General features: G+C 46.5%; 3 protein-coding genes, 1 long non-coding RNA gene and 2 pseudogenes across 4 annotated transcripts; 5 read left to right on the top strand and 1 right to left on the bottom strand.

The window, feature by feature from the left end:
• The first annotated feature begins 8,082 nt into the window (after positions 1-8,082).
• On the top strand, positions 8,083-9,003 carry LOC138926730 (uncharacterized; annotated as a pseudogene).
• Positions 9,004-23,667: 14,664 nt separating this feature from the next.
• Positions 23,668-24,231, top strand: LOC138926731 (uncharacterized). The gene is made up of 2 exons (XR_011443348.1): positions 23,668-23,918; positions 24,042-24,231. It is a non-coding gene; the product is annotated as an uncharacterized lncRNA (long non-coding RNA).
• Positions 24,232-31,842: 7,611 nt separating this feature from the next.
• On the bottom strand, positions 31,843-35,323 carry LOC138926666 (uncharacterized; annotated as a pseudogene).
• Positions 35,324-52,280: 16,957 nt separating this feature from the next.
• LOC138926536 (uncharacterized) lies at positions 52,281-54,900 on the top strand. Its single transcript, XM_070281015.1, has 2 exons — positions 52,281-52,462; positions 52,513-54,900. The coding sequence occupies exon 2, from the start codon at positions 53,460-53,462 to the stop codon at positions 54,876-54,878; it is 1,419 nt and encodes a 472-aa protein (XP_070137116.1). The 5' UTR covers positions 52,281-52,462; positions 52,513-53,459; the 3' UTR covers positions 54,879-54,900.
• Positions 54,901-55,039: 139 nt separating this feature from the next.
• On the top strand, positions 55,040-55,915 carry LOC138926537 (uncharacterized). Its single transcript, XM_070281016.1, has 2 exons — positions 55,040-55,675; positions 55,729-55,915. The coding sequence occupies exons 1-2, from the start codon at positions 55,040-55,042 to the stop codon at positions 55,762-55,764; spliced, it is 672 nt and encodes a 223-aa protein (XP_070137117.1). The 3' UTR covers positions 55,765-55,915.
• A 28-nt stretch (positions 55,916-55,943) lies between these two features.
• Positions 55,944-57,290, top strand: LOC122321620 (uncharacterized). Its single transcript, XM_043212308.1, has one exon. It carries the CDS (start codon positions 55,944-55,946, stop codon positions 57,288-57,290), a length of 1,347 nt encoding a protein of 448 aa, XP_043068243.1.
• Positions 57,291-64,373: the final 7,083 nt, after the last annotated feature.

Raw genomic sequence — 64,373 nt, 5'->3', positions numbered from 1 at the left:
AAAGCACAAGACATTTACATACATTTACGGCAGGGGTGGGCAAGCCTATGGCTCCTCGGGCTCTCAAGGCTCCCCCCGTTATTCGTAAATTTTGGCGCCAGCAAATCGGGCCAGACGATCGAGTCGCGCGGTCAGTGAGCCGTGAAGATTTACAAAAACAATGCTACACAAATTTTGAAGCAGGTAGCGGGCCCGACCCCGCGGTCCCGAGTTTGCAACAACAATTATTAAGGGTCCGTTTGCGCACAACGCGACGACAACCATCGCGAGGGTGGTGGTTGTTGTTGTAATTTATTGTTTGGCCGAGCTGCGGCTCCGACCGTTAGATTTCGTGCCCACCACTGATTTACGGTATGGATACCATATGTACTTTTGGGCTTGAGCAAAAAAAAAACCATAGCCCCTCCTCTACTTCCAACTGCAACCGATACTACCGATTCAGTAAAATTGTCAAAAAATTGTGCGATTTTGCTGTATTATGAATTGTAGATGTAGATTAGCCATTAGAACAGTTTTGCATCAAAAACATTAATGACTTCGCGGGTAACATACATGTGCAAGCTCGAAACCGGATAGTTCTATCTCTTATAGTCTTTGAGATGCACGCGTTCAAAATTGTATCCTGTTTGTATGAGAAATATGTAGTATTGTATATATATGAGTATATTTCCCATAAAATTTTGGGCGTGGAAAACATTTGCAGTAAACTTGAACTGCGTTGGCATTATAAGAATCTTGTAGTATTTGAGATTCTCCCATTCATACGGACAGACGAATATATGGCTATATCGACTCGGCTGTTAATCAGCATCACTTAATGGGGTCGGAGATAATTCATATTCTATGTTACATACATTCACCCAACTACAATATATCCTAGTACACTACGTGTACCGGGTATAAAAATATACAGTTTTATTATACCTTTGCAGACAGTATTATAATTTTGGTCAAAGTGTTCTTACGCAATATAAGCATGCACTATCTGAGTTAATATAAGCATTTCTGTTACTACGCGAACTAGTCTCTCAGTTTTATAGTTATCGACTTCTAACTTTTGACTCAAATTTCGTGTTTTTAAAGATAGAATTTTTGAACTTTCTTTGGATTATATTTTTTGCCAAATTAACAAATTTCCTATCATACCAAATTTTATAAGGATCGACAGTCTATATCCTAAAGTTGCCATGTAACTGAACGATCGGAAATGGTATTTGGTATAAGCTTTTTTCTCTTGTTAATAATTATTAATATTCTGTTTTCTTTTCATAAGAAAAGTTTTTTAAAGAAATAATAAGAAAGATTTTTTACTGTCATTGCGCTTGAATTTATTGTGAGGGATCTTGGAAATGCCCATATATCCTTGATCAGGACGACAAGTATATACAAATAAAGAATGAACGTCTGTGTGTCTGTTTCTATGCCAGAGTTTTTTCAATTAAAGTTTATTCAATTTCAATTTTTTCAATCAATTTTTTTTAGACGACATCAAATCAATTTATCATTTAAAGTATAAGTATAAGTATATAAGGTCTGTGTTTTGTTGTATTTATAACAAGAAAGAAAAGCTAACTTCGGGCGGAGCCCGAATCAAATCGGATACATATCGCAAACTTCGGATATAGTTGGCCAGTCCTTCTGAGAATATTATTATAAAACCAATTAATTACAATAAAATATCTAAAAAAAAGTGCCAAGCTTCTATCTTCAAAAATACCAAAGTTGGTATTTATTTCTGGATTAAGGCAACGAGTCTGCGTTGGGCAGCTCCTACAGTAATCGTAGTGTGGTCCCTATTTTCAAGCACCCATATGAGATGGATACTGCTACTCATACTGCATACCTCTGAGTGCCGCTTGACTATCTGAGAAGAAACAAATAGTGTCTTGAGTGCCAGGAAGTGCCGGGGATCAAAGTGCTTCCATGATAGCTATTACTTCACCTTGTAGTCTGAAGGTCTCATTTAGACAAAAACGCTCGCAGTAGAAACCACCTCCAACCTGGCCATTCAACTTCCAGGCGGGAATCTGTACGAAGTTCCAACTTTATATCTTCAAAAACACGAAAGTTGGGTCATTTCCGATTGTTCAGTTATATGGCATCTATAGGATATAGTCGGCCGATCCTCATGTAAAATTTGAACTCTCTAGCTCTACAAACACCGAAGTTATAGCATTTCCGATCAATCAGTTTTATAGCAGCTATAGGATATAGTCGGCCGATCCCGGCCGTTTCGACTTATAAGGAAAGACTGCGTGCTAAAGAAAGTAGGGTGTGTGCAAAGTTTCAAGTCGATAGCTTTAAAACTGAGAGACTAGTTTGCGTAGAAACAGACAGACGGACATGCTCATATCAACTCAGGAGGTGGTCCTGATCAAGAATACATATACTTTCTAGTGTCGGAGATGTCTCCTTCACTGCGTTGCACACTTTTGGACAAAATTATAATACCCTCTGCAAGGGTATAAAAATAGTGTTTTTTATGTAAGATAAAGGTGAGGAATCTTAATGCATATGCAATGATAAGTTGGAGTCCATAGTGGTTTTCTTAGGGACTATTTTTACCCCTATTATTCAGATAAGGATGTTTTAACAATTCCATCGGAGATCCATTTTCCTACTTTCTTTTGTATTTCGTTCCTCTGACTTTGTGGACTTCTATAATTTTGTGCATACACTCGTTAATTATTTTTTAATGTCCGTTTTTGAAGTTTAGGCATTAAGGAAATTATCAGACAGGCTCCGGTGGTTATTTTTTCTTTTCGAGGTCTTTCAGAATGGAGGGTATGGCTCGTGCACCACCTAGAATTCATGCATTCATCTCTAAGCTTAGAGACACACCCGACCGAGGGGCGCTCGATGTATTAAACTAAATAGAAAAGACAAAATCGTTTCTTTATTAACAAAAACTTAAAACTAAGAACTAACAATAAGGCCTCCTAAGTCCCTGTCCCCTTCGGTAATGCCGCTAGGTTTTGCTTCGGTTCGTTTTTTTTACCGTAAGAGGGTCGTATTGTGCATATGTCAAATGCACAATTGCTAAGAAATAGAGGACTACATTTTCTAGTCCTTCTATTAGGAATATTAAAATTTTAGTAAATGCTGGCTATCTATATAACCATTGATGAGGTTCGGTAGAAAAGCTACACCCAGCATTGTCCTACGATTTGTTAGGTTTATTAATAATAGTCTGCTATTTCTAACATGGGTAATATGATCTAGGGATATTAAAGATTCTGGGATATTAAAGTCACCCAAAACTACAAGCAGGTCACATAAGATTAACAAGAAAGGAAAGCTAACTTCGGGCGGAGCCGAAGTTTATATACCCTTGCAGTTAAAACCGGATATATATCGCAAACATCGGATATAGTTGGCCGATCCTTATGGGAATAGGAATATATACTCCAATTTATTACAATACAAAATCTAAAAAAAGTCGCAAACTTCTATCTTCAAAAATACGAAAGTTGATATAATATTTCTACCAAATACCATTTCCGATCGTTCAGTTATATGGCAGCTATAGGATATAGTCGGCCGATCCTAATGAAATTTGGTAGGTTGGATCAACTGACCAAAAATAGAGTCTGTACTAAATTCCAGCTTTCTATCTTCAAAAACACGAAAGTTGGGTCATTTCCGATCGTTCAGTTATATGACAGCTATAGGATATAGTCGGCCGATCCTTATGAAATTTGGCATGTCGTAATGTTTTGCCAAAAATAGCTCTCACCTAAAATTTGAACTCTCTAACTTTAAAAATACCAAAGTTATACCATTTCCGATCAATCAGTTATATGGCAGCTATAGGATATAGTCGGCCGATCCGGGCCGTTCCGACTTATATACTGCGTGGAAAGGAAAGAAGGGTGTGTGCAAAGTTTCAAGACGATAGCTTTAAAACTGAGAGACTAGTTTGCGTAGAAACAGACAGACGGACAGACAGACAGACGGACAGACGGACAGACGGACATGCTCATATCAACTCAGGAGGTGATCCTGATCAAGAATATATATACTTTATAGGGTCGGAGATGTCTCCTTCTCCTCCGCGGTTCAGATGAAGGAGGTATATATGAACAGGAAATGTATAAATATTTACCGGACAGAATGATTTTAATGCAAATAAATAAATGTAACCAAACTTTTGTGATTTTACCTCTTCAGAAGCAAATTGGGAATCTACCGAAATTAAAACTCCTTCCTTCATAGAGGTCGATCACGTCTAAAAGTAATGTACTCACATGGAAAAACCTCGGAGCCCCCAAGTTTTTGAAAAGGCTATAGTATGGGGTGCAAAGAGATAACTATCAGAACCTTATTATTATTATTATAAAAGACAGAAAAGTTTACAAAGCTACAAAGCTGGACTAGCTTAATGATATAGCGCTGGCTACTGGGGCCTTCGGCTATTTGAGTTGTTAGTGCTTAGGCCTTAAGGGATGGTATATATACATGTTGTGTCTTAATTTAATATTTTTGTATCTATAAATCTATGTATTCTGTCGTTATCTATGTATTCTGTACATTATTCTTCTTAAATTAGGCAACTAGTCTTATTAAATATTTATATTTAGATTTTGTGGTATAATTGTGTTGTTTTTAGTAAAAGTAGTATTTTTCAATGTTTTTTGGGTTTAGGTCATTGAGGAGATGTAGCGGGTTGGAGTTTTGGAAGATAGTTTGCTTTGTTTGTAAGAGAGGTGGACATGTGTTTAGTATGTGGTGTAAGGAGAGGATGCCTTGACAAAAAGGGCAAGGTGGTATTGGAATTTGGTTCAGATAGTGTTGGTGGGTGAGGCTGGTGGGTCCTAGACGTAGTTGGATAATTTTAGTTTGGTCGAGTCTATACCAGTTTTGATGGGTTTGTCTAAATGGTCACTAATATGGTGGCTATTTGTGTTGATGGATTGGTACCATTGGCTACAGTGTATTAAGTTATGGTTTTGTCTTGCTTTGAGTTCAGACTTTGATATTTGTTTCCGTTTTGATGACGTACCAATCAGAATGGTAAGCAATCAATGATGGCAAGCAATCAGAACATAGACTGACGTAACCAGCGACTGTAAACAAGCTACTTTACAGATCGCTCTCAAACTTTACTTAGTAATGCAAAAAAGTGTTAGCAACATAACAAAAAAAAAATTTCCGAAATCGGTTTAGCACAGGCGTTTTAATTAATCCAGTCCCGGTACTTTTTTGACAGAAGATATGTTATAATGTCGGTTTTTGATACGTCAGTGAATATAAAGTTGTGTGATTTAAGGTTTGATTTTGTGCCTTCGTATAGTTTCTGGTATATTTATTTGGCTGTGTTGCTTTTTTTATGTATTCGTATGGATGTGTCTATAAGGTTGGGTAGGTCCCAGGGTGGCTTGAGTTTGCTTAGTTTTTGTGGTTCGAAGGGTAGATGAAACTGCTGACAAAGGTTTATTATACGGTCTATAATTGGTAGAGATTTCTTTTTAAGCTTACTTTTTAAGAATTCGTGTATTGGCGTGTCTTTGGAATAAATGAGGTTTTTTCTTAGTTTGGCTGTTTGCAGATCTCGTTTTATTCTATTGGGGGAATATTGGCTTCTTGTAGGAGGTTATTTGTTGGAGTAGAACGAAAACTCCGAGAGTTAGGCGAATAGCGGTTTGGGTGTGGTTTTATTTTGTTTATTGTGGTTTTGGGTGCGTGTTCGTATAGGAATAGGCCGTATTCTATTTTTGCAACAAAAGTAGCTTTAACCACGTTGGTTAATGTGTGTGTGCTGCAGTGAAACTTGAGACTGGATAAACATTTTATTATATTTAGTTTTTTGTGAATTGCAAGTATAAGTTTTTTCAATGTGTGTGTTCCATTTATATTTGCTGTCTATATTTATTCCTAAGATTTTTAACGAGCTTACTGTGGGGATGGCCGTCGGCCAACGGGTACAAGAAGGGGACCAACACGCAAGAAATTGCGTGCCGTAACTGTGTACACCGCTGGTAGTGCGACTATAATCTCCACGTGAGGACAGCTGGTAACCGGTCCCGGTAAGGTCATGTCTCTGCCGAGGATGCTGGCTAATGGTAGTCGGGTGGAGAGAAGGACACTCCCTTCCTTAAATCACACCAATCCAAGGTGGAACAGCATATGCCGAAGGCTGCGTGTCCGAGGGCTATGTCATGATGGACGAACCCCTTCCCGCCTACTCGTGGGACCAAAATATAAACACTACCATTTCAAATAAAAAATTAAGTGTAGAACGGAGAACGAAAAAGTCCGGAAATGGGGTCAGTGACCCGTCAAACTCCAAGGTTCTCAAAAGCCAAGGAGTTGCTGAGATGGAGAAGCCCCCCACAGAGGGGCAACATCTGGAGGCGGGACGCGCCGGTGCGGAGGAGGTTACCAAGGCGGGGCTAGCCATTGTACCACCGAACGGCGTGGAGAGGAAGACCCCAGGGTCAACCTCTAAGCCAACTTGCGGGGCCCCTAAGGCGAACCCTGGTCCGGCAGCGTCTCACTCGACGCAGCGTCGAGAAGGCTCTTATAAAGACAGGAGAAGAGACGCCTTCATTCTAATGAGGGCGGACCCATCGGCCGAAGCCAACCCGGACCAGGCCTAGATTATGAAGTGGGCAAGGGAGATCCAAGGAGATCGCGCAAAGCGTGAAAAGAGGTCCACGAAGGGAGAAGCCCCCCAGGCTAAGAAGAGGCTGCCCAGCCGCAGCCGTCCAACCGCTCGTTCGCCGAAGTGACGAAGGAAAGAACCCTAATTGGAGTCCTGGACATGGGCTCCAAGGATGGGTTCATCCCCAAGGACCTTTGGCGATGAGTGGTAAACGAGTTGAATGGGCGCTGCGTGGAAGAGATGCTGCGAAGTGGAGGACCCCCCCAGAATGCGAAGACGCAGGATGGTACCAGGGTAGCGATAGGGTTATTGCCTGCCAAGACGCGCGATCGGTAGAGACCTACAAGCGTATGGTAGCATCGCTTGGAGAGGTCTACCCTGGAGCTAAGCTAGTGGCTTAGTTAGGATGGTCTTAGGGTCGGTTGACTGGGAGATCCCAAGCAAACCAAGGGCGCGAGTGTGGCTCACCGAAAAGCCAGCCGACCCTAAGACCATCCTAACTATGCTTAGGGTGTGCAATCCGACGCTTTCCACGGCGGACTGGAGAGTCGTGGAGGCAGGTCGTCCTCACCCTCAACGAGGAGACCGTAAAAGCCCTGGAAAGGTCGGAGCACCGGCTGAAGTACGGATTTGAACACGAGACGGTCCGTATTTACAAATCCGATGCGAAGACCAAGCCAGGAGGTATCGGACTGGAGGCAGACACGCAAGAGTCAGACTTGGAGGAGCCGACCGAAGAGGGGCACCCGGAAGGAATGTCGGATGAGGAGGAGGACATCCTGGAAGGATGGAGGTGGATACACCTCGGAGGAGAGCTACTTGGCAAGGGCACTTAGTGGATTCGGAATGGAGAAGGACTTTCTGCTGAGCTCCGAGACGGAGGCAGAAGTTACTATGGTAGAGAATTGTTAGAATGTCCCTGACAATTTTGCAGATAAACCTCTATCACAGTAAAGCGGCGTCAGCTGCCCTCCTACTCCACCTCGCCGAGAGTGGAGCTGATGTGGCCCTCATCCAGGAACCCTGGGTCCTTGCAGACAGAATTCTTGCTTCTTCAGCAAGAAGCACAAGATCGACCTGATCATAGGTTGCGATGCTAACGCCCATCATCATCAGTGTGGAAGCACTGACACGAACGAGAGGGGTCAGTCAATCTTCGATTTTATTCTAGGCTCCAATCTTCTGGTGGGTAACAGGGGTACAGAAGCCACGTTCATAGTCAAGAACAGAAGGAAGTACTTGACATCACTCTTTACTCTGACTCCCTAGCAGACAAGATTGCTAGATAGGGAGTCCTATAGAAACACTTTTTCTCGGACCATCGATAAATAGAATTAGTAGTCAATTTTGAGAACTTTAATCGACTAACGGTACGCAACACGAGAAAAGCGAACTGGGAGTTATACAGGAAAGAACTAGAAAGTTCCTTGGGGAAACCTCCAACAAGGGACGTTGACAGTAGGGAAGTCTTGGATGCCATGGTGGGCACGTTTACGGCAGCGTGCGCCAGGGCATTCAATAAAGCTTGTCCCAAAAGCAGACCGGGCAATAACAAGTTAAAAAAACCACCATGGTGGTCGCAAACACTTGCGCCCTTTAAGACCAAGGCCTTTAATTTTGCCAGCAAGACAAACTCGGAGACAGCCTGGGAGACGTATAAAGCGAACTTTAGGCAATATAACAAAGAACTTCGTTAGGCAAAAAGGAATGCCTGGACCAAGTTCTGCACGATCATTCAGCAAACAACAGAGGCCTCCCGACTCCGGAAGGTCCTCGCAACAACTGCACCAAAAGTAGGATACATTAAAACCTTAGAAGGTAACTGGACATCGTCCAGCAAAGAAACCCTAGAATCTCTCACAGAGGCACATTTCCCGGGATGCTCTCTAGAAAAAACAACCCTGGAAACGCAGAGACAGGGGGACAGCCCCTCCCTCCCTAACCAACTTGAATACCTATTGAGTGACAGGTATCTGAGCTGGGCGATAAATAGCTTCAAGCCTTTCAAATCCCCAGGCCCAGATGGCATTGTCCCGGCTCAACTAATTAAAGCCGGTCCCAATCCAAGGTCTTGGGTCAAGAAAGCTTTCTCAGCAATTTTCAGAATAGGCATCGTACCCGCAATGTGGTTGCGGACGAAAGTCGTATTTATACCCAAGGCGAGAAAACCATTTCACTGCACCCCTAAGGACTTCAGACCAATAAGCCTGTCGTCCTTCCTTCTCAAGACAATGGAGAGAATAATCAGCCTCCACATTAATCTTACTTTAAACCCAGATGATATCTCGGAATCACAGCATGCGTGGAGTGCCGTTTCAAACGGGTACAGCCCTTCCTATACGCCGATCCACGGAAACGGCACTCCACGAAATCACTACTTTTGTCGAAAAGGCACTTAGTGATAAAGAATACGCACTCATTGCTTTTCTAGACATAGAAGGTGCGTTCAACAATATCCTACCAAGCTCGATAATCAATGCGCTGACGGGACTAGGAATAGACAATCAATCCGTACGCCTTATAAAGCAGATCCTGGTAAACAGGACTGTTGAGGCGTTACTAGGAGGAGAATCTATTCATAGATACGTCAGGCACTCCGCAAGGAGGCGTACTCTTTGCCTTCTTTGGGAAATTTCCCCAGACTCTATGTGACCGTATGACGGACAAACTTAGGGTCCTCTCAACATGGGAAGTTAGGAATGGACTTGGAGTAAGCCCGTTCAAAACCGAGCTTGTCCTATTCACCAGAAAGTACAAAATACCAAACTTAAGGCTTCCAAAACTATCAGGGGAAACACGCTCCCTCAGCGGTAGCGCTAAGTACCTAGGGATAACGCTAGACAGGAAACTGGACTGGAAGTAAAACACTAAGGATAGAGAAAACAAGGCAACAATCGGGCTCATAGTATGAGTATAGTAAGGACTCCTTACTGCTTTTCAGCTGGTACTTGTTATAGTTTTTCTGCTCAATGTCCAGGTATTTATACTGCAGTATTTATAAAATGCATATTAATTATATTATACTTTCATATTAGTTATACTTTTCTCCTAATTTTTTTTGTTAGCCAAAATTGTTAGAAAATTTTTATATTTTAATATTTTTGCATATTATAACATAGCTTAATTTCTAAAACTTAAAAATAAGTACATAAACTTGTATTAATATAAACGTTATTTTAAATAAAAATAAAATTGTATACTTTTTATCTCGTCTTCAACACTTTATACTTGGGCTGCATCTTCCGGCTTTGAAGAGACTAAAAATGCAATAACTTCACTTGACAATGAGTGTGATTTTGAACGTATTTTTTGCCTTCTTAGCAGACATAGCAGCTGCTTCAACAAGTAGAAGTGTTGAATTTTCCTTTGCGTGTTCGGAAGTGTTGAATTTTCCTTTGCGTGTTCGGAAGCAAATCTTCTTTTATGCCGTAAACTTCCTTCGTCATAAGAGACCCGAGATTACGATTACAATTATCTTTTGAACAAAATATTAGCTCCGATGCAAGCAAGCTAGCATTTTCTTATTTGAAACGACGAATATTTCTGTGTGATTTGTTCCGCAGTCTCTTTATTTGAACAATAAAGTTTATTTTGTTTTAAATCACCTCGTATAATCACAAATCGTTTTCCGGAAAATCATTTGGAATTACTTAGACGCCAACCCAGTAAAAAGTAGCGTTGATATATATATTTTTTTTTTTGTTTTGTTTTTTTACCGGTCTTTCAGAATTTGGAAATGGCTTGTGCATCAATAAGAGCATCAGCTAGCATTCCTGTATTCATCATAAAGCTTAGAGGCCCAGACGACCGAGGGGCGCTCAAGAAACGATTTGTTAGAATATATTAAGTTATTTGTTAATTATTAAGCTAAGAGGAGTTAGTAAGGAAATTTAAAATTCTATATTTTTAGTTAGAGGGACAGGAAAGAGATGTAATAGAGTAGATACCATTGTAGTTCGAACATAATACCCTAAAAGGGTCATGCAGTGCATATGTCGAACTACAACGGCTAAGGAACAGAGGACTAAAGTTTCGAGTCCTTCTATTAGGAATGTTAAAATTTAAGCGTGTTAGTAAATGCTGGCTATCTACATCCCCGTTAATTAGGTTATGCAGAAAAACTACACCGAGCATTGTCCTACGATTTGTTAAGCTAGGTAAGTTTATGAGTAAGAGTCTACTACTATAAGATGGAAGTTGAAGATTTGCATCCCAGTTTAGACCTCTAAGTGAAAAAGTTAGGAAATTCTTTTGTACGGATTCTATGCGGTCCTGATGTCCTGATGACTCCATATTGGGGACTCCAGACACATGAACCGTACTCCAGTATAGGACGGACCAAAGAAATGAATAGTGTTTTGGTTATATAGGGGTCATTAAATTCTTTTGACCACCTTTTGTTAAAACCAAGGACTCCTTTAGCCTTATTAACCATTAAGGAAATATGGTCGGAAAATTTAAGTTTGATGTCTAATAGGATGCCGACATCATTAACCTGGGTTAATTTTTCTAAGGCAATCCCATTAATAGAATAAGTAGCTTGCAGAGGGCAAGAACGATAAAAAGACATATGTTTGCATTTAGATCCATTAAGTATTAGATCATTAGCTAAACACCAGTTTTGAAAGTTGTCAAGGTTAGACTGAAGGCTGCATTGGGCAGAGATGGATTTGTAATGAAGACAAAGCTTTACATCATCTGCTTACTAGAGAGTTCGTGAAGCAGGTGGAAAGTCGTTTATAAAAAGCCGTAATAATAACGGGCCACGATGACTTCCTTGAGGGACGCCAGATGTAGCACGGACCAGACGGGACTGAATGTTTTTAAATAAAACTCTTTGTGTCCTTCCATGTAGGTAGCTGGAGATCCACGTTAAGAGGTCTTTAGGAAAACCCAGCATATTCAGTTTACTCAACAAGAGTGAGTGATTAACTGAATCAAATGCTTTGCTGAAGTCTGTGTAAATTACATCGGTTTGATATCCCTTACAAAAGCCATCTATGACAAAGGATGTCAACTCCAATAAGTTTGTGGTGGTGGAGCGACGCTTAATAAAGCCATGCTGACAAGGAGTGATAATCGAAGAGCAAAGGTGTTGCAAATGAGGGGTAATTAATTTTTCAAATAACTTTGGAATTGCCGACAACTTAGAGATGCCTCTGTAGTTGGCAGCCTCAGACTTTTTCCCTTTTTTATGTAGGGGAATTATAAATGATTCCTTCCACTTAAGGGGAAAAATCGAGGTTTCCAAAGATAAGTTGAAAAGTCTAAGTAGAGGTTTGCACAGAGCCCTGGCACAGTATTTTAGCACACAGCCTGGTACTCCATCGGGGCCTGGCGAATGGGCGAATAAATGGGTTTGACCCTTAAAAGACCAGATAATAAGTTGTTCTCAGAAAAAGACGGACAGAAAATAAGATTTGCTGCTTGAATGTTATATGCATAAGGCTGATCAGTCAATTTAGGAGGAGAATAAGTTGTTTGAAAAAATTCTGCGAATAGATCGGCAATGGCCTGATCCGAAGTCGCAGAGGAATTTTCAAACATAAGCAGAGGTGAAAAAGATACGTGTTTGCGCTTAGTGTTTACAAAATTATAAAACTGCTTTGGATCCTGAGTAAATTGAATCCGGCAGCGGTCAATATAATTCCTATAACATTCAGCGTTATGCACGGTAAAATTCGACCGAGCTAGTAGGTATCTTGAGAAATCAACACTACTGCAGGTTTTTTTATATTTAAGTAAAAGCTTATTTTTTTTATTTTTTAAGTTAGCGAGGCACCTTGTAAACCAAGGAGGATTTGTTGAAGCGGACGGATATTTCCAAGGCACACATGAGTCAAAAAATTTATTTAAAGTAAAATAAAATTTTTCTAAAGTGACATTAAGATCAGTGCACGCCAGAATATCAGACCAGTCAAATGTATCAATAAGGTTATTAAGTTTCTGAAAATCAGCTTTACGGAAACAGCGAATCTTATTTACCACGCTCGGAGACATCTGATCGATACCAGGAGTGGTTTCGATTGAGACCTCCAGTGTGGGGTGATATGGATCCTCTGGGGATGAAAGGGGAAAACCATCAGGATCAGATACAAAACATAAGTCTAAAAGCCGACCTAGCGAATTTCTAACATGATTGATCTGACCTAGGGACATGTCAAACATGCCCGCGGTGAAGTCATGGTAAGTTATAAGAGACAAAGATGGTGAGTTATCGACGTTGGACCACTTTAATTCTGGGATATTAAAGTCGCCCGCCGCTACGAGTTGGTCACGATCCGTCATAAGATTAGAGACGTATCGAATGGCGGACAAATGCTGCCAATATGTAGGCGGTTCAGACATAGGAGGTATATATGAACATGTAATGTATAAAGCTTTAACGGACATAGTGATTTTAACGCAAATAAATTCTATGTCACCAAACTCATGGGATTTCACCTCTTCAGAAGCAAGAGTAGAGTCTACCGAAATGAGGACTCCACCTCCTCTTCGCTGAGATCGATCCCGTCTAAAAGTGGTGTACTTACTTGAAAAAACTTCGGAGCTAAAGATCTCCGGATTTAACCAAGTTTCTGTAAATGCTATTATATGGGATGCAAAGAAAGAACTATCAGAATATAGCTTGGGGAGTTTGCTACGTAGCTCCTAGTATTCTGATAGGTAAGAGTTAATGAGGAAACTAGTTTTTTGGGTTAGTAGCCAAAGAAGAGGTGGAGGGTTGGTCAGTGGTTCCGATATTGGGGAGTCTCACTCCCACTGGTTTTTTAACTTTTTTCTTCACGGAACTAGGCTGATGTTCTTGGACGAAAAGATTCTCTGGCCAAAAACTGGGAGAACAAATCGTCTTGAACATCAGCGCGGGCATATAAGCCGAGATATCAATCTCTGAAGTATCAGGGGCAAGCCGAGAAACAAATATATGTTTCGATGGAGGAATCACCTGTAAGGGTTTTGGTGTCGCAGGTACAAGAACTGCAGCATCAGTCGGTGCCGGTGGTCCGGACTGTGGAATACCCTTTTGGGTGACCCTAACCCTTTTGGGGGTTTCGTTCCCTAGAACCTGTGGCATCACTTGAAGGGATGCCATGGCGGACATATCGGACAATTGGTCATTATCCCTGAGAAATTCGGACGAATTTTTCTCAGTTCTAGCCCTTGGGGTGGCCAGAGATATAAGCGGCTGCATTAATGTCGGCTGAGCAGGCTGAGGCGGATCAGAAACAGCGGATTTCTTACGCTTAGGGGACTCATTTAGCAGCTGAAGGCCACTAAACTGAGTGTCCAGCGCACAGCTGTTCATTGATTTTACGAAAACCAGTGATCAGCTCTTTAAATCCATTTTTGGTCTGTCTCATGAACGACCTCATTTCGCCTTGCACAGCACGACAATTATCACAATAGAGTCACATATTGCGTGAATAGAGTCACCTCGACGAATAGTAACCTTGCTTGAATTTGTTGACATATTTAACCTCCCGCAAATTCCCGCAAATTATTTAAATGCTATCTAAATGCTATCTATCTTGGTCATTGACAATTTTCAATGTCAGTAAATAAAATCAGCTTGTATTAAGTTAAACGTTATAAATCTAAATTATTATTTGGGCCGCATATGAAATTGTGATTTATGTTACAATATGTGAAATCCAATTTAGGGTGCGAGCGCAATAGAAAGACGAATGAGAGTGGCGCCAACCTTCCAGAATAGGCTGAGCGGATGCTCGCTAGCTTTAAATGCCGAATTAGTAAAGCCGAGCGACCGAAAAAGAGTCGGCTTGCGACCAACAATACATCAGATTATAATTAATTATTATGTTTAAACTAGTCGCTTGCTGCTTGACCCGACACACATAATAACTCGTACTACCACATAAGTTGTTATTTGAATCCTGTTGTATCTTGCTAGATATGCTCCACGAAAATTAAGTATTTTCAGGTTAGAATCAAAAAAACTACTGTTTACGTATTACATTAAAAACATGACAACACAAAAGCACATATAATTAAACACTTATAAAAATATTTTCTATATATATACCATGCGAATCATTTTCCATTTTAAGGTATTTCAATTGGTCAAACTGTTTAAAAATTCGAGAACGCCAAAATTTAGGAACTTCACTAATCAGCATGGCACCACGTGGCAAGAACAGCTCACTTTCAAGAGCTGGTGCAAGACGAGGGCTCCACAATAAAATACAAATGAAATATTTTCGATGTCTTGGGACTTTTCTTAGCTTGAAATAATTGTAACATTATTAGTATATTAAAACAAACTTTTCATGTTTTGGCCAAAATAAAGGCATTTCATCCCAATGTGCGTTTGTTCAGGAGACACAGGTGAACGGCTCTTGTGTGACCTTTTTCGCACCTGGTGTGCAAAAAACAGTTTTTTGATGACTGCAAGAAACGGTCAACTGTCATTTGCGAGCTCTGCTTTAAAGTTTTCGAAATTTAGCTATGTAATATGCGAAAATATAAAAATATAAAAATTTTCTAACAATTTTGGATAACAAAGAAAAAACGAAGAGAAGAGTATAACTTATATGAAAGTATAATATAATTAATATGCATTTTATAAATACTGCAGTTCTATTATGTGGGCGGCAAGGAAGGCATGGTTGTAGTGTAGTGAAAAAAATCCGAAATTCACAAATAATATAAGCAGCAAGTTCTCCAAGTTTCAACATTCTAGCTTTTAAATTACGGTTATGGCCAAAATAAAGGCATTTCATCCCAATGTGCATCGGAGCACCACGAGGCCACCAGATGGACGCAACTCCACTCCGGACCCTAGGCTTACAGACGATTCCCCGCGGCCACGCCTCGTGGGTGGCCTTGCGGACCTATCCGATCCAATCCAATCCAGCGATCCACCCTCCTCGAATTCCGCTTCTCTTTCAGCAAAGATCTCTCACACCTTTCACCAGGACCTCGGATCTGGTAAACCAAAAGAATACATTAGGCTCGCTCGACCATGACCTACCCTAACAAACTCACCACGCCACCGCGACCTGCCTCACTCTGGCACCGCACCGCGTATCCGCCAGAAAATGGCCGCTTCGGCATCGCAGTTGTCACCCGCCTCGCGACACCTTCTTAAGTCCCGATGGTCTCCGAGTAAGCACAATCTTAATTTTTCCTGAACTTTCGCGACTTAATCTCCTTGTAATGGCCGAACTCCCTTGATCCACGCCATATATACAAAATAATGCTATTTCCACGCGGCTTTCCAATTCGATCTTTAAGCTTCCAATTCCAGCTTTATGCCAGTTGCCAGATAACCAAAACCAGCAACACCCTTCGCCCGGGTTGACACCTACGCCGATCCGTCGCCGACGTTTCAAAATGCCCCCTTCTTAATAGCAAGAACAGGGTCTCACACGATCCAGCTTAGCTAACCCACGAAAGTGACCCACCTATTGCTCTCCCTTAAATGTCCTCTAGCTTATAGTTTTCTTTCTTTTACAAACCCTAGCCTTGACGTGTGTCGGGCCATGCTTAGCGTTGTAACCCGCCGCAAAATTGCTTTGCTGGAAAATCCACCTGAATTCTCTGTCACATCTCTGGACCGTATATTAAACCGATTTTCATTCTTCTCCGTTTGCCTCGCTAAAGCCTTCAGCGCCTGGGCACGTACCACCTGCAACGAATCTTCATGGATAACCGAAACCTTTATCCTCCATGAGCCCTAGTTCCCTTATGAGCTCATACGATCCCCCCGATTCCACAAACTGTTGCCCAAACACTAAAAAATACGGTGTTGTGCTTGTACTGAAATGGACTGAAGTTCTCATCGAGCAACAGATCTCATTGAGATGCTCATTCCAATTTCTTTTGTCTTTTCTCACGTACGATCTTATGGCCGCAATGACGGGTCTCCATCATTACCTTCGAAATCATATCCTTTGGCACTTCCACGCGATATTCTCGCCTAGCTCTACTCCCTGGACTTGATTCGTCCACCGGAAAACCTTTCCCATCATGACATTCAAGTCTGGCACAGTCTCATTGTTATCTTCGACCGGGTCCCTTAGAGTGTCCCTTTTTTTACTCCCTTAGAACATAAAAACTCATCTGTTTCGAAAAACGAAGACTCATAGTCTATTGCTAAGCCGACGCCCATCGCCCCAGCCGAGACCTTAAGTCTGGTTGTGCCATGAGTCAACCTAATGACGCGTGATCCACAATTACCGTTAACCTATGCCCCTCTACATAAGGACTAAACCGTTTGATACAAACAATCGTGGTCAGGCATTCCTACCCTGCGACGAACTAGTTTCTTTGGGCCGTGCTCAATATCCCATAACTGCTTGCGTTGCAGTGGATATAAATCTGTTTCCCTAAATCCGGACTATGCTAAACAGTAGCCTGACAAATCGCGCTCTTTAACTTTGAAAATGCCTCCAAGCCTCATCGTGAAACTGATTTGGGTCTCACCAAATTGGTTAGAGTTGCTGCTATATCCGCGTAGTTACTTATAAACTTTCTATACCATCCGGTCATGCATAGAAAACTGCGTAACTCCTTCAGTGTTCGTGGAACCGAGGAATCTACCATTGCAAATATATTCTCGGGATGTCCTTATGACACCCTCCCTGAACAAGAGATCACTCGAAAACGCAAAAAAGGGGGGCTAGCGGCAAGGCGGTGACGAATCAAACGAGTCGATTTATCTTTTCTCTACTTCATTACAAAATCAATATTTATTTAATTAAATTGTTACTTAAATGTCTAATGATCCCCCGTTTCCAATCTCTTACTTTTGCTAACAATCCAATATTTCTCTCTTATTCTACTTATCTATCTATAATTATCTATGTTTACCCGAAAAAAATAATGAGGACTTAATTCAGCTACTGGTATTCCCTTAATTCTGTTGGGACATCTCTTAAGGCTCATTTAAATTAGGCAGGGATCAGGCGTTAGAACGCTATACGACTCGACCCCGGATAGTACGTAAATTCAACAATCTTCAAGGGAAACTTAGACGACTTGCATCCGTTCTTCGCTCCGTAGGGATGAACTGTTTGCGGCGGGAGCACGCGGTATGAAAGCGTTTTTATGCGATGCTTTTCTTATTTACTCAGCACGAATCTTTGATCGAAATCATACGCTTTATGATTACGGAGCTAATATTACGGGTCCCAGCCCGGAGAAGCTTCTATCTTTTTCTTTATCCAGGTTTTCAATCACAAATGCTCGTTCCCGGTTTTAAAGGTTGCCCTTACCTTCGTCCATTTGTGAAGCCCATTAGGCCGGGAATCGGACAACGTGACAGTGTAATTATCGGAGAGCTCCGTATCGCTTCTATTGGCTTCAAAAAAAGTTTACAATATTTGTCTTTCATTCACGACAAGCTGTTGAAGCGCTTCTTTCGCCAAACCCGTTCACAGCAGAAATTCAGTTTACATAAAGCCACTAAATAGGAACGAATGCATTTAATAGGAATGAACACCTCCGTGCACCATCTCCACGCTTCCATCCGAGCACCACGAGGCCACCAGATGGATGCAACTCCACTTCGGACCCTAGGCTTACAGACGATTCCCCGCGGCCACGCCTCGTGGGCGGCCTGGCGAGCGATCCGATCCATTTTTTGCGCGGACTGATCCCGATCGAACTTCGTTTCTCTTCTAGAAAAAATCTCTCACAGCTTTCACCAGGACCTCAGATCTGGGGAATCAACAGAATTCATCAAAGTCACCACGCCACTGCGACCTGCCTTACTCTGGCACCGCACCGCGTATCCGCCAGAAAATGGCCGCTGCGGCCTAGCAGTTGTCACCCGCCTCGCGACATCTTCTTAGGTCCCGATGGTTTCCGAGTGGGCACAATCTTAATTTTTCCTGCACTCTTCGCGACTTAATCTCCTTGTAATGGCCGAACTCCCTTGCAAAATATATGCAAAATAATGCTATTTCCACGCGGCTTTCTAATTCGAGCTTTTAGCTTCCAATTCCAGTTTTATACCGATTGCCATATAGCCAAAACCAGCAACACCAAACGCCCTGCTACGGACCTATTACGAAAAAGGGTTGCCATGTAGGCTACTTTTCTCCTCACTCCCGGATTGCCACCTACGCCGATCTTTCGCCGACGTTACAAAAAGCCCCCTTCTCAAGAGCTAGAACAGGGTCTTACATGATCCTGCTTAGCTAACCCACGGAGGCGACCCACCTATTGCTCTCCCTTAAATGCCCTCTAGCTTGTTTTTTTTTCTCTTAGGAGCCGTAGCCTTAACGTGTGTCGGGCCAAGCTTAGCATTGTAACTCGCCGCAAAATAGCTTTGCTTTAAATTCCTATGGAAAATTTCTTGCCCACGACTCGTCACCTTTCTGGAGCGTGCATTGTACCGCTTTTTATTTTTTTCCGTTTGCCTCGCTTAAGCATTCTGCGCCGGGGCACGTACCACCTGCAACGAATCTTCACGGGATAACCGAATCCCTCTATCCTTCATGAGCTCTAGTTCCCTCATAAGCTCATACGATCCCCACGATTCCACAAACTGTTGCCCAAACACTAAATAATGCGAGGTTTTGCTCACAATGAAATGGACTCAGGTTCTTGTCGCGCAGCAGATCTCACTGAGATGCTCATTCCAATTTCTTTTGTATTTTCTTACTTACGATCTTATGGCCCCAATGACGGGTCTCCTTCATTACCTTCGGAGTCATTTCCCTGAACTTGATTCGTCCGCCGGAAAACTTTTCCCATCATGACTTTCAAGTCTGGCACAGTCTCAATATTAGCTTTGACCGTGTCCTTTAGAGTGTCCCTCCTTACATCCCTCCTTAGAGTAAAAGAATTCATTCGTTTCGAAAAATGGAGACTCATAGTCTATTAACGGCAACTGCTTTACCCTCTGCTTCTCCTCCTGAAATTGGAATTACGTGCCGTTTGCATTTTCGTTGTTCGATTTGAAAGTTATACGTCTGTAGTCGACACTGGTGTAGGACTAGTGTATGGAGGACTAGTTTTTTTTGAGGTCGTGCTCAATATCCCATAACTGCTTGCGTCGCAGTAGATATGAAAATGTTTTCCTAAATCCGGACTATGAAAAACCGTAGCATCTATACCCTCCCTTCCATGTAGTCCTTACACTACCCATGTAACTACCGATGTTTAACTGACATGTTGGGATCCAAAGTGCTCTAAGTAAAAGAATTTATATCATGTTCATTATACATAATTAAAGATAGTCCATAAGAAAATACAATTTAACCTATTATTCAAAAGGAAAGGTAAAATATGTCCCGGATTTCCTATTCTAATCAAATTCGACAATTACTCTTGGTGGTTTACTCACTCAGCTTTTCCGACTCAGCATCGATCGTTTGGCACAAGAAGATGAAGTGATTTTCGCTGTACTTAATACAAAAATTAATACAACAAAACTTTTTAATACAAAAAGAGAAGGAATACATCTGAAAATACCTGACTAACTGATGGGGTTTCCTTCTTTATGCAGTACACGTGTCTTGGCAGAATTTTCCTTTACTTTTAAAGTATGCTGACGGATTCTTTTTTCCTCGACCAAAGATTAGAAGGGATGCTAAGAACGTGATATGAGCCATTTCCATGCTTTCGTAAGGCTTCCCTTCCTAACGGAGCAATCTTATGATTTTCCACCTACTTTGGTCCGTGCATGCGGGTGTGGGTGGGCATTGCATCTGTCAATGCAATTTCGTTCCCATCTATTGGGTGGATACAATAAAGGAAAGAAATATTGGCCTGCCTTGATATTTTTTTTTTTAACCTTGGAATAAGGTGCAACTACACACCCCTCCTCAACAGTTTAATTCGAAGAAAAACACCCTTGCATTAAAACTGGATAACACTTAGAGAGTGCACCAATACCAAATATTCTTGGCATGATATTTACTTCTTTCCTTGTCATTCATGTCCTCCAGCAAGTAACAAGATTGGCCTAACTTCATTTCGATTCGGGGTCTCATACCAACTGGAGCAAGCTTGGCGTTAAAATGCTCAGCTGCTTTTCTTAATACAAAGTTTATTTTGGTGACAATTTGCCCTTCCTCAAAAGATTGAAGTCATATCATAGCTACGCTTGTTTCGTTCGTAGGCTTTCGAAACATACTTATCGATGCTTGATCTGATTTCCTGAAATTGGTCAGATCTGGATAATCTAGCAGTGCCTTCGGATAGGAGGCTTAGATTACGTAATAATTTAAAATCATGGCCGTGATTAAGCATATGCTGGGCGAAAACTGCAAAATAAGGTGAAATGGCTATTGATTGGTGGATAAAATTTCTAAGGGCGGCGTTTACGCTGCTCTAAAAGGTATCCCACTCTCGTTGGTCTGCCTTGATATATGCCAGTAATCGGCACCCCAATACATTGATATGATTTTACCGCATTAGTGTTAGTAACGAATAGCAGAAAGTAGGCTTTGAGCATGACGTTTCACACATTTATACTGTGTGTGTGTGGCAGAGCTCGGGCAGAGAAATTTCCTATGCCCCCGAGATAGGGCCGTGCCGACCTCTGATATATTCTCTAAGGGCTGCGTTTATTGAACTGTTTACAGGATCGGCTGCATTAGATTGTGGGGCGTATACACCTGTAAAATAAGTTAATGACTCTTGAATTGAGTACCGTTATCGCTAACGAAGGTTTCGGGTACTCCGAAACTTGTACCCTTGATGTGAACTTTTCGACTACTTTCAAAAATTTGAATTTTGACAAATGGTCGAAGATAATCAGTATTTCTATGTTATATGAGGAAATGGTCCAATGAAATCTAAGTATAGACGTTGGAACGGTTGTTCAGACGTCACTTTAGCTCCCATTGGTGCTTTTAAAGGTCGATTCGGTACTTTAGTGGTTTGACACACCTGGCCATTTTTTATATAATTCCATTTTTTATATTTTATATAATTTGAGGTCGTGCTCAATATCCCATAACTGCTTGCGTCGCAGTAGATATGAAAATGTTTTCCTAAATCCGGACTATGAAAAACCGTAGCATCTATACCCTCCCTTCCATGTAGTCCTTACACTACCCATGTAACTACCGATGTTTAACTGACATGTTGGGATCCAAAGTGCTCTAAGTAAAAGAATTTATATCATGTTCATTATACATAATTAAAGATAGTCCATAAGAAAATACAATTTAACCTATTATTCAAAAGGAAAGGTAAAATATGTCCCGGATTTCCTATTCTAATCAAATTCGACAATTACTCTTGGTGGTTTACTCACTCAGCTTTTCCGACTCAGCATCGATCGTTTGGCACAAGAAGATGAAGTGATTTTCGCTGTACTTAATACAAAAATTAATACAACAAAACTTTTTAATACAAAAAGAGAAGGAATACATCTGAAAATACCTGACTAACTGATGGGGTTTCCTTCTTTATGCAGTACACGTGTCTTGGCAGAATTTTCCTTTACTTTTAAAGTATGCTGACGGATTCTTTTTTCCTCGACCAAAGATTAGAAGGGATGCTAAGAACGTGATATGAGCCATTTCCATGCTTTCGTAAGGCTTCCCTTCCTAACGGAGCAATCTTATGATTTTCCACCTACTTTGGTCCGTGCATGCGGGTGTGGGTGGGCATTGCATCTGTCAATGCAATTTCGTTCCCATCTATTGGGTGGATACAATAAAGGAAAGAAATATTGGCCTGCCTTGATATTTTTTTTTTTAACCTTGGAATAAGGTGCAACTACACACCCCTCCTCAACAGTTTAATTCGAAGAAAAACACCCTTGCATTAAAACTGGATAACACTTAGAGAGTGCACCAATACCAAATATTCTTGGCATGATATTTACTTCTTTCCTTGTCATTCATGTCCTCCAGCAAGTAACAAGATTGGCCTAACTTCATTTCGATTCGGGGTCTCATACCAACTGGAGCAAGCTTGGCGTTAAAATGCTCAGCTGCTTTTCTTAATACAAAGTTTATTTTGGTGACAATTTGCCCTTCCTCAAAAGATTGAAGTCATATCATAGCTACGCTTGTTTCGTTCGTAGGCTTTCGAAACATACTTATCGATGCTTGATCTGATTTCCTGAAATTGGTCAGATCTGGATAATCTAGCAGTGCCTTCGGATAGGAGGCTTAGATTACGTAATAATTTAAAATCATGGCCGTGATTAAGCATATGCTGGGCGAAAACTGCAAAATAAGGTGAAATGGCTATTGATTGGTGGATAAAATTTCTAAGGGCGGCGTTTACGCTGCTCTAAAAGGTATCCCACTCTCGTTGGTCTGCCTTGATATATGCCAGTAATCGGCACCCCAATACATTGATATGATTTTACCGCATTAGTGTTAGTAACGAATAGCAGAAAGTAGGCTTTGAGCATGACGTTTCACACATTTATACTGTGTGTGTGTGGCAGAGCTCGGGCAGAGAAATTTCCTATGCCCCCGAGATAGGGCCGTGCCGACCTCTGATATATTCTCTAAGGGCTGCGTTTATTGAACTGTTTACAGGATCGGCTGCATTAGATTGTGGGGCGTATACACCTGTAAAATAAGTTAATGACTCTTGAATTGAGTACCGTTATCGCTAACGAAGGTTTCGGGTACTCCGAAACTTGTACCCTTGATGTGAACTTTTCGACTACTTTCAAAAATTTGAATTTTGACAAATGGTCGAAGATAATCAGTATTTCTATGTTATATGAGGAAATGGTCCAATGAAATCTAAGTATAGACGTTGGAACGGTTGTTCAGACGTCACTTTAGCTCCCATTGGTGCTTTTAAAGGTCGATTCGGTACTTTAGTGGTTTGACACACCTGGCCATTTTTTATATAATTCCTAACGTTGGGCCAATAGAATCTTCGGCTGATTTGGTCCACGCATTTGGCAATGCCGCAATGAGCTGAAGCAGGCTCATCGTGTGCTGCATTGTGTACAGTGTTGCCGTTTTATCCTTTTTCCGGACAGATCTGTCCGGTTTTTAACTGCGTCAGCCGGAAAAAAATTTAAAACATCCCCTAGCCTTTTATCTGTCCTTTTTTTATTTTGGCCTGGCCTTTTTATCTGCTTTTCATTTTTGTGTAAAGTGCTGAAAAGTAATCCAAATGTACATTACTTTTATATCAATAGCAGCACTTGATAATTAATGCAACCCTGTTGTAATCGTATATCGTATGTATCGATTAATACAATTGTTACTTTTATTGTGAAATTTGGGCGGGAAAGATGCCAAAAGAAATTTACAAGCAAAAGTTTCGTGATTCATGGCTAAATCCACCGTATCTGGTGCAGTGGATGTGTCGTGCAAATGCAGAAGTTCAGCGTGTTATTAGCCAAGCTAATTTGGTAAAACCCAAATTGCGCAACCAACTGCAAATAGAAACTTGAAATACGATTTTATCGATCAGATAAATATTTTAATACTCTTTTGTTTCACAAATTTATTTAAATTGTTTTTTTCTTTTTTAGGTTTGGGCTACGCAAGAAAGGCGTATGTTGCCATGAATATGAAATTCCTAAACAACAATCAAAAATTATTGGAAGCAACCAATCTACAGAAAATCAAAGTTTAGAAGCTTCCAATGATGACATTGACGATGTTTTAAACGATTTGGCCACCAATAAAGAGTGATATTACATAAAATTTATGGAAAAAATATTTTGTCTTGTTTTTTGTCCGTTTTAATTTTTGTCCTTTTCTATCCTTTTTTTATAATCAATCTAGCCTTTTTCTGAAACATGCTGACGGCAACACTGATTGTGTATTACTACGATTTCAGTGAATTGGAACTAAGATTTTCCAACGATAATAAATATAATCATCAACAACCTGAAAATCTTCAAATCGGCGTTTTTGAATTTTTCTATCATCGAAGTATATTGGGATGACTTTAATGCGTCTGAATCCAGGTCGATTTGTGGAAGAGTTTCATACTTTAGCAGAGATTGCATCTGCAGCTGAACTTTTTTACGTTCGGGAAAGAGCGTCTGCCCCAACATTCTCACTTCCTTTGCGGTGAACAATTGTGAATCCATACCCTTGAAGTTTTATAGCCCATCTAGTCAAGATGTCCATTCAAGTCGGATAGGTTATGATCTGTGACTACCTCAAACACCATACGTCACACTGCATTATAAAGGGCTTATCATAGTCTGGATGACTCAAAAATGGAGAAGAGCACAGCTGCTTCTTGATTTCTTCAAAAGCTGCTTGGGCCTTTGGATTCCATTGCAATAGTTTTCGTCTTAGGAGTTTGGTCAAGAGAAATATAATTGTGGAATAGTTTGGAATGAAACGTTGGTACCAACCAGTTATTCCAAGGAATCGTCTGAGTTGCCGCTGATTCTGTGGAATCGAGAATTCTTGAACAGCAGATTTTTTGTCTGGGTTGACTCGTAAGCTACTTTTCCCAACTATATAACCCAGGTAGTCTACCTAAGACAAAACTGGCTTTTGTTTATGTTAATAGTGAGTCCTGCCTTACGTAATTGGGTGGCTACTTTGGATAAGTGCAGCATGTGGGATTCAAAACTATCTGATAGGATCAACAGATCATCTAAATAAACTAATACGTTCTGCTTAAGATTGTACGGAATTACCAGATCCATTAACCTACACATTGTTTGAGGTCCGTTCGTTAATCCGAATGGCATCCGCTTAAATTGGTACAATGGTCTGTTCGGTATGGTAAAAGTTGTTTTTGCTCGAGAATCTTTGTCGACGCATATTTGCCAAAAGGCGTCTTTAAGGTCAATCTTAAAGATGCAGTGAACCGGTGGGAGACGGCTGAGGAGTCCTTCCATAATAGGAATATGATAGGCATCCCTCACGGTTACTGAGTTAAGTTTTCGAGCGTCCAAGCACAAACGTACTTTGCCTGGCTTGACGTGAAGCACAACTGGTGAAGACCATGGTGAACTTGTCGCTTCTTCAATTACATCCATTTCAAGCATGCGATCTATTTCGTCACACAGCAATTTCTCTCTAGCGGGAGAAATTGGGTAGAATCGTTGTCTGATTGGTTTTGCGTCAGCCACTTCAATGTTGTGTTCGATCAAGGAGGTATATCCTGGTCCTTCTTTTTCAAACGACGGAAAATAATGGATGACTGTCTTTAGTTGTGGCTGCTGTTTGAGACTTAGAGGCGGTTGCAAGGAATCTTGTACGAAACTTTCATTTAGATTACTGGAATGTAAAATGGATATTCCAAAACGTTTCCAAAAATCTATTCCGCAGATCACGTCTTGCCTAATTGAAGCTACTACTAAAAATGTGAAATCGGATGATGTGGAGTTGTACGTTTAAGGAATTTTAATGAAACCTGCTACGGACTGTGATTGCCCATCTGCGGTTCAAACTATTCCTTTTTAATTACTACGAAAGGGGTTTTGCGATAAAACTTGATGTGCTAAGTTTCCTCCAATAACTTTTTTGTTAGCTCCGCTGTCTAGCAGAGCCAAAAATATCTTTCCAAAAATGGAAAGTATGGTAAATGCTCGTATGTCTATCCTCTTTCTTACAATGGACGAAATGGTAAAGCTTCGCAAGCTCTTCTTTTTATTCCAAAAATCGCGTATACGTAGAGATGATCTTGTTCTTCTTGCAGAAGAATAGGAATTAGTGAATAATTCTACGTTGTTGGTATTCTTTGAGGCGGATGTGGTAAGGCTTAATTGGCCTTGAGACTGTAGATTTGATTTGTGATTCATTGATATTGGAATGAGTTTGTGCTGGGTCCGAGGCTACTGGCGCACATTCCCTCTCGGATTGCGGCGGACATCCCTGCCAGAGTTCGGGTTGTACGTCCCAAGCAAACCGCAACCTAATCTAAAACCCGACGTAGAAATTCCTCTTCGATCTCGACGGGAATTTCTTCGGACTCTTGATGGGCACTCAGTGCTTCTACAAAATTCTTACTCATGACGGGTCGGGTCGTTCACCGCATACGAAAGTTACGATAAAATTCTTCGTGCCTATGGCACTCCTTTCGCAGACTAGCTAAATCTGGGGTATCTACATGTACTAGTTCTAGTTTAAGGTCTGATCTTAAGTTGTTTCTGACTTCGATACCGATGTCGCCATCTGACTTTGGTTCGCGCAATAAATCGGATATTGATAATATGGAGTCAAGGAATTCATCAAAACTCGCTCCTTGCTTTCTGCGTCGAATAGCATTTATAATATCTCGGTCTGATCTCTGATCCTGGTATCTCTCCTGCAAGTGACTGCACAATTCGTACCAATTCATGTGTTCGGAAGTTCTATGGATATGCCAATAGAATGAGAGTGCTGGTCCAGCAAATAGAAGATGAGCAAACTGGCTTAGCAAAGGAAAATTACCATTAATGCACTGAGAAGCTAAACAATTGACTCGGTAAATTAAATCTTCGATTGGAAGGTCGTTGGTCGTACTACTGAACTTGCTACGCCAATAGGAAATGACGTTAGAAATCCTATCTGGTTGCTCTAGTGAAAGATCACATGTCCTGCTATTTGCCGGTCGAAATCTTTGGCTGTTGGTGCGTGCATTACTAGCAATACTGACTCGTGGTAATGGAGGTTGCAACACTAAAGTTGGGGTTCCTCTCGCGGGTCTCGAGACAATATATTCAAATTCTTAATAGCTGTGGTTATTTGGTCACCAATGGAGGCTGCAATACTTGCTCTATAGATTTCCATTGAGCTGGGCATAAATGGATGAATGCGTTCCTCTTCCTCTGTACGGTCTCGCGCCTGGGGTTCGAGCTACCTCCTCTGGTTCGCTGATTATTTGTAGTTGGGTTGTTAGAAACCTGTGATCTAGTATTTATACGAAATCTTGGAATGGCTCTGGAATGATTTTGGTTAGAATCCTGGACAGTCTGTATGTTACTCGGCATCCTACGCTCAGATGGAGTTCATTGTCTATCTATCATCGAAGCTCATGGACAGCTTTGCCTACAATTTGGACAGGTATCATTTGTTTCAAGCCACTCTGACAGACATGCTTTGGGAAACTTATGCTTGCATAGGGTTTCCATGATGCTATGTAACGAACTGTTTTTCTGCTTCCGCTCGCCACAGTTTGCCGCAGCTAGCTCACACAGTTTGCGGGTCTGTTCCACCGAATTTATAGTTCGACGTGATTGGCCGAGCCCAGAAATATTACAACTAGCATAGAACTTTCCAAACTCTTTATTAAGAAGCTTTTCCCAAAATACAATGGCTTAATCTCAATACAGCTCCGTATTCTCGCTCCTCATCCTGGTTCCGCAGGCTTCGACGTCGGCGTCTCCTGTTTGTTGTTCCGGGTGTACCAGTCGCCGCCGCCGCTAAGTCCTATGCCACAGTCACCTTTTGATTTGGATTTGATTGGAATTCGTTCTCCTTGTATACTGTACATCCTGTACAGTATATCCACGGTCTGTGTCAGATATCACTCAGAGTCACAATAATCCACTGGTCTACATACACAAGCGCTGCTCTACTTAAAATAATAAATTTGGGAAGTGGCCAAAAGAAAGGAGAAGGGAAAGTGGTCTGGGCATTCGCTTGGGCATTATCTTGACATAGTCCGGCCATTGTCCTGCCCCACGATGGGCGCCATAACAACTGTAACGAACGCGTACAGCTTAGTCATAAGGTTAGGTACAGTAAACTATCTCTAACACTGCACAGGTGGTCTCCGCCGTGCCCCTCTATCTACTTGGGGACGGCTTGCCTCACTCGTGACCGTTACGGAAATCGTCGTAGACAAAGATAAAGAATGTGGAAAGGAAAGCGGTAGGAGTAGGCCGATCCTTCGGCGATTGATTCTACTGACACTAATAAATGAAAGACTAGATGTTGTGGTCCTTCGTATATACCCTCCCTTCCATGTAGAGGCCACACTAAACGATGGGTGTTGTAGGGGGGCGTTGCTGCCGCAAAAGATTCCGGAAAAAAGGATGAAATAAAAGTCGGGGGCGTTATCGGGTTATACGCATTCAGCTTTGTTCGCTGCTTACAAGAGACTCAAACTTAACTAGAAAAATAAGCGGACGGCCGACGAGCGAGAAAGAGTGCACAGAGGGGCGAGTGCGGATGCGCTCTTCAGCGCGGGTGCGCTCTTCAACGTGGGTGCGCTCTTCAGCTCGGATGCGCTGTTATGCACAGCTGAGCGGCACAACGGCCCCTCATCTAAACATCCCGCCCCCCTTGCAATCACTCGGGTTGCAACAGCTCCCTCGTTGTTACGGCTGGTGACAGGCTCCGGACACGACCCAGCCAAAAACTGTGCTCTGGGCCACTGGCAGCCCGGCTGCATGATCCGCAGGTACATATCCGCGCCAAGGAAGACGGAGATCGTCGCTGGCAGATGGAACCACCGATGGAGCGGTGGACGGCAACCGATGAGTGGCGGACTATTTATAGTCTGACCCCGACTAAATGAAACTGTAAATTAGAGCCGTAGCGCCGCGGCAGAGACAAAGCCGGCGCATAATAATAACTGCACCAAGCCAGCGCAAAGCCTCGGCGGAAGAATGCCGAGGAGTTACCGACGAGCGCCGGGAAGTCGGTAGCCGTGGATCGGCTTGTGAGTGCCGGAAAGTGGCGGACGAAGGCCGAGAAGCACCCGAACCGCGCCGGGAGTTGGCGGATGACGGCCGGGCGCCAGCCGAGACACTCCGTGTCCTGTCTCCCGCGCTCCGTGATCGGTGCTCCTCTTGAGCGTCGTCACTTCTTCAATGGATGGATCCCATTGCAGACTCGGTATCGCACAGTGGTCCGGCTTGTATGAAAAGAGCGGCCAAAAATACTTCTAGTCAAGGTAGGTACTTAAAACTTGGCACAAAATATTTTTATTCTAAGATAATATGTTAAAATCAGCCAGATCGGGCAACTATATCATATAACTGCCATTAAACTGATTGATCGGAAATGCTCTAACTTTGGTGTTTTTACAGTTAGAGAGTTCAGGCAAAAGAGTTTGTACGACATAATAATACGACCTACCAAATTTCATAAGGATCAGCCGACTATATCCTATAGCTGCCATATCACTGATTGATCGGATATGGTATAACTTCGGTGTTACTAGAGTTAGAGAGTTCCAATTTTGTGTGTTTTATAAGTTTTGTGCATACCCAATTTTATAAGGATCGGCCGACTATATCCTATAGCTGCCATATAACTGAAGAAACGGAAATGACCCAACTTTTGTGCTTTTTTAGATAAAGTTAAAACTTCGAGCAGATTCTAATTTTGGTCAGTTGGATCGGCTTAAATTTCATAAGGATCGGCCGACTATATCTTATAGCTGCCATATAACTGAACGATCGGAAATGGTATTTGGTATAAATACAAACTTTGGTATTTTTGAAGATAGAGGCTTGAGACTTTGTTTTAGATTTTTATTGCATCTAATGAACATAATTAAACAAAAGCAAAAACAATTCGATTTCTCAAATTAGCTTCAGTTATAAGAGCTACTACTTCACATTCCTTTGCTGGAAAAGTCGAAGGATTCGGTTGCCTGCAAGCCCAACGTTTGTCATCCGCAGCGGACTGATTGACCTCTGATATTTCTGCTATCCGTCGCCGCTTCGTTCTTTCTGAGCACACTGCTAGACTTTATTTTGGACGTCCACTTTGAGTAGTTTTGATCATTTCTTGAGGCTTACTAGGAGAGCGATTCATTAAAATTGTTTCCTTTTCGTTAAGCCAATTAGATTGGAACTTAAAAACTGATGCCTTTTTGCGGTTATATTGTTTCCAAAAAAAATCAATTTTTTTGCAAATGTACCCAATACATTTCGTTAGCACGCCCATCTCGGATACGTAGCCAATATCTTCAATACTGCTGTTTACGTGATCGATGACCTTCCGTAATTTTTCTGCATTGGTGCCGATTGCTGTACACCAATAATTGAATATGTACAACCGAGTGAAGACACATTAAGAAGAGTCAGCTAGCAAAATTAAATTAATAATTATTTAGTTAATAATAAAATTAATAAAAAAAAACGCTATTAAAATTAAAGTTTAAAGCTAATAAGAACATAAAACGCGAAAGACGAACACAAAGACAACACAACTACAATGCAAAACAGCTGCACCGACCTTGAAGAAAATTAGAGATGACACAGCCGCAAATATCGGCAGCTAGCTTTACCTTTTTTTATACCTTAATATATTAACAAATACACTGAATAAAACATACACTGAATCGGGGGATTTCGGGGGATCACAATTAAAACTTTACGTAAACATAAAAAAGACGAATACAAAAGATACTAAAGTGAATAATTAATTTTTTAATAACGACAACACAAGTTAGCGTTTATAAATATTGAAACTTAAAAAGAATATCTTTAACTTCAAAATCCATTTTATTTAATATAAATTGATCAGCGTAATTAGTTGACTGAAAACTTTGAAGTATACTTTTGTTGTGAAATATTCGTGATGCGTGCAGCTGCGCTTTACAAAAGAACACGTGTTCACAGCTTCAATTCTATTTTTAGAAAGAACCGTTAGATTTCCAGAAAGATCTGGTATACAATGAAGAAGCTTGCACATTTTAGTAACGATTTTTTTACTTTTCGTAAATTTTTGTTGCTATGACTTTTTTTATTTTTGGCCTATGGAATCATCCACTGTGCATCGGTAGGATTGCATACCTCGAGTACATCTGTTCTCCAGTGACTGGGCGTTGCGTGGGCGTGGCGACATAGTGTTGACTATGACTGGCGGAAATATGATGAAGGAACAAATAACGTTATCAGAATCGGTGTGAATTATTGTTTGGAAGTACGGGCAGAGGTACGAGACAGCACAAAGGACAGGAACATTGGAGCGGAAGAAATGCTTAGTTATTGTGGGTAGGCGGACGCTTCCAACGGAAGAAGCACGACCTTAGCAACGGGCCGCTTGACGAGCCCTCGCGCGGTGCGGATGTCGACGCGGACATGGCCATCGGATCCTGGCTACACCGCGACAACCCTGCTTAATCGCCACTCAATGGACGGAAGATTGTCCTCCTTATTATTCCACTAATGGAGCTCCTTGAGGTACTCTTCCTTCCATCGCAGCCGAAATTGCTGCTGAAGAGCCTTCAGGTGTTGCCAGCGATTAATGATGGAAGTGGTATTCCCCTTTTATCTCGGGCTCATCCGTGGCGAGAAGTGGGCCTCCCACAAGAAAGTGCCCCGGTGTAAGAGACAACAGATCAGCAGGGCCTTCGGACATTGGCGCGAGTGGCCGCGAACTCAGGCACGCCTCGATCTTCGCCGAAGAGTAGCCAGCTCCTTAAAGGTGTATTCCCGCGTGGCGGTGGACTTGTAGAACAAGGTCTTGAAGCTCTTGACGCCTGCTTCCCACAGGCCCCCATGTGGGGAGCTCCCGGAGGAATGAAATGCCAGAGAAGCTGCTGGTGACTATAGGCACCAGTCACAGCCCCTTTTAGGCTCTGGAAAAAATCGCAGGATAGCAGGCCAGCTGCCCCCACAAAGGTCTTCCCGTTGTCGGACTGCACTTGACGGGGGCATCCTCTCCGGGACACGAACCGTGCGAAAGCCGCCAGAAATTTCTCGGTCATAAGGTCCGACGTAGGCTCCAAAGGGATGGCCTTAGTGGAGAAGCCCACAAACACCAACACATAACCCTTTGTGATGAGACAAGCCCTCCCCGTATAGTTTTTTATCTCGAAAGGACCGGCATAAACCACACCGGTGTACGTGAATGGGCGCGAGAAGGACGTCCGTTCCTTGGGTAGCTCTCCCATGAGTTGCGTCTGCAACTTCTTCTTGTGGATGACACATACCTTACAAGAATAGACGACGGACTTGACCAAATTCCTCACCCTTGGAATCCAGAATTTGGCCCGGATCAGACGGATCATCAGCTGATTGCCACCGTGCAGCGTGGCGCGATTCGTAATTTGAACTAGGAGTCGAGACAGATGTCAGTCGTACGGAAGGATTATAGGGTGCCGTTCGTCATATTGGAGAAGCTCAGAGGACGTGACCCGGCCGCAAGCTCTCATAAGGCATTGCGAATCCACAAAGAGGTTCAGATTTTGAATCGGACTGGATGCCGATACTGGACGCTTTTCGCTTAAGCAGCCCATCTTAGAGACGAAGTATCTGCGCTGAGTGACGGAAACTAGAAGACGTTTAGCCGACGTAACCTCATTAGCTGTCAGGTGCTCTTCGAACGGGGATCGAATCTTCCGCGCGGGCTGGATGAAGCGATAAACATAGGCAAGAACTCGATAAACATAGGCAAGGCAGTATAGGGCAGTCGCGGTCCCTGGCATCTTTGGCAGAACGGCGGTGGCGACACCTTTTTAACTGGGGCCACTCGAGTCTTTGCAGTCTGCAGGGTCACTATTACCGTGGACCCAACCTCGACACGAACGTAAATTGCTGCGCCGTACGCCTTCTGTGAAGCGTCGCAGTACCCGTGGTGTTCGACCTTTAGGTGTGGTCGGAACGCGACCCACCGAGGAACACGAATCTGATCGAGCACCGAGTAATTCTTAAGGAAGTCAACCCATCGCTGACAGAAATCTTGAGGGAGGGCGTCGTCCCACCCTAGATTCAGAAGCCAAATGTCTTGCATGAACATTTTCGCCTGAACAATGAAAGGAGCGAGCCAACCTGCTGGATCGAACAATTTGGCAATTTGGGGAGGACTTGGCGCTTCGTGAAAGACGAGCCAGAAGTCAATTCTGGCGGAACAAAAAAGAACTCATCAGTCGTCGCTTTCCACCGCACGCCGAGTGTCTTGGCCGTGCTCTCTGCATCGATGTCGAGGAAATCAGCACGAAGGAGGTGGTCGCTCGGAATGTCGGCCAGGATTGACTTGCTATTTGACTTGTTATTTGGCCCACGTAAAGAATGTCGTTCAGACTGGTCCCGTTTGCGGACGGGGTCGAAGCATTGAAGACCACCCGCACCTTGGTGGCGTGCTTTCGGGCTTGAAGACGGCATGATGTGGAAGATAGTAGGTAGCCGAATTGCTCGCGGTAGAGACCTCGGTCATGTGGCCTAAGTCGATGTGCTCCTGAATTACCGAGTCATAGCGGGCCTTAAGGGGCGGGTCCTTCTTCAGGCGCTGTTCATTACGCAGGAACTGCGCAAGAGCAAAGGACCGTGAAGCCGCTAGCTCGGAACCCTTCTGCCCGGGGTCGCGTAAGGGCAGCGTCGCAACGTTCTTGCCACTTTCGTCTCTTCTCCTTGTCTGGACAAAATTGTGCTCGCAAACTGAATCCGATTCCGAACTTATCTGTGTGGGCACATCTTCCACCTCCCAGAATTTGGTGAGGAGCTGATCCAGTGAGTCACCGAGGCTGGAGGCCACTCGTGTGGAAAAAACGGACACGCTGCGGGGGTTGGCTGGAGATAATGGGCCTCTCAGCACCCATCCAAAAATGGTCTCCTCACCGAGAAGCGACCCGAAGATGTTAGCCTTGGCATTACCGAGGAGAATGGACAGAAGAATGTCAGCTCCTATTAACACATCGACTTGGGAGCTCTCAAAGAAGTTGGGGTCCGCCAGGGGAATGTCGGGCAGCCCCTTGAGACGATCTCGCGGAATCGGATATGATGGCAGATTTCCTGCCAACTGCGGAAGAACGTAAGCCGCAGTCTCTAATTGTAGCCCGGGTCTAGACGGCGAGCGAATGGAGAAATGGCACAATTTAGTAGCCTGCGCGGAAATGGTCTGATTAAGGCCGGAAACTTGGGCTTGAATCGTCTTGAAGGGAGGCTTGACGAGGTTGAACAGGCGTTCCGTTATGAAGGTCGCTTCGGACCCTGAGTCTATCAGTGCTCGTGCGTTGATAAGGGCCGTGCCCAGTAGGACGGCTCCTGACCCCGAAGCGAAGCACACCTGCACATCCGACTGATTGTCTGAGCTATTTGTGCTTCTGACAGTCTGTGCGGGTCGAGCCCTTGCTGTCGTAAGTGGACTTGGAGCGGTGGCGAACGGATTGCCGCGGTTCAGGAGAGTGTGGTATCGGCTGTGACATGTGAAGCAGGTATGGGCGCTCGTGCAGTCTCGTTGCTGGTGCCCTCGAGCAAAACAGTTCAAAAATAACTGCTTCCTTTTAATGTAGTCCGAGTGCCCATTTGCGTCCATTTCTAGCAACCGCAGACATAAGCGAATGAAGTGGTTCTCCCTCGAACAGAGATTGCAACCCTTGGGGCCCGGAACCACTCGAGTCTCGTATGAATTGAGCCTCCGAGCAGGGGCAGTAGGAATTCCCGACCTTGCCGGAAGTTGCCCGGAGCCACTAGGCCTGACGTCGTCGATTGCCTCCAGAGTGCAATGGCGCTCTGTCAGGAAGTTGTCTAATTCCTTCCATGTTGGAATTTCGGCCTTATTATTATATTCGGCCTTATACGGATTGCTCCCACATAGAAAGTGTAACTTTGGGGAGCTTTGACGAAATCATAAATACCAGGAGGCAGTCCCAAGCCTCAACATTGATGGCGGACATTGCTAGGGCTGTCAGACAACTCTGAATGGTGGCTTGCAGCTCCTTCAGCGCGACCCCGGACTCATGAGAAATAGCCTGGATGTTGCAAAGGATTTTCAACTGGCTGTTGACCAATAGCCGCCGGTTCTCAAAGCGGTCTGTGAGGCTTTGCCAGGCGGCGACAAACCCCTCATGGGTAAGCGGAGCCTTAGAAACAATGGCGTGGGCGTCACCACTTGTTTTGGACAGTGAGTGGAACAACCTCTCTACCGGGGTGAGCCGCGAGTTTTGGATGTAAATGGCCATAAACAAGTCTCTGAAGGTAGGCCACCGAAGATAATCACCCGCGAAGACCTCGGTATCCACCGGAAGTAACCGACAGCCTGTAGACGCGGGCGTGTGTACATTGACGGAAGCCTGAGTGGATTGGGAAGCAATTTTCTCGAAGTGGACAAGTACCGGAAATGGACAAGTACCGGAAAATTCGTGCTCGTGCGGAAAAAAATTGATGACAGTCTATATATGTATATTTAGACAAGTGTGGCTCGTACGTCGATATTGAATTCTTAACTATTATCGAATTTGCGGAGCCGAAAAGGTGACATGACCTTGGCTTGGACTTAACACTAATTGTCGGATTTAACTATTATGGAGGAAGGGTGAAGTTAAAACCTTAATCTAAATTAATTGGATTTAATTATCCCAAAGCCGAAAAGGTGAAATTGAAACCGCGGCTCTACTCGGACAGAAGGTTGATAATTAAATTATTAATAATTTTCGACTTTAATTGATGAGTTGCCGGAAAAGTGACTTAAGGGGAGGTTCTTTTGGATTATTTTGAAAAAATTGATTTTTTTTTTTAATAAAATGAAAGTTACATATGTGTAGAATATACGTGCCAAGGGATATTTCGATACGATGCGTATTTCTTGAGCTAGAGCGTGTCAAACATACCCATGATAACAACAAAGCTATCAAAGTAAAACAAGAAAGGAAAGCAAACTTCGGGCCGAAGTTGATATACCCTTGCAGATAAAACCGGATATATATCGCAAACATCGGATATAGTTGGCCGATCCTTATGAAATTTGGTAGGTTGGGTGAACTGACCAAAAATAGAATCTGTATCAAGTTCCAGCTTTCTATCTTCAAAAACACAAAAATTGGGTCATTTCCGATCGTTCAGTTATATGACAGCTATAGGATATAGTCGGCCGATCCTTATGAAAGCACGTCGTATTGTTTTGCCAAAAATAGCTCTCATGTTAAATTAGAACTTTCTAACTCTAAAAACACCAAAGTTATACCATTTCCGATCAATCAGTTATATGGCAGCTATAGGATATAGTCGGCCGATCCCGGTCGTTCCGACTTATATACTGCGTGCAAAGGAAAGAAGGGTGTGTGCAAAGTTTTAAGTCAATAGCTTTAAAACTGAGAGACTAGTTCGCGTAGAAACGGACAGACAGACAGACGGACAGACGGACATGCTCATATCAACTCAGGAGGTGATCCTGATCAAGAATATATTTACTTTATAGGGTCGGAGTTGTCTCCATCACTGCGTTGCACACTTTTGGACAAAATTATAATACCCTCTGCAAGGGTATAAAAATACATCACTGCTACCACGGCGTGGTGTATCATTATACATAATTAAAGATAGTCAAAAACAAAAGTATGCAATCCATAAGAAAATACAATTTAACCTATTATTCAAAAGAAAAGGTAAAATATGTCACGGATTCCCCATTGTAATCAAATTCGACAATTACTCTTGGTGGTTTACTCACTCAGCTTTTCCAACTCTGCATCGATCGTTGGGGTTGAGGTGATTTTCGCTGTTTACTTAAGGGGTTATATACCTTTTTTATTTTCAAAAAATCGAAAATTTTTTTAGTGGTTTATCTTGAAGAACAACTCCTTGAGAACATTCTCCCATATTTTCATAGAGATTGGAGCAGTAGAAAAAAAGTTACAGCGCTCCTAATCGCACGCCTCGTTGCGGCCTTGAACTGAACTTGAAACTTTAAACGCGAATATCTCGAAATGGTGTTTCTTGAAAAATGACTTTGCGGTGACATGGATTGGCGGAAAACTACTGAACCGATTTACTTCAAATTTTTTTTAAAATGTTCGTAATGAAATTCTCTTGTGCTTGAACGATCGACTTTTCACGCGCAAACTTTTTTTTCGGCGAAATAAATTTTTTAGTGAAATTTCTAGAGACCAAAACGTTCATTTTTAGCATAAAACGCTGCCATATCCAAACAAAAACAAAAAATTTTAAAATCGATCGTTCAAGCACAAGAGATTACTCTAAACTAATGAAATTTTTTTACTTTTATGATTTAAGTTGACCTGTTTGACCAGGGGAACTGTCACCGCAAGGCTCTAAAAAAAAAAGGCCTCTAAGGAAAACAGCCACCCCTTAAAAACTATTCAATATTTTTTCACCAAATTTTGTAAAAACATTCTTTATAAAGTGTACTATTAAAATATTAAAACATCCGTGTAATTAAATAATTGCTACATACCTAAAAAAAAATTCAAACTTTCCTCTTTTTCTTCGAAAAAGAAGGTATATAACCCCTTAATACAAAAGAGAAGGAATACAACTGGAAAATACCTGACTGATCTCCCAAGGCTGAGTTGGTTTGCTTATGAAACTAAACTTCATACTTATAAAATGTTCATACTCCCTAGAGTTTACATTTATGCGATATTTCGAAAATTTAGAATGTATAATATTAAAAACTAAAGGAAAATTATACATAATTTCAATTAGGGTGGGAGTCGATACAAATTTGGCACAGCTATGGAGGTTTGCCGTGGAAGTAGTTGAGCAATTCACTATTGCCGAAAGTGTTCACACACACATGCCCGCAGGCAAGGGTATTGTTTTCTCACAGAATCGCACTAATGTAACTACTTATTTGTCCTACTCACCCTCATAAAAAAATAATATAAATACGAAAACTCGCACTCTAATACATTGCTGGGGGTGGGTTGGCCAAAGATATGAGATATGAGTTCTAGTCGGCTAAGGCGGATCACTAACAGTGGATTTCTTACGCTTAGAGGACCTTTTTAGTGTGTCAAGCGGGCAGAGCTGGCCATTGATTTTTCGAAAACCAGTAATCAATTCTTTTAATCCGATCTTAGTATGTCTCATGAGCGACCTCATTTTGGACATCAGGACAATTATCACAACAATAATGGAGCCCAGACCTATGGGAAATGGCATCCGAAACTAAGGCAGTGATCCCGACAAACAAGGCAGCCAGCATTGGACTGGGTAGGCTTTTTTTTTTTTTTTTATATATTTTGTTTTATTAATCTCAACAACAATTAACATACTTAACATAAATATAACCATAGTAATATAGGGTGTAACGAACTGTCTTTTCTGCTTCCGCTCGCCACAATTTGCCGCGGCTAGCTCACAGAGTTTCGCGGATGCGTCCCACCGAATTTATAGATTCGACGTGATTGCCCAAGCCCAGAAAATAATATAAATAGCTTTCCGTTGTGCAGTCTCTTTATTCGCTGCTCTTCCTGCCTACAATGATGGTTTACGCGGATTCCCGGGAATGGGCCCCACTCCTAGTGGTCGTGACCCTTGGTGTCTCCTTCGGCCGTCCTGGTGATCTGCTCCGTTGCTGGTGTTTCCGCTGTTGCTCTCGTTTCCGGGGTTCCTCTTCGTTGCTCCGTCGTCAAGCCTTCCAACTCTTTGACTTGGTCTGGCCTTCGGCTATGCACTGAAAAGCCTCCACTAAGTCGCCGGGGATACCGCGCCTACGCGCTGTACCGCCGGGCTCGGGAGTTGGCGGGCTGTAGCCTCCGCTACACCAGGATGAACGCCGTGCTCTGCGCGCCAGCGACACTGGTTCGGGAGATAGCTACTGACTGTCGCCTCTGCACCACCAGGGAGATGCGCCGTGCATGCGCACTGGTGGACCTGGTTCGGTGTGTGCGGCCTGCAGTAGGCTCCGCTACGCCAGGAAAACGCCGTGCTTTTCTTACCGGCGAGTCCGGTTTGGGAGATGGCTACTGGTGGTCGTCTCCGTAACCCGCTGTGCATGCGCACCAGCGGCCCCGGTTCAGAGTTTGCTGTCTACAGCCGGCTCCTCTACGCCAGGAGACGCCGTGCCTTTTTGCACCGGCGGGCCTGGATTGGGAGTCGCCGAAGTTTCGTCAGTTCCGACGGGGTCGGAAGTCGCCTGTCCAGGACCGTATGTCACGCCTCCCTTTCGGCCGGGTGACCACCGCGTGTACGCGCCAATGGGCCCGGGTCAAGAGCTGCTCGGTGGGTGATCGGTGCCTCCCCGATCGCGTTCCTAAACGGGCGTGAGTTCCCGAGTCGGCTTATCCGTATCCTGCAGGACCACGCCAGTTGGTTGCGAGTCAGGAACCCGCGTGGCGTACGCCAGATTTGTTCTTTCCTCACTTCCTTGCAAGGCTACCTGCTTTGACCGGGGATAGCCCAAACTCGACTTTGATATCCTGTAGCTGTCGAGGAAACCAACCGACGCCCATCCTTTCTCGTCCTGTCCTTCTCGTCCTCCGGAGCGAACCGGGCTCGGGATCCTGAGTTGGCCTGTCATTTCCGTTGCAGGACCACGCCTGTTGGTTGTGAGTCAGGAGTCAGAGTGGCGTGCGCCAGACTTATCCTTCCCGCACTTCCTAGCAAGGCTACCTGCCGTGGCCAGGAACCGGTCCAACTCGTCTCCTGTCGCCTAGGTCTTTCCACGGAACTGTCATTGTACTGATCTTTCCTTGTCTAGTTCGTTCTCCTTACGTTTGGCTGTTGGACTCTCCAAAGGCGGTCCTTCAACTCAAACAACCGAATCCTTTTTAGAAACACTCTAACACTTGATTGGCGGACTCTCCACAGGCGGTCCTCCAACTCAACGCTACAAGCTTCCTAAAAAGACTCGTGTCGAGCTGCTCCAATGGGCCTCCTTTTATACTGACTGGAGCGCCCGTTAATCCTCCTGGATTCTGCTCCACAGATCACGCCACTTTCCCGTTGGCGGGCTGCCGTTACTCCTGTTTCCAAGATCACGCCACTTTCCCGCTGGCAGGTGGCCATCCGTGCGGCCGTTGCCCCTTTCCGTTCGGCCGCTGACCCCTGCTGTTGCTATGCGACGTGCCGCTGGCCTCCTTCGCCTCCCCTGTTGCTCCTTGCTCCTTTGCTGCTCCCAGTCTTGTCGCCCATCCTGAACTCCGCTGCGCGGCGGGCTCATGTGCTCACCGTTGCCTCGGGAGCCGTTACGTTCCACGTTGACTTCGTCTTCCCACTCGATGATGGAGCTCTGCCCCTCACTGCCCTCACTGCCTTTCCATTCGCCCACTGGTGCTCCGGGGACCGTTACGTTCCACGTCGATTCTGTCCTCCCACTGGGCGATGAAACCTTGCATTTCCATTTGTCTGCTGGTGCTCCGGGAACCGTTACGTTCCACCTTGATTCCGTCTTCCCACTGGGCGATGTAACCTTGCATTTCCATTTGTCTGCTGGTGCTCCGGGAACCGTTACGTTCCACGTTGATTCCGTCTTCCCACAGGGCGGTGTAACCTTGTCTTTCCATTCGTCTGCTGCTGCTCCGGGAACCGTTACGTTCCACCTTGATTCCGTCTTCGTACTTGATGGTGAAACCCTACCCCTCCCCGTTCGTATTGGTCCTTAGCCTATCTGCCGCGGCCCCCCCAAATGATTGGCCATTGCTGTCTTAGCGTGTGAGGAGACTAATTCTCCTCACACTTCCCCCCTTCTTCGGGAACGACAGAGACACTTGCCAAAGTAACGAAACCTTTGTGGCCACTCAATGCTCACCGAAAAAAAACTGTGACTGATCGCTTTCCTCTTTGGTGTGGATGCCCATCCACTTCCCCCCTCCTTCGGAAGACGGCCGATGGCTTCCCCCTATCGTTGGCGTTGTTCGGTTGTTTTTGTTATTTTTTTCCTTTTTAATTTTTAATACTTACCCTATATTTAAATTTTTTTTGTTTTTTTTTTTTTGTTTTTTGTAATACTAACTATGCTAACCCTTTTATTTTTATTTTTATTTTTTTTTTAAGAATCCTTTAACACTACCCTATATATATACATATATATATTTTTTTTTTTTTTTTTTTTTTTTTGTAATACTAAGTATGCTAACCCTTTTTTTATTTTTTTTTTCCTTTTTTTTTTATAAATCCTTTAATACTACCCTATATATATATATATATATATATTTTTTTTTTTTTTACTTTGCTAACCCCCCTTTTTTTTTTTTTCTTTTGCTCTAAATACTAACTTTTGTCTCCCCTCCCTTTTTGTCCTCCTTTTTTTTTATCCAATATATTTCTTCTCCATTTTTTTTTTATTTATATTTCTTCTCCATTTTTTTTTTTTCTTCTTCGCCAAAGCTGCGAGATCCTCATTCGGTCCACTAAACACCACCAACGGCTTCTCCTATGCCGATGCTCTACGATCTGGAAGGGAAATTCCAATTCAGCCTAACTCTCAAAGCGCTCAACAGGCCCCAGAACAGCCACACAGCAAAACGGAAACTATGATGCTTACCCTCCAACAAAGTATGATGGAGCTTATGTCATTCATGAAAACGACCATGCAAACGCTTGTTCAAAACCAGAACATGGTGATACAGCTGCTCGTAGCACAACAGTCCAAATAATCTATGCAGGCGCTACGAATATCAATGTGGAACGCCAATGGTGTCTCACGGCATAAACTAGAATTGTCACAATTCTTGACCGAAAACCATATTGACGTTATGCTACTGGTGGAAACGCATCTTACAAGCAAATACAACTTTCATATAAGAGGCTACACAATCTACCGCACAGATCATCCAGATGGGAAAGCCCACGGCGGAACTGGAGTTCTAATCAGAGAACGAATTAAACACCATTTTCACAAAAGGTTTGCAACAAACTTCTTGCAGGCCACATCGATACAAATTCAGTCAAGCAACGGAATCCTTTCAATTGCTGCCGTTTACTGCCCTCCTCGCTTCTCAATCTCGGAAGGACAATTTATGGACTTCTACAATTCACTTGGGGATCGATTTATAGCCGCAGGAGACTACAACGCCAAACATACGCACTGGGGATCACGTCTAGTGACTCCCAAAGGAAGACAATTGTACAATGCAATTATAAATGTGAAAAATAAACTGGACTACGTTTCCCCTGGAAGTCCCACATACTGGCCAACAGACTCACGAAAGCTCCCAGACCTTATTGATTTTGCAGTGACAAAAAACATACCTCGCAATCTAATAAGTGCCAAAGCAGTCTCGGACTTATCATCAGACCACTCGCCTGTGCTTCTAACGCTTCTTCAAAGCCCAGAAATAACCGAACACCCCTTCAGTCTGACGACGACAAAAACAAACTGGCTAAAATACAAAAAGTACGTGAGTGCCCACATAGAACTCGCCCCGGATTTTAACATGGAATCGGACATCGACTACACTACGAGCGCCCTGGAAGAAGTACTCGTTGCGGCAGCTAAAATCTCTACTCCTCATAGGAAAGAAGTAGACCGAAACAAACACTTCAAATCTAATCAGCAAATCGAACAGCTCGTGCGAGAAAAGAGGCGCACGCGTCGTGATTGGCAAAACAGCAGATCACCAGCTTCAAAACAACGCCTTAAGGAAGCAACCCGATCACTCGACCAGGCTCTTCACCAACAGGAAGAAAATGCACAGCTGAGGTACATCCAGAATCTCTCGCCAACAAGCACAAAGTACCCCCTGTGGAGGGCCCACCCAAATCTTAGTGCCCCAATTGAAACGACCACCCCGATAAGAAACTCTTCGGGATGCTGGGCTCGCAGCAACGAAGACCGAGCTGACACATTCGCCACACATCTCCAAAGTGTCTTCCAGCCAAACCCAGCCTCAAATTCATTCCTCCTGCCAGTAATTCAGCCAGAGTCCTCCCCTCAGCCAGCCGCACCTCCATTCCGGCCGAACGAAATCGAAAAAGTCATAAGAGGGCTAAAACCAAAAAAGGCTCCCGGTGGTGACCTATTGACCCCAAAGATGCTGATCGAACTTCCAAAATGCGCTATAGAGGTCGTCTGCAAACTATTTAATGGAATCATTAATCTTGGCTATTTCCCAAAAAAGTGGAAGAAATCCATTATTATAATGATACCGAAGCCTGGAAAAGACCACACAATTCCGTCATCATACAGACCAATAAGCCTTCTATCTTGTTTGTCTAAACTGTTTGAAAAATGCTTGTTAACTCGCATAATACCACATCTGGAAGCTTGCAATATCATCCCGGCACACCAATTTGGCTTTCGAAGAAACCATGGAACCATCGAACAAGTGAACAGATTAACATCCGAAATACGCTCAGCCTTCGAACAACGAGAATACTGCAGCGCTATTTTCCTCGACGTATCTCAAGCTTTCGACCGAGTTTGGCTCATCGGACTCATGCACAAAATTAAAACGTATTTGCCAACATACACCCACAAGCTACTGGAATCATACCTCTTCAATAGGGTATTCTCAGTGAGATGCAACGCAGCTACTTCGGGCGACTACACCATCGAAGCTGGAGTTCCACAGGGAAGCGCACTCGGGCCGTGTCTATATGTTTTGTATACTGCGGATATTCCTACGAGCGCACAACTAACAACGTCAACGTTCGCCGATGATACCGCTATTCTTAGTCGCTCCAGATGCCCAACGCAGGCAACAACCCAACTGGCTAATCATCTCACAATAGTGGAAAGGTGGCTGTCCGACTGGCGCATTAAAATAAACGAACAAAAGTGTAAACATATAACGTTTACTCTTAATAGACAAACATGCCCTCCGCTTTTACTAAACGGTATGCAGATCCCTCAAGCTAACGACGTAACGTACCTTGGCGTTCACCTTGATAGACGACTTACCTGGCGTAAGCACATCGAATGCAAAAAGATGCATCTAAAACTGAAAGCCAGCAGCCTCCACTGGATCATAAACTCACGATCGCCACTGTGCCTGGACTACAAGTTACTACTGTACAATTCAGTCCTAAAGCCAATCTGGACGTATGGCTCCCAGCTGTGGGGGAACGCGAGCAGCAGCAACATAGACATCATACAGCGCGCACAATCAAAAATCCTGAGAACTATCACAGGGGCACCTTGGTATGTTCGCAACGAAAACATCCACCGGGATCTGGGCATCCTCGCAGTGAAAGACGAAATCCAGAAGCAAAAAGAGTCATACAAAGAAAAACTGTCTTCGCACCCAAATTTTCTCGCTCGGGGATTGACTCGGGTTTCTAGCGTATCCCGCCTTAGACGCAACGACCTCCCAACCCAGCAATCAATTTTTAGGGCCGTCTAACTCCGTATCAGTCAATATGACTGTTAGTTAAGTTAAAAATATAAGATTTGATACACCTCTTGTTAGTCTCGCAAAGAGAAGATTCAAGAAATAAAAGCAACGTTAAAAAAAAAAAAAAAAAAAAAAAATATTTCTTCACTTTTTTTTTTTTCCTATATATTCACATTTTTTTTTTTTTTTTTTTTTTTAACTCCTCCTCACCACTCTTACTCCTTTCGCGCCTCCTCTCACCCGGAAGCATGTGGTACCCACCTGTGCCAGGATGCACCACCTTCCGGGTTTTCCTCGCCGTTTCGTCAACTCGGCCTTCACTCTTGCGGCAAGCTCCGGCGGCCAACTGGCCTCCGGCACCTCTCGCCCGCCTCCGTCCGATGCCTGCCGCTCCAGCACCGGCCTTGCCGGCCGTTTTTCTGGGCATGACACCTGCCGGGCCAGCGCAGGCCTCCGCGGCTCCGGCCACACCCATGGCCCCTTCTCCAACGGCTGCTCCTCTCTCCGCTCCTGTTGCGGACGTGGAGTCGGGGGCACCGCAGGCCACGGCGTCGCCTGCCGGACCCTCTTTCAACTCGGGGCCGCCCTACATGGCTTCTCCTCCGGTCTTTCCGCTCTTGGGCGTGGCGTCGGCGGTATCTTCGCCTTCCACTTCGCTGCCTGTCGCACCCTGCCGGCGGCGGCCCTTCTCCTTGCATTTTCCACTGTTTTCCGGGTCCGCCGCTGCCGTGCCGTTCTCGCTCTCGCTCTGACCATTGCCCTCATGCGTCCATCGATGCGTCGCTGCCTTGCCTCCTTGGTTCTCCTCCGTCGCATTTGCGCTATTACCTTGACCCGGGCCCTCGCCATGTCCTCCGTGGCTTTTATTAACTCCAGCCGCCGGCGGTCCCGCTCTACGCGCAGGCGCAGGCCCAACTCCTCGCTCCGGCGCCGCCGCTCCACCTCGAAGGACCCGACCGGTATGCTTCCTCCTCCTCCTGCAGCCCGCCGGATCATCCATTGTGACCTCGCCTTCTTGGCGTCCCAGGAAGGATCGCCGACGATTTCTATGTCGCTGTCGTCGGACGACACTACCATGGGCGGACTCGTCTTGCTGGACATTGTTTAGGCTGCTTGTTGACTTCGAATAGGCCGAACATCTCCAACGTCACCACTTATATAGCGAATCCATTTCCCGTTGCTGGAAATGTCCCGCTAACGCTCCCGTTACTTGCTCTCCTCCTTTTTTTTTTTTTTTTTTCGTGTGTCCGTTATGCGGATTCGATGTATTTATCTTGCTTTCGTCATTCCTTTGCTGTTTCCTCCGTGTCTTGACCCTTCAGCTCGCTAACATGGGCTCTCTTCTCCCTCTTTGTCCTGCCGTGTCGTAATTACTGGGGAAACAAAATCCACTACCGTATATGGCCCGTCATACCGAGGCGCCAGTTTCGCCGCGAATCCTTCAGCTGCCTTTGATAGGTGGTGCTCCTTTGCCCACCGACTATTTCACCGACCTTTGGGCTCCACTTCCGCCTTCTCAAGTTGTAATGTCGCGCCTGGTCCTGGGCAGCTCGCTCCATATTGCTCCTTACTATCTCGAATGTTTCCTTAAGTTTTGCCGCGTTCTCCGTGGGTGTTCCTTGTTCAGCTCCCGTACCCAACGCATTCTCATCGAACAGGGCTCGCGGCATCCTTGGCTCCCTGCCCTGCGTTATAAAACACGGCGAGTACCCCGTGGATTCCGAGACTGCGGAATTTACCGCCAACATTAGCTCCGGCCAGTGTTCGTCCCACTTCCTTTGTTCTTCCCCAGCGAACTGGGCGATCATTGTTTTCACCTGGGCAGTGGGCCTACGAAATCCGCACACACCGTCGCCCATGGCTCCTTCGGAACCTGTGTCAGCATTTGCCCGGCCGTCTGCATTTGACTCGGCTTGTACTTCAGGCACGTCTCGCATCTCCTGACGTTTTTCCGGATGTCCCTCTGCATCCCTGACCAGAAATACCTGGCGGCCACTCTGGCTATGGTTTTCCTTACTCCCAAGTGTCCCGCTGTTGGTGCGTCATGATTTTCCTTGAGGACCTTCTGCCTCATCTCCATTGGCACGCACAGCTTCCACGACGCCACTTCCTCGCTTCCGGCTCTATGCGGGACGTGGCGGTAGATCAAACCGCCCTCTTCCACGTAATCCGGGAACTTTTGTGGGCTTGTTGTCATCTTTTTCTTCAATGCGCTTATCCACCCGCATTCTTTGTCGACCACCTCCATGGCTTTTCTTAATTTTTCCACTACCGGCTGGCGGGACAGCGCGTCGGCAACCACGTTGAGCTTTCCCTTCCGGTAGCTGATGAGGTAGTCATACTGCTGTAGTTCGAACACCCATCTCGCTATTCTGCCAAGTGGGCTCTCGATGTTGTTAAGCCACTTTAATGCCATGTGGTCCGTGATCACGTCGAATTGGTACCCCTCCAGGTAGGGCCTCATTTGCCTTATCGCCCATACTATGGCCAGGCACTCCTTTTCCGTTGCGGAGTAGTTTTTCTCGGCCCCAATCAACGTTCGACTGGCGTAAGCGATCACTCGTTCGCCCTCCTCGGTGTCCTGGGTCAGGACCGCCCCGACGCCGTAGTCGCTGGCGTCCGTTTGCAGCACGAATTTTCTCTCGAAGTCTGGGCACGCTAGCACTGGATCCTCCGCCAGCCGTGACTTTAAAGTCTCAAAGGTTGTCCATTCCCACTTTGTTCCTTTTCGAAGAAGATCGTTCAGGGGCTTCGCTATTCCCGCGAAATCTGGGACGAAACGCCGATACCACGATGCCATCCCTATGAACTGGCGCACTCCCTTGACGTTCGTCGGGGGTTGTAGCTCTGTAATCGCGGCAACCTTTCCTGGATCCATTCCGATCCCTTGGCTTGTTATCCGGTGGCCCAGGTAGAGCAGCTCCTGCCTGAAGAAATGACACTTTTCCGTATTTATCCGCAGGTTTGCCGCTCTCAACCTCCTGAATACCTCTTGTAGATTCCGCATATGCTCCTCCTTGGTGCGTCCGATCACTATGATGTCATCCTGATACGCGAATGCGTGTGGAGCCATATCTGGGCCTATGACCTGGTCCAGGGCCCTCTGAAACGTTGCCGAGGCTGAGTGCAACCCAAAAGGCATCACTTTCCATTGGTATAGACCCTTTCCTGGGACGGTAAAGGCGGTGAATTTCCTGCTGCTTTCTTCTAGGGGAATCTGCCAATATCCATTCTTCAAATCGAGACTGCTGAAGAACCTTGCTTCTCTCAGCTGCTCCAAAATGAAATTTATGCGTGGCATCGGGTACGCATCCTTTACTGATTTCGCATTGATTTGTCGGAAATCCACGCACATCTTCCATTGCCCCGTTTTCTTCTTCACCATTACGATGGGTGAACTGTACGCGATATTTGAGGGCTCGATGCATCCCTTTTCCAGCAATTCCTCCACCTTTGAGTTTATCTCCCCCTGAATCTTCGGATTTTTGGGGTAATACCGTTTTTTTATGGGAATGTCGTCCTTCATCGTGATCCTTTGCTGCGTTATGTTCGAACAGCCCTTCTGGCCTGCGAACGCCTCCAGTTCTCTTTCGATGAATCTTTTGACCCGTTCCTCTTCCCATTTTTCTGGGCATCTGGCTACCGCTACGGACAGTCTATCCTCCAGACAGCCGGCCCATCTTTTCCTTTTGGGTATCGAAATCCGGTGGCCTGCGCACGTCAAGGTTGTGCCAAACTCACTGAGGAAATCCCATCCTAACACCAGATTTTCCTCCATGCCTGGCATCACCAGCAGGTTTAGGGTCTTTGTGCGATCGCCGAAACTTATCCTTGCTTGGATCACGGCGCGTGTCTCCGTATGGCTTCCGTTAGCCAGCTTCACTCGTCTCCTTGTTGCGATTCGTTGCCCGGTGACCTCCGGCCTCTCCGCTAACTCTTCGGAAATAAAACTCGCCGTCGCTCCTGTGTCCAGCATGGCCTTTATCTCCGTGCCCTCGACCTCGATGGTTGCCGTCAGCTGCTGCTCCTCCTCGGATAGTCCTCCTATTAATTTTGAGAGGCAGCACCGTGCGATCCCGGCTCTCCTCCCTGTTGCTGAGACCACTGCGCGTTTCTCGCCCTCTGACAGCATTCCGTGCTCCTTACCCCTATTGCGCCGCACATCTTGCAGAACACTATTCGTGGGTTCCTGCATCCGCTGGCCCAATGGCCCATGCCACCGCATCTGTTGCATGCTTGAGCCGGGTTTTCCACAGAACCCTGCCTTGGCCCTGCTGCCCACTGCTGACTAGGCTGCTGCGGAGCCGACCTATGCTGGGTCTCAGGCTGCCATCTCGGCTTTCAACTTTGGTTCGTGCTGTTCTGACGCTCCGGTGGGCCTTGGCGCGGTTCCTCTCTTCGCCACCTCGGTGCCCATTGTGTGTTTTGGACGGCCTGGTGGTGGAACTCGTCCCGTTGCCCTTTCTGGGTCCATTGGTCCCTCTGGTACCTTGCCGCTTCACTATGCTGCGGTTCTTCTCTTTTCCACCTCTCGTTTACGGGCGGCTGACTGTGGCTCCATCTTTGTTCTGTGGCCATTTGCCTGTTAAAGGCCTCTTCCTCCTGCGCTAATTCCTCAAACTCCTCTGCTAGGCCCATCACCTCCTCTTAAGACGCGCAGGCGTATGGCCTTATGAACATCTTCATCCTTAGCATGCAGTTTTCGACGAGCCTCTCGATTACTTCTTACGTGGTTTTGCCTAATGGTTTCATTAGTGACTGAAGGTCCACCATGTACTCTTTGAAAGGCTCTCCACGACGCTGCTTCCGTTGGCGAACTTGGTCCGCCAACTTTTCGAAGTATCCTTTCGGCAGGAAAAAATTCTCAAAGCTTGCCTTGAACCCCGCCCATGTTGGCCATTCTTCGTCGTTCATGATGAACCATCTTTGGGCTCTGCCCTGCAGTAGTTCTGGCATGGCTCTGGGGATCGTGTTTATGTCTAATTCGTATGTCTTTGCGGACCACGTTACTCGATCCAGGAACTCTAACGGGTCCCCTGTGCCGTCGAAACGAAACGACCAGTCTCGCACCTGTCTTGCTACTTTGGCGTAATCCACCGGGGCCGGAACATACTTTCTTGCTTGCGGCTCTATGCTCCTTCCCATTCTTGGATCTGGTACCGCCAGGCTCTCTATAAACTTCTCTGTTTCGCTGGCTGCTCTCTGCCTGGGGGTTGATCTTTGTCCAAACCTTTCCTCTAGGCCGTGCGTTAACGCCAGTACCTCCTCTTCCTTGGATTCGTCAACCCACCTCGCCACTGAGGATCTCATCGCTTCCACAGTCCCGTCTGCTGGTAGACCGAGCTCTCTACACACTTCGCTCAGCTCCTCCTTTCTCAATGTGTAGATCCAATTCTTTTTTCCCATCTTTCTGCTATGTTATTTTCTAGGCTAAATGCAATCACGAAGTTTGGGCGCCAGGTGTAACGAACTGTCTTTTCTGCTTCCGCTCGCCACAATTTGCCGCGGCTAGCTCACAGAGTTTCGCGGATCCGTTCCACCGAATTTATAGATTCGACGTGATTGCCCAAGCCCAGAAAGTAATACAAATAGCTTGAAGTTTCCACACTCTTTATTTTGAGACCTCTTTACACTACAAAAGGCTTTCTTTCTCTTTTACTCGTTGCTCCTTCCGTTCCTGTTGGCTCCGTCGTCGGCGTCCTATGCGGGTTGTCCGGGATACGCCGCCGCTACTCCGCCGCCGCCGTTGCTCCGCCGTTACTCCTGTCACCGCGCTGCCAGCGATTCCGCTACCCTCTGCCCTTTGGCCTTGAGAAAACACCCCCTTGGGTCGACTACGACTGATCTGACGGTTGGCTGCGGTCGGTCGCCTCCGCTACACCGGGACACCGTGCATACGCTCCGGTGCCAGGTTTGGGAGTTTGTTTGCTGACTGCCGCCTTCGCTACACCGGGACACCGTGCATACGCTCCGGCGCCAGGTTTGGAAGTTGCCGTGTGACTGATCGTATTGTCGCGCTCCCGCTACACCGGGACACCGAGCATACGCGCCGGCGGATCCGAGTTTATAGTGGCGGGGCTGGTGACCAGGGTGTTCTCACTTGGTCTGTGACTTGGACTTGGTTCTTGAGTCGGCCGATCCGTGTTTCGCAGGACCACGCCTGTTGGTTGCGATTCCAGGAGTCGGTAAGGCGTACGCCAGACTTATCCTTTCTTCACTTCCTTGCAAGGCTACCTGCCGTGTTCGGGAATGGCTCAACTCGACTCTGACGCCCCGGGCTTGTAGAGGAAACCGTCCAGCAACGGATCCTTGTCTCCCTAGTTCTGTACGTCTCGTGGTTACCGGGCGTGTGATCCCAAGTAGGCCTCCTTGTTTCGCAGGACCACGCCTGTTGGTTATGATTTCAGGAGTCGGTAAGGCATACGCCAGACTTATCCTTTCCTCAATTCCTTGCAAGGCTACCTGCCGTGTTCGGGAGTGACTCAACTCGGTCTCCCCACCCTGGTTCTGTCTTGTGTCTCGTCCTTTACGTCTCGTGTACACCGGGCGCGCGATCTCGAGTCGGTCTATCCTTGTCTCGCAGGACCACGCCTGTTGGTTATGATTTCAGGAGTCGGTAAGGCATACGCCAGACTTATCCTTTCCTCACTTCCTTGCAAGGCTACCTGCCATGTTCGGGAATGAACCAACTCGACTACACGACCCTGGGTTTCCGGAGGAAGGTCCAGCAATGGATCCTTTCCTTATTTTCTTAATCGCTCTCCTTGCGCTTGGCTGTCGGACTCTCCAAAGGCGGTCCTTCAACTCAAACAGAACCCGAACCCGAATCCGAGCGTTAGAAACGCTCTAACACTTGAATGGCGGACTCTCCACGGGCGGTCCTCCAACTCAACGCTACAAGCTTCCTAAAAAGACTCGTGTCGAGCCGCTCCAATGGGCCTCCTTCTTTACTGACTGGAGCGCCCGTTAATCCTCCTGGATTCTGCTCCTGCCGTTAATCCTGCTTCCAGAATCACGCCACTTTACCGTTGGCGGGTCGCTGTCCGTGGCCCCTCGTCTCCCCCGGCCACGGATCTCTGCTGCTGGTGCGTGGTGCACCGGTGGGCTTCCAGGGCCCGTTGCACTCTTCGTCGCAACCCCCCCCTCTGCTCCTTGCCGCTCACCCCGCCACACTTTCTAAGGCACGCCTGCGCATCGTGCTGATTCCCCCACTGGACTACTTTCCCAACGTTGCCCCGGGACCCGTTACGTTCCACGTCGATTCCTTCTTCCCCCGGGTGGCGCCGTTTACCCTCTCACCTGCCACCGTTACGTTCCACGTAGATTCCGTCCTCCCACGGGTAGCCCTTCGCCAGAACCCACGGTAACTGGCTTTCACCTTTCCCCCCAACCCCCCGTACTGATCCTGGCGACGTTCCCTTGGGCTGCCCGGGTTGATGAACGGTGGTTGACCCCCTTTTTCCGTCTCCTCGGCCCCCCCTTTGCCCCGGCTATCTGTCCTAGCGTGTGGGGAGACTAAATCTCCTCACACTTCCCCCCTTCTTCGGGAAACGACAGAGCATTTTGTTGTGGACATCGGTGTTGAGGCGCTGTGCTGAACATGGGAAATGACACTCTCGGTTACCCTCATATTTTGGTGTGGATACCCATCCACTTCCCCCCTCCTTCGGAAACGAAAACGGAAGGAATCGATTGTGCGCTCCCCTGGGACCCTCTCAGACCACCTAGCCTATGTACCCCATTCCATGTTTTTTTTTTTGTTTTGTTGTTTTGTTTTTGTTTTTTTTTTTTTTTAAATTAATTTTTGTTTGACTTCTTAATAATTATTTTTTTTTTATATGTTTTTTCTTTGATAATTTTTTTTTTTTTTTTGTTTTTTTTTTCCTTTCCTTATTGTCGCGGAACGAACTAGTGGCTATCGATAGTTGAGATTAGTGTTAGGTGTCAGATGTCAGTATTTTGTATGTTTAGGTTTTAAGTTTATGTTATCTGTACACACTAAATCGGGTAGCTTGGAAGAAATGATTTGGCGGATAAAGCACATCGATTTGCGCCATCACAGAAAGGGGAAGAGAAACTGCGGTATGTAGGATAAGTAATTATGTATCGGGTTAAGAACAATTGTCTTTTAGAATAAAACGCTCGTTACACATCACTTCAACAACTGTCCTATCTGCCAGTGTTCTAAGGCATTCCCGTGATCGGCCAAGCGGTGACAAATTCTTTTATTCGCACTCTGCAAGATGATGCCCACGAAGCACTCACCCAGGCGGAGCCCCAGGCTGGAAGCCTCGGGCGTTCCCGCAACTGCGACCACCACGGCCACAGCAACTGGCACCGCGACCAGCTCTGCGAGTGTGGCTGGTGATCGACAGAGGCCACAGACTCCGGAGGAAAGTGGAACAGCCGCCAGGAAAGCGGCAAGTAACCTGCAGCCCGAAGCGACGGGGCAGATTACGGATCCCACAACTGTAGTGGGGCACGCGGCGTTGGAGTGAGCGGTGCAGCGAATACACCGCCATGTTCGAGTGGAACGGTGCCACATCATGGAGCAGCGCCACGGCAGAGTTTGAGCGAAAACCTGCCCAGGCAGATGAGGGACAATCTGCAAACGGATCTCGGAGTGACGCCATCGCTGCAGTTGCCGGCACAAGTGAGTACAAATTTGCCGCCACAATGGAGTGCGAATTTGGCGCCGACGCTTGGCGGCCATTGGGCAAACGGACAACCTGTGTCAACAACAACAATACTGCACTATTCTCCGCCATCTTGTGTGACCGCCGCAGCACAGCCGGTGCTAGGTTATGTTGACCCAGAGGTACCTGCGCCATCGCCCATATCATATGGAGCGCCGACGACAAACATACAAGGATGGACGCCACGCAGACTACCTGATCTTCCCGATATCGAGGGTCAGCCAGAGGAATGGCCAATATTCCTGTGTGCGTTCACGGAGACAACTACAGCCTACTAGTGCACCGAGTTGGAGAACAACCAGAGGCTAGTGAAACCCCTGAAGCGAGAGGCTCGCGAAACAGTGAAGTCGTTGCTCATCCATCCCAGCAACGTACAAGCTGTTATGGAGCAGCTACGATTCCGGTATGGACGCCCGGAGCAACTGATCCGCAGCCAATTGGAGAGCGTGCGCGAAGTGCAGCCGATTCAGGAGGCCAACATCGCGAGGATCGTGACGTTCGCGACGAAGGTTAGCAACCTGTCAGCGTTCCTGCAGTCAAACGCGACCGGCAGCAAGCACCTAGCCAACCCAACCCTAATGGAGGAGCTGATAGCGAAGTTGCCGCTAAGCAAGAGGTTGGACTGGGCAAGGCACGCGGCCACGATACGGCCACGATATCCGACGGTGGCGCACCTGAGCGAGTGGCTCCATGAATTCGCCAAACTGGTGTGCACTGTCACGGACGCCGGAGCCAGGGAACAACCGAAGCGAAGGATTCTGCACGCGAATAGTGTTCGCGAGGAGGAGCGATATGTCGACCGCCCCAGATGCTGCCCTATATGCGAGGGACAGCACCAGGCCAGGGACTGCAAGGACTTCATCAGCGCCTCTACAACGACACGGATCGAGTCTGCGAGGAAGCGACGACTGTGCTTCTCGTGCCTGGAGCCCGGACACATGTCCCGGTTCTGCAGGAAGAGCCGCGGATGCAACGTCCTCGGATGCCAGATGAGACATCACCACCTGCTCCACGAAGTACCTGAACGATCCAAACGACCGCCAGTCGCAGATGGGGGCCACAGGAGGGATCAGGACCGACAGCCGTACAGAGACGGCAACAATCGGAGAGGAGTGCCACGGTCAGTGGATTCCAGCGAAAGGAACCATCCTACGTCGGCCGCAGTTGTAGACGCGCGACGTGAGCGGGATGAAGGGCGATCGGCGTACGATCGCCAGGAGTTGCCGCATCCTCAAACCTCAACATCGACTCAATTGGATGCCACCTCCACCATGTCGTCTGTCACACTCATCGACGACGAACTCATCCGCAGCCTGAACCTGAAAGGCGAGAGTCGACAGCTGAATGTGCAATGGTTTGGTGGAAAATCCGCCAAAGAGCAGACGAAGGTGGTCAGCCTGCAGATCAGCGCAGCGGGCAAACCAAAGCGCCATGGGCTGAAAAATGTGTATGGAGTGGCCAATCTGAACCTTCCGATGCAGAGCCTGCGTCAGGAGGATGTACAAGCAGTGAAGGCGAACACGCGTCTGCCGGTGATGCCGTACAACAATGCGACGCCGAGGATCCTAATTGGACTGGATCATGCACATTTAGGAGTACCCTTCAGAACCAAAAGTTATGGATCTGGAGGGCCGTTTGCAGCTGACACCGCACTTGGATGGGTGGTATATGGACCGGTGAACGGAAAGCCGAGCTCGCCGCTTCTGAGTTCGTGCCTCCTAGCCGTGCCCCAGGATGATCTTCTGGAGAAGATGGTCAGCGACTACTTCGAGACCGAGAATTTCGGAGCGAAGCCGGTGTAGCAATTCGCAGCTGGCAGAGTGGACCTGGAGCCGTCAGTCGGAGATAGCGGCGACGCACGGGCCCTGAGCACCCTGGAGAAGACGACCAAACGCGTAGGCCAGAGATACGAACCGGGCTGATATGGAAGGACGACGAAGTGAGATTGCCGGAGAGCTACAGCATGGCCCTCAGGAGGCTCGTCAACATAGAGCGTAAAATGAAGCGCGATGTGGACTTCGCGTCGGCTTACATCCGGATAATGGACGATTATGTCAAGAAGGGATACGCACGACGACTGGAGGCCCAGGAAGTCCAGAGGTTTCAGGAGGGCAAAGTGTGGTACCTGCCGCACTTCGGAGTGGAAAACCCGAACAAGCCTGGGAAAATCTGGCTGGTTTTCGATGCGGCTGCCAAGGTGGACGGTGTGTCCTTGAATTCAGCGCTACTGAAAGGCCCACAGCGCTACAAGCCCCTCCCAGAAGTGCTCTTCCATTTTCGGGAAGGAGCGGTTGGAGTTTGTGCAGACATCAAGGAGATGTTTCATCAGGTACTGATGCAGCCGAAGGACAGATGCGCCCAGAGGTTTCTGTGGAGAGACGGAGACGACCAGCGAGAGCCGGACGTATACGAGATGGCAGTAATGACGTTCGGAGCGGCCTGCTCACCATGTTCGGCGGACTACGTGAAGACCGTGAATGCCTTGCGGTATAGCAGCACGGACCCGCGAGCAGCCCTGGCCATCAACGAATACCACTACGTGGATGACTACGTCGACAGTTTCGCCAGCGAGGACGAAGCTATCGCCATCTCGACACGGGTGAGAGAAATTCACGCTGAAGCAGGTTTTGATTTGTGCCGATTTACCTCCAGTTCGGCAAGTGTGGTCAGAGCGCTGAACCCACTTGAGCCCATCGCCAGCGTCGGATGGACCGAAGCTGAGGAGAAGGTGCTTGGGATGTACTGAAGGTGCTTGGGATGAGTGCGCTGAAGCAGAACGCGCATTGATACGGCAGTCGCAGCGAGAAGCGTTTGCTACCGATGAGTTTAAGTTCGGCGTCAAGTACCATCGAGTCCCGAGGAACGTGATGACGGGGGAACGAGTCCCTACCAAGAGGGAGTTCCTAAGCCTGGTGATGTCTACGTTTGACCCGATTGGGTTCATGAGCTGCTACATGGTGACTGCCAAACTGCTGCTGAGGGAGATTTGGCGGAGAGGAGTCAACTGGGACGAGCCGCTACCGGATGAACTGGCCGCAGCCTTCGAGGATTGGGGGCAAGGGATGAGTCGGATCCAGGAGTTCCGATGCCCGCGCCACTACTTTGGCGGCGGACGAGTGCGGACGCTACAGCTGCACATCTTCGTGGACTCCAGTCAATCGGCGTTCGCATCAGCGGCCTACTGGCGGGCCACGTACGAGAACGGAGACGTGCAGGCGCACTTCATAAGCTCCAAAACGAAATGCGCCCCGATGAGAACCATGTCGATCCCGCGACTGGAACTCCAAGCAGCGAGATTGATGAACACCGTCAAGCAGGAGCACGGTGTGGCGATCAGCAGCTGTGCGCTATGGACGGACTCTAAGACTGTGTTGCACTGGATAAGCAACACCCACCGGAGATACAAACAGTTCGTCGGAAACCGGGTGGCGGAGATTTTGGAATCGACAGAGGCGTCCCAGTGGATATGGATCCCGTCCGCCGAAAACGTGGCGGATGACGCGACAAGGCCGCGCAAGGCCGTGGACCTGAGCATCGGTTCGCGATGGCTAAGCGGACCGCCGTTTCTACGAGGACCAGAGGAGAGCTGGCCGAGATCGAGCGAGGACTGGATTCCTCCGACGACCGACGACGAGGAAATGAAATGTGAGTTTGCCTTGGTCACGGTAAACTTTATATCCCTGCAGAGGTTCTCCAGCTATAATCGACTGGTGAGGACGACTGCGTGGGCGCTCAGATTTGTTCGACGATGCCGTGGAATACGTCGCGATGAAGAGGTCTACGGATTGACCGCGATGGAGTGCGCTGAAGCAGAGCGCGCATTGGTACGGCAGTCGCAGCGAGAAGCGTTTGCTGAGGACAGCCAAGGAAACGTCGCCAAGGACAGCCGACGGCACGGACTGTCCCCATACCTTGACGAGGACGGAGTATTGAGAGCTAGGGGAAGGATCGACGACGCGACGTGTGTGCCATACAACGCACGTCGGCTGATCATACTGTCTCACGAGGAGGCGCTGGCAGAGATGATCGTGCAGCAACACCACGAAAAGATGTGTCACCAAAACACGGAGGCGACGATCGGATCGATTCGGAGCAAGTTCTGGATAACGAACTTGCGGCGACTGCTACGGAGGGTGGTGAGCAAATGCAACGTTTGCAAGCTGCGGAAGGCACGACCCAGCCAGAGATGGGCCCCCTACCTGCGGATCGGCTAGAGGCCAACGGATGGCCATTTAAGTCTACTGGCCTGGACTACTTTGGGCCGCTCCTTGTGACAATTGGACGTCGCACAGAGAAGAGGTGGGTGGCACTGTTCAGTGCCTGACCACGAGGGCTATCCACTTGGAGATGGCTCACGATTTGTCCACCGACTCCTGCATAATCGCCATGAGGAACTTCATGAGCCGCCGTGGACCAGTGGTCAAGATAAGGAGCGACAATGGGAAGAACTTCGTTGGAGCCGACCGCGAGGCCAAGAGGTTCAGCGAAGTGTTCGAGCCTGCACAGATTCAAGGCGAGCTGTCGTCTAAGGGAGTCGAATGGATCTTCAACTGCCCGGCGAACCCAGCTGAAGGCGGTGCCTGGGAGAGGATGGTGCAGTGCGTGAAGAAGGTGCGCCATCACAGAAAGGGGAAGAGAAACTGCGGTATGTAGGATAAGTAATTATGTATCAGGTTAAGAACAATTGTCTTTTAGAATAAAACGCTCGTTACACATCATTTTACCAACTGTCCTATCTGCGAGTGTTATAAGGCATTCCCGTGATCGGCCAAGCGGTGACACTTATAATTATTTTTTTCATCTTTGTTTCCAGTTAGATTTTTATTGCATTTTATTTTATTATTAATTTTTGTTTTTTTTATATATATTTTTTTTTACTATTTATTTTTTTTTGTGTACATATATGTAAATATATTTATTCTTTTCCGTTAAAATTTGTTCTATTTTAAAATTTTGTTTTTTTTTCTCCTTTTTTTTATTTTTTTTATATACCCCTCTCATTTTTACCCGGATGTTTTCTAAACTTATTTTTTTTTTTTTTTTTAATTAATTGTTATACCCTTGCAGAGGGTATTATAATTTTGGTCAAAAGTGTGCAACGCAGTGAAGGAGACATCTCCGACCCTATAAAGTATATATATTCTTGATCAGGATCACCTCCTGAGTTGATATGAGCATGTCCGTCTGTCCGTCTGTCTGTCCGTCTGTCTGTCCGTCTGTCTGTCCGTCTGTCTGTTTCTACGCAAACTAGTCTCTCAGTTTTGAAGCTATCGTCTTGAAACTTTGCACACACCCTTCTTTCCTTTGCACGCAGTATATAAGTCGGAACGGCCCGGATCGGCCGACTATATCCTATATCTGCCATATAACTGATTGATCGGAAATGGTATAACTTTGGTGTTTTTAAAGTTAGAGAGTTCAAATTTTAGGTGAGAGCTATTTTTGGCAAAATAATACGACATGCCAAATTTCGTAAGGATCGGCCGACTATATCCTATAGCTGCCATACAACTGAACGATCGGAAATGACCCAACTTTAACCCAACTCGTGTTTTTGAAGATAGAAAGCTGGAACTTGGTACAGATTATATATTTGGTCAGTTGATCCGACCTACCAAATTTCATTAGGATCGGCCGACTATATCCTATAGCTGCCATATAACTGAACGATCGGAAATGGTACTTGGTAGAAATATCAACTTTCGTATTTTTGAAGATAGAAGTTTGGGACTTTTTTTAGATTTTGTATTGTAAAAAATTGGATTACATATTCCTATTGCCATAAGGATCGGCCAACTATATCCGATGTTTGCGATATATATCCGGTTTTAACTGCAAGGGTATATAAACTTCGGCTCCGCCCGAAGTTAGCTTTCCTTTCTTGTTTTTTATTTTTTTTTATTTATAAATTTTTTCTTGACTCATACTTTTCAAACTTTCCTCATTATCTTCACGCCGTTGGCACATCTTCGCACTCGCAAGCATATGGCTCCAACCTGCGGCATGACACACCACCTTCCGGTGCGTCCGCGCCGCCTCTCCACCTCCGCCGCCACCCTCGCACAGAGCTCCGGCGGCCAGTCCGATTCTGGGACCTCCTCGACGCCTCCATCCGACGCTGACCTCATCAGCACTGGCCTCGTTGGCCGCTCCTCCGGGCACGAGTACTGCCGTCCCAGCGCCGGCTTCCTCGGTTTTTCGAAAAAAAAAAAAAGTTTTTTTCCAAAAACTTCCTTCCGGGAGTTTTTGCGGGCTTACCTTCATTTTCTCGTTTAACGCGTTTATCCACACGCACTCTTGGACTTCCAGATCCACGGTTCTTCTTAACTGCTCCAACACCGGCTGGCGAGATAGCGCGTCGGCGACCACGTTCAGCTTACCCTTCCTGTAGCTGATGTCGTAGTCATACTGCTGCAACTCGAACACCCACCTCGCTATTCTTCCAAGCGGGCTCTCGAGGTTGTTGAGCCACTTCAGTGCCATATGGTCCATGATCACGTCAAACTGATATCCTTCCAGGTAGGGCCTCATTTGCCTGATCGCCCATACTATGGCTAGGCACTCCTTCTCCGTTGCCGAGTAATTTTTTTCAGCTCCAATCAGCGTTCGACTGGCGTATGCGATCACTCGTTTGCCCTCCTCGGTGTCCTGGGTCAGGACCGCTGCGACGCCGTAGTCGCTTGCGTCCGTTTGCAGCACGAACCTTTTCTCAAAGTCTGGGCACGCCAGTACTGGGTCTTCCGCCAGCCGTGCCTTTAGGGTCTCGAACGCCTCCTGGTGCTTGGGGGTCCATTCCCATTTCGTCCCCTTTCGTAGCAGATCGTTCAAGGGCTTCGCGATTCCTGCGAAATCTGGGACGAACCGCCGATACCATGACGCCATCTCTATGAACTGTCGTACTCCCTTGACGTTTGTCGGGGGTTGCAGCTCTGTAATGGCAGCGACCTTTCTGCTTCCTTCCTCCAGAGGGATCTGCCAATACCCGTCCTTCAAGTCGAGGCTGCTGAAGAATCTGGCCTCCCTTAGTTGCTCCAATATGAAATTTATTCGTGGCATTGGGTACGCATCTTTTACTGATTTTGCGTTGACTTGCCGGAAGTCCACGCACATTCTCCACTGACCTGTCTTTTTCTTCACCATTACAATGGGTGAGCTGTATGCGCTATTCGAGGGCTCAATGCATCCCTTTTCCAACAGCTCCTCCACTTTTGCGTTTATTTCCACCTGTATTTTCGGGTTTTTGGGGTAAGTATATCGTAAGTAAGTATACCTGTATATCGCTGTTTTATGGGAATGTCGTCCTTCATGGTGATCCTGTGCTGAGTTATGTTCGAGCATCCTCTTTGGCCTCTTTCTAGCTCACTCTCGATAAATCTCTTATTGCGTTCGTCTTCCCATACCTCTGGACATCCGGACACTGCTACGGACAGTCTGTCTACCAGACATCCGCCCCATCTCTCCCTTTTGGGTATGGTAACGCGGTGGCCTGCGCATGTCACCGTTGCGCCAAACTCGCTGAGGAAATCCCATCCCAGCACCAGATTGTCCTCCATGCCTGGCATCACCAGCAGGTTCAGGCTCTTTGTCCTATTGCCGAAGCTTATCCGAGCCTGTAATGCGGCGCATGTTTCTGTATGGCTTCCATTGGCTAACTTCACCCGTCTCTTTATCGCGACTCGTTTCCCGGCTATTTCCTGGCTCTCTGCTAGGTCCTCTGATATAAAACTCGCCGTCGCTCCTGTATCCAGCATGGCTTTCAACTCCGTGCCCTCGACCTCGATGGTTGCCGTCAACTGTTGCTCTTCTCCTCCTATTAGTTTTGAGAGGCAGCACCGTGCGATCCCTGCTCTCCTCCCTGTTGCTGGGACCGCTGCGCATTTCCCGCCCTCTGGCAGCATTCTGTGCTTCTAACTCCTGTCGCGCCGCAAATTTTGCAGAAAAGCAACCTTGGGTTCCTGCATCCGCTGGCCCAATGGCCCATGCCACCGCATCTGTTGCATGCCTGTGCTGGGTTCTCGACCGGACCCTGCCTTGGCCCTGCTGCCTACTGCTGATTAGGCTGTTGCGGAGCCAACCTATGCTGGGTCTCAGGCTGCCATCTCGGCATCCAACTTGGGTTCGTGCTGTTCTGCCGCTCCGGTGGGCCTTGGCGAGGTTCCTCTCTTTGCGAACTTGGTCCGCCAACTTTTCGAAGTATCCATTCGGCAGGAAAAAATTCTCAAAGCTTGCCTTGAACCTCGCCCATGTTGGCCATTCTTCGTGGTTCATGATGAACCATCTTTGGGCCCTGCCCTGCAGTAGTTCTGGCATGACACTGGGGATCGTGTTTATGTCTAATCCGTATGTCTTTGCGGACCACGTTACCCGGTCCAGGAACTCTAACGGGTCCCCGTCGAACCGAAACGACCAGTCTCGCACCTGTCTGGCCACTTTGGCGTAATCCACCGGGGCCGGAACATACTTTCTTGATTGCGGCTCTAAGCTCCTTCCCATTCTTGGATCTGGTAGCGCCAGGCTCTCTATAAACTTCTCGGTTTCGCTGGCTGCTCTCTGCCTGGGGGTTGATCTTTGTCCAAACCTTTCCTCTAGGCCGTGCGTTAACGCCAGTACTTCCTCTTCCTTGGATTCGTCGACCCACCTCGCCACTGAGGATCTCATCGCTTCCACAGTCCCGTCTGCTGGTAGACCGAGCTCTCTACACACTTCGCTCAGCTCCTCCTTTCTCAATGTGTAGATCCAATTCTTTTTTCCCATCTTTCTGCTATGTTATTTTCTAGGCTAAATGCAATCACGAAGTTTGGGCGCCAGGTGTAACGAACTGTCTTTTCTGCTTCCGCTCGCCACAATTTGCCGCGGCTAGCTCACAGAGGTTCGCGGATCCGTTCCACCGAATTTATAGATTCGACGTGATTGCCCAAGCCCAGAAAATAATACAAATAGCTTTCCGTTGTGCAGTCTCTTTATTCGATGCTCTTCCTGCTTACAATGATGGTTTACGCGGATTCCCGGGAATGGGCCCACTCCTAGGGGTCGTGACCCTTGGTGTCTCCTTCGGCCGTCCTGGTGATCTGCTCCGTTGCTGGTGTTTCCGCTGTTGCTCTCGTTGCCGGGGTTCCTCTTCGTTGATACGTCGTCAAGCCTTCCAACTCTTTGACTTGGTCTGGCCTTCGGCTATGCACTGAAAAGCCTCCACTAAGTCGCCGGGGATACCGCGCCTACGCGCTGTACCGCCGGGCTCGGGAGTTGGCGGGCTGTAGCCTCCGCTACACCAGAATGAACGCCGTGCTCTGCGCGCCAGCGACACTGGTTCGGAAGATAGCTACTGACTGTCGCCTCTGCACCACCAGGGAGATGCGCCGTGCATGCGCACCGGCGGACCTGGTTCGGAGTGTGCGGCCTGCAGTAGGCTCCGCTACGCCAGGAAAACGCCGCGCTTTTCGCACCGGCGAGTCCGGTTTGGGAGATGGCTACTGGTGGTCGTCTCCGTAACCCGCTGTGCATGCGCACCAGCGGCCCCGGTTCAGAGTTTGCTGTCTACAGCCGGCTCCTCTACGCCAGGAGACGCCGTGCCTTTTCGCACCGGCGGGCCTGGATTGGGAGTCGCCGAAGTTTCGTCAGTTCCGACGGGGTCTGAAGTCGCCTGTCCAGGACCGTATGTCACGCCTCCCTTTCGGCGGGGTGACCACCGCGCGTACGCGCCAATGGGCCCGGGTCAAGAGCTGCTCGGTGGGTGATCGGTGCCTCCCCGATCGCGATCCTAAACGGGCGTGAGTTCCCGAGTCGGCTTATCCGTATCCTGCAGGACCACGCCAGTTGGTTGCGAGTCAGGAACCCGCGTGGCGTACGCCAGACTTGTTCTTTCCTCACTTCCTTGCAAGGCTACCTGCTTTGACCGGGGATAGCCCAAACTCGACTCTGATACCCTGTAGCTGTCGAGGAAACCAACCGACGCCGATCCTTTTTCGTCCTGTCCTTCTCGTCCTCCGGAGCGAACCGGGCTCGGGATCCTGAGTTGGCCTGTCATTTCCGTTGCAGGACCACGCCTGTTGGTTGTGAGTCAGGAGTCAGAGTGGCGTGCGCCAGACTTATCCTTCCCGCACTTCCTAGCAAGGCTACCTGCCGTGGCCAGGAACCGGTCCAACTCGTCTCCTGTCGCCTAGGTCTTTCCACGGAACTGTCCTTGTACTGATCTTTCCTTGTCTAGTTCGTTCTCCTTACGTTTGGCTGTTGGACTCTCCAAAGGCGGTCCTTCAACTCAAACAACCGAATCCTTTTTAGAAACACTCTAACACTTGATTGGCGGACTCTCCACAGGCGGTCCTCCAACTCAACGCTACAAGCTTCCTAAAAAGACTCGTCTCGAGCCGCTCCAATGGGCCTCCTTTTATACCCTCTGGAGCGCCCGTTAATCCTCCTGGATTCTGCTCCACAGATCACGCCACTTTCCCGTTGTCGGGCTGCCGTTACTCCTGCTTCCAAGATCACGCCACTTTCCCGTTGGCGGGCTGCCGTTACTCCTGTTTCCAAGATCACGCCACTTTCCCGCAGGCAGGTGGCCATCCGTGCGGCCGTTGCCCCTTTCCGTTCGGCCGCTGACCCCTGCTGTTGCTATGCGACGTGCCGCTGGCCTCCTTCGCCTCCCCTGTTGCTCCTTGCTCCTTTGCTGCTCCCAGTCTTGTCGCCCATCCTGAACTCCGCTGCGCGGCGGGCTCATGTGCTCACCGTTGCCTCGGGAGCCGTTACGTTCCACGTTGACTCCGTTTTCCCACTCGATGATGGAGCTCTGCCCCTCACTGCCCTCACTGCCTTTCCATTCGTCCACTGGTGCTCCGGGGACCGTTACGTTCCACGTCGATTCTGTCCTCCCACTGGGCGATGAAACCTTGCATTTCCATTTGTCTGCTGGTGGTCCGGGAACCGTTACGTTCCACCTTGATTCCGTCTTCCCACTGGGCGATGTAACCTTGCATTTCCATTTGTCTGCTGGTGCTCCGGGAACCGTTACTTTCCACGTTGATTCCGTCTTCCCACTGGGCGATGTAACCTTGTCTTTCCATTCGTCTGCTGCTGCTCCGGGAACCATCACGTTCCACCTTGATTCCGTCTTCGTACTTGATGGTGAAACCCTACCCCTCCCCGTTCGTATTGGTCCTTAGCCTATCTCCCGCGGCCCCCCCCAAATGATTGGCCATTGCTGTCTTAGCGTGTGAGGAGGCTAATTCTCCTCACAAGGGGTGGGGAAGGGGAGGGAGGTGGTTGTTCATGGATGATGGATAGTGGGGGCTTGAGAGATTGCT

Source organism: Drosophila bipectinata, chromosome 3R (assembly GCF_030179905.1).
Source record: "Drosophila bipectinata strain 14024-0381.07 chromosome 3R, DbipHiC1v2, whole genome shotgun sequence".
NCBI classification, from domain to species: Eukaryota; Metazoa; Arthropoda; class Insecta; order Diptera; family Drosophilidae; genus Drosophila; species Drosophila bipectinata.
This window is presented reverse-complemented; position numbering and strand designations above follow the sequence as displayed.

Coding starts and splice junctions, on each gene's coding strand:
- LOC122321620 (XM_043212308.1), top strand. CDS start 55,944: ATGACGGGGGAACGAGTCCCTACCAAGAGGGAGTTCCTAAGCCTGGTG.
- LOC138926537 (XM_070281016.1), top strand. CDS start 55,040: ATGGCCCTCAGGAGGCTCGTCAACATAGAGCGTAAAATGAAGCGCGAT. Junction 55,676..55,728: donor CTATCGCCATCTCGACACGG/GTGAGAGAAATT, acceptor ATTTACCTCCAG/TTCGGCAAGTGTGGTCAGAG.
- LOC138926536 (XM_070281015.1), top strand. CDS start 53,460: ATGGAGCAGCTACGATTCCGGTATGGACGCCCGGAGCAACTGATCCGC.